Source organism: Trichomycterus rosablanca, chromosome 18 (genome assembly GCF_030014385.1).
Source record: "Trichomycterus rosablanca isolate fTriRos1 chromosome 18, fTriRos1.hap1, whole genome shotgun sequence".
Lineage (NCBI taxonomy): Eukaryota > Metazoa > Chordata > Actinopteri > Siluriformes > Trichomycteridae > Trichomycterus > Trichomycterus rosablanca.
The window spans coordinates 937,587-998,534 of NC_086005.1; the positions used below are offsets into that span (position 1 = coordinate 937,587).

The 60,948-nt window shown below is 42.3% G+C and overlaps 3 protein-coding genes across 3 annotated transcripts; all 3 read left to right on the forward strand.

The window, feature by feature from the left end:
- Positions 1-3,622: 3,622 nt before the first annotated feature.
- LOC134332851 (adhesion G-protein coupled receptor F1-like) lies at positions 3,623-15,119 on the forward strand. Its single transcript, XM_063014684.1, has 8 exons — positions 3,623-3,740; positions 7,811-7,992; positions 8,095-8,265; positions 12,059-13,414; positions 13,536-13,577; positions 14,468-14,527; positions 14,609-14,672; positions 14,915-15,119. Exons 1-8 carry the CDS (start codon positions 3,623-3,625, stop codon positions 14,998-15,000), a joined length of 2,079 nt encoding a protein of 692 aa, XP_062870754.1. The 3' UTR covers positions 15,001-15,119.
- A 7,346-nt stretch (positions 15,120-22,465) lies between these two features.
- On the forward strand, positions 22,466-44,833 carry LOC134332852 (proteoglycan 4-like). Its single transcript, XM_063014685.1, has 5 exons — positions 22,466-22,478; positions 35,211-35,414; positions 36,714-36,900; positions 37,072-37,948; positions 44,822-44,833. The coding sequence occupies exons 1-5, from the start codon at positions 22,466-22,468 to the stop codon at positions 44,831-44,833; spliced, it is 1,293 nt and encodes a 430-aa protein (XP_062870755.1).
- A 25-nt stretch (positions 44,834-44,858) lies between these two features.
- Positions 44,859-60,323, forward strand: LOC134332853 (adhesion G protein-coupled receptor F5-like). Its single transcript, XM_063014686.1, has 15 exons — positions 44,859-44,868; positions 45,876-45,991; positions 46,190-46,251; positions 47,293-47,429; positions 52,075-52,127; positions 52,362-52,593; positions 53,349-53,549; positions 54,080-54,223; positions 55,901-56,082; positions 56,201-56,371; positions 57,091-58,434; positions 58,557-58,598; positions 59,129-59,188; positions 59,270-59,333; positions 60,238-60,323. The coding sequence occupies exons 1-15, from the start codon at positions 44,859-44,861 to the stop codon at positions 60,321-60,323; spliced, it is 2,904 nt and encodes a 967-aa protein (XP_062870756.1).
- Positions 60,324-60,948: the final 625 nt, after the last annotated feature.

Consider the following 60,948-nt stretch of genomic DNA (forward strand, 5'->3'; position numbering starts at 1 on the left):
AGAAAAAAAAGGGAGAGCGAGCAGGTAACAAGGTCATGAAGGCTTTCATAGGACATCAGCACCCACCTCCTTCACAGTCATTAAACAAGCAAGGCAGAACGACACCAACCTAACAACCCTGATCACCCCCAAGCTTTGTGCCTCTTGTGGTCAAAAATCAGGTGCAGCCAGACATGGGAGCACCAGACCCCAGACCTCCAGGACCAGAGCCACACACCCCTAGTTTAAACAGACTAATCAAAAGCCTGAGTAAATGAGTTTTAATCTAGACTTAAACATTGAGACGTGTCCGAATCCCGAACAGAGGGAGGAAGATTATTCCAGAGTTGTGGAGCTTTGTAAGAAAATGCTCTTCCACCAGCCGTGATCTTTTTAATTTTAGGAACTATAAGTAACCCTGAACCTTGTGAGTGAAGTGAACATGCTGGGTTGTAGTGATTAATAAGTTTACTCAGACACTGTGGAGCCAGATCATGTAGCGCTTTATATGCATGGCTGGATTACTGACCGGGCCAGTGGGGCCAGTGCCAGGACGGGGGGGGGGGGGGGTGGTTTGGGGGGCCCTGGCCCAAAACATTTTGCGATGCCTATCAACATTTATGATACAATATTTTTTTTTTTCCGAGGGCCCTCCATTTTAAGGATCCTCTGACTATTAGGGACTTTGACCCCAGGGCCTCTTGGGGGCCCTAGCCATGCTTTTGGGGCCCCTAGCCATGCTTTTGGGCCCTAGCCATGCTTTTGGGCCCTAGCCATGCTTTTGGGGGCCCTAGCCATGCTTTTGGGCCCTAGCCATGCTTTTGGGCCCTTTATGAAAATGGATGAGGCGTTGTGGCACTGCTCTGACTTCGACTTCTGGCTATTAGGGGTCCTAGGAAAGAGGGGGGCATATTTTTAGAGGGCCCTGGTTATGAGAGCCCCTACCAGGGGGCCCTAGAGAAGAGCAGGGCATACCATTATGCCAAGGGCCCTTGATCACGATACTACAATACTACAGAGGTTCCAAGCCACAAGCCTGCAGCTGCAGAAGCATGATATTGACATATGTACAGCTACACAACTTCTCTTGTCTTTACGAGACTTTGTGGCAGCACAGAGAGATAACTTTGAGGTGTTTGAAGGGGCAGCTTTAAATGTCACCACTGCTGTCTCCCAAGAGTACAGGCATGACCTCCAGCGTACAAAGAAGCGCAAAATTATGTCTGATGATGCCAGGTGTAGCATTTAACGGAAAGGACAAGTTTCGGATCGAAACTTTCAATGTTGTCATTGACAAACTTGTGTCCTGTCTCAACCACCGTTTGAATGCATACACACACTTAACTGAGCTATTTGATGTTCTTTTCATGCCTGACAATATGTCCAACAGTGAGCTCACTTTAAAGGCTAACTCACTCGCTGCAGCATATCCTTCAGATCTGAACATGAGCCTGGCAGATGAATTGATACAATACAAATCATTCATAACAGAAACAGAAAAATGTCCTAGTAAAATGCTCAAAACCATGATCAATTTGAATTTACAGTCAACCTTTCCAAATGTCTACATAGCACTTTTTTTGACTGTGCCTATCACAAATTGTGAAGGGGAGCGTTCATTCTCCAAACTGGCTCGTATTAAGAATGAACTCAGGATTAGGATGCGCCAAAACCGCCTGAACTCACTGTCACTTCTGGCCATTGAATCAGATTTGGTCAGACCGCTTAATTTTGATGAATTAGTGGATGACTTTGCAAGAAAGAAGAGTAGAAAGAAACTTATATAAAATAGATTCTTGTGTTAGGGATAGTTATTGACAGGTTGTTTAATGTATTAATATATTTATGCGCGGGGTGGGGGGGCTGGGCAACTCTTTACCCAGGGGCCCAGACTATCCTTAATCCGTCCTTGTTTATAGGTTAGTAAAAGTATTTTGTAACTGACGCGGAATTTAATTGGCGGCCAGTGTAGAAGCCAAAAAGCTAGAAACAGGACCTCTACCGGGGTTTGATTCCCAAGTTACAAAAACAAATAAGTTTTTAGTTTTGAATGGATTTTTAGAAAGTGTTGAAACATTTTTAGAATTGAGTAAATATGAAAAGGATAAATCAGTCATTTTAAATAAAGACACCAGTCTCTGTGGTTTTGTCCAGATATAGAGGATAAATATATGTGGTACGAAATGACGTGTGTGTGTGTGTGTGTGTGTGTGTGTGTGTGTGTGTGTGTTTAACAGACCCGGCAGTGTGATTGTAGACTACAATATTACAGCATCAAGTGATAAACTTAATTTAACTTCAGCAAACGCAGATGTTGTTAAAAGTCTCGCTGCAGACGGATTTCATGTGTCCAGTGATTCATTTATACAAAGTGGTAGGTTCAGTTCAAACCATTTATTTAATGGTCACTGTTGTATAAATGAGATATAAATCTGCTTTATATATTGAATTGGTTTTACAGTCCAGTGGACTAACTCGCTGCTCCTTTACACCACAAATGGTTTGATTTATTAAATGACAGGTGTGTAAATGTTGTGCATGTTTCTGGATTTCAGTGTATGGTGGACTGTATAAGTCAGAGTTTAATGATGTCCACATTTATCCTGGAGAAAATCTAAACCTGAAGTGTAACAACTCAACAAATAAAGCCATAACCTGGACTCTAAATGGGCAAAAGTTATCGAGTACAAGTGAAACCTACAACATCAACAACGTTACATCTAATCACAGTGGTAAGTTATTAATATTTTAGATTAATTATGTTAAGTAACTTAGCTTTATTTATTTATACAGTCCCCTCCAAAAGTATTGGAACAGTGAGGCCAATCCCTTTATTTTTGCTGTAGACTAAAAACATTTGGGTTTGACATTAAAAGATGAATATGAGACAAAAGATCAACATTTCAGCTTTTATTTCCAGGTGTTTACATCTGGATCTGATACACAGTTCAGAAGATAGCACCTTTTGTCTGAACCCACCCATTTTTCTTGTGAGCAAAAGTATTGGAACATGTGACATGTCAGGTGTGTTTTGTTGTCCAGGTGTGTCCTGTTACACTGATTATTTAAACAATAAATAGCGCTGAACGTCTACGCTTAGTTTCAGATTTGGGTTTTGCCTGTGCAGACTGTGGATTTATAGTTAAGAGGAGTAAACAACATGAAAACCAGAGAGCTGTCTATGGGTGAAAAACAAGCAATTGTGAAGTTGAGAGAAGATGGAAAATCAGTCAGAGCCATTGCACAAATATTGGCCATAGCCAGTACAATCGTTTGGAATGTCCTGAAGAAGAAAGTTGTCACTGGTGTACTAAGCAACAGATGTGGAACAGGTAGACCCAGGAAAACAACAGTAGTTTGTTATGATGTGGGGAGAAAGGACCCAAGGATGCAGAGGATTAAACTTAAAAGGGTTTTATTTACAAATAATAAACATAATATACCATAAAATAAAGAATAACCAGAACAGAAAACACTTCGGGGAATCCCGAAGGCAGCCAGTGACGCCAGGCTGAAAGAAACAAGGAAAAAACATAAAGGGGAAAAAAGGGGGTCGCGTTCCTCTGGGCGCCCCAATGGATCTCAAGGTGGCGGCGGCACGGCGGCGGCGGCTCGGCGGCGGCGGCGACCTGTTGGCGACCTAATGGTGGAGACCAGGCGGCGACGGCACGGCGGCGGCGGCTCCACGGCGGCGGCACAATGGCGGCGGCACGGAAGCGGCGGCGGCTCGGCGGCAGCGACCTGGAGGCGGCCCAATAGCGGTGGCCCGGTGGCGGCGGCACGGCGGCGGCAGCACAGTGCGGCGGCACAACCTAGAATAAAAATAAACAAACATAAAAGGGCACCGCAGTGCCAAACAAACTGAAAGAAAGAAAAGAGAAAATGGCCAACAAAAGCAGAAGATGCGACGGCTGCAGCTCTGCACCTCTCCCTTAAATAAGGGAAGGCACAAGGCACAGCTGCAGCCCGTTCGCCCTAACGAGCTGGCCAGGTATTTAAATGAGCAGCTCGTTTCTGCTCTGTAAGGCCTGTGGCGTCAGGGAGAGATGGCACATTCCCCTGACGCCACAGAGCCTAACATAGTTGATGACAGAAACATTGTGCGTGCTGTAAAGAAAGACCCTAAAACAACTGTTAGTGACATCAGCAACAACCTCCAGAGGGCAGGAGTGAAGGTATCACAATCTACTGTTCACAGAAGACTTCATGAACAAAAGTACACAGGCTTCACCAGAAGATGCAAACCACTAATGAGCAAGAAAAATAGGAAGGCCAGGCTGGAATTTGCCAAGAAGTACAGAGACAAGCCTCAGAAATTCTGGGATAAAGTTTTATGGACTGATGAGAGAAAGATGAACCTTTACCAATGTGATGGAAAGGCTAAAGTTTGGAGAAAGAAAGGATCTGCTCATGATCCCAAACATACAAGCTCATCTGTAAAACACAGTGGAGGTAATATCATGGCTTGGGCTTGCATGGCTTCTTCTGGGACGGGCTCATTAATCTTCATTGATGATGTCACGCACGATGGCAGCAGCACAATGAACTCAGAAGTCTACAGAAACATTTTGTCTGTTAATTTAAAGAAAGATGCAACCCAACTGATTGGGAGATCCTTCATCATGCAGCAATATTAAGTCTTATTCACTTTAATCTGTTTTAAGTTGATCTGTTCCAATACTTTTGCTCACAAGAAAAATGGGTGGGTTCAGACAAAAAGTGCTATCTTCTGAACTGTGTATCAGATCCAGATAAATACCTGGAAATAAAAGCTGAAATGTTGATCTTTTGTCTAATATTTATTTTTTTATGTCAAACCCAAATGTTTTCAGTCTACAGCAAAAATAAAGGGATTGGCCTCACCGTTTCAATACTTTTGGAGGGGAGTGTATATAGCTCATTAGTGACATAATTAACTCATTGCATCCATATAAATAGGGATATTTATAAGACTGCCTTCTTTAAAAAGTACATGGAACAGTTGTGTACTTCTGAGGTCAGGAAGAAAGCGTAAACAAGCATGCTGCTAGAGTTCTAACTAAGACGAAGAGAACTGAGCACATCACTCCAGTTGTAAACTCTCCACACTGGCCTCCGGTTAGTTCCAGTATAGAATTGAAAGTGCTGCTACTGGTCTATAAATCACTGAGAATACATCTTAGATATGTTTAGAGAATATAAACCCAGTAGATCTCAGGTCAGCTAGTCGAGCCTAGAGTCCAAACTAAACATGATTAAGCAGCGTTTAGCTGTTATGCTGCATGGAACTGGAACAGATGGCCAGGAGATATTAGATGTTCTTTAAACGTAGAAATGTTTAAATCCAGGTTAAAAACGTTTCGCTGTTCCTGTGCCTGTGATTGAGCTCTACATTTTTGTACTACTCATATTAGTACTACTCTTTAGCCTTGATGTTTTAAAATATTTATTTAAAATCTGTATTTTTGCTCATATTGGACTTTTTGCAAGCTATTTCACTATGTTTTCTTTTAGTTTTTCATGTTTTTAATTTGTTATCTCTCTTGTTTGAATTTCATGTTCTTAATTGTAACTAAATGTTTGAAAGAAGTCTTTCTAAGGTTCTAGTTCTCAGGAATGTTTTAATGCTTTTGTAATGCACTTTGAATTGCCACTGTGTATAAAATGTGCTATACAAATAAACTTGCCTTGATGGTCTGTTCTGATCTAAGAATCACCAAGAGGAGGTCTGTCAATAATTAGTAGCTTTTGGACTGTAGGTGACTGTGCCCAGTGAAGCAGGTTTATATTAATCTGGTGTTTATAAGCTCCTGGGCCCTGAAGCCTGAATGTTTGTTGTTGTTGATCATGCAGATGAAGTGTAATAGATTGTTGTGCCACCTGAAAGCCACGATTTCTTTCTTTTACCTGCAGCATGAACGTAACCTAAGAATGAAACTTTATACTTGATTTAATGTTTATTTTAGGTGAATATTCCTGCTCAACATATGAGAACTCGATGCTCTATGTGGTCTGGCAGAGAATTACAGTCCGGCCATATCCTGAAATCCAAGTGAGCAATGAGAAGGTGATTTCCTGTGATGTTACGACCGTCTCTCTGCAATGCTGCGTTCAGGACGGTTATACAGTGGAATGGAGCAACTCGGGTTGTACCAACAATTCAGCAGGTCATACACACAACCTTTTTCATTTAATGTGATAAATTAGCAGTACATTATTAAAAACATGCTTTCTATAGTTACCAGTTAAAACTTTATATGGCCAAAAGTAGTTGGACACCCCATGAAATAAGTACATTTGCCTAAACAAGCACCAACCATAACCCAAATTATCAATTTTGGAAGGAACTGAAATGTCGATCGAAGTCTGGGTTTCTTGTTCAAATTCTGTTATGACAAAAGAAGCACAAACCTCCACAGACACACTCCAAAATACTGTGGAAGAAAAAAAATCTATTTTCCCAAACAGTGGAGGCTTTAAGAGCTACAAAATAAGGCGGAGGAGGCAACTTCATAATAATGGGTTTGGAATGAAACTCATGGTCAGGTGTCCACTTACTTTTGACCAGATAGTTCAGAAGGATCTATGGATTTATTTAAATTAAAAGTTTATTGATTAAAAATCCATAAATTGTCATTAAGCTGAATAAATAAATGATGGTGGTTTATTGTATTGACAGCACAAGGCTGCATTTCATGTGAATATAAGATGGATAAACAGAGGTGCCAAGGTGCCACACCAGATCCAGTTAAAGTCTTGTGCCAACTCAATTCAACTGCCAGTGGAGGTGTTAACGGATCGAAAAATATCACAATTACAACACAAAAAGGTGATTAATTATTATTTTATTCCACTTTAATATGATCAGGGACACCACTGAGTCATTGGTTTAGATATTTGGACGACTTCTGGGTCGAGATCAAATCTGAGGAAGTACCATATTTCACAGACCACATCAACTCGGTGAACAAACACATCATGTTCACACAGGTGAATGCAACAACAGTTTAGCCTTCTTAGACTGTGAAATTGCAAATTAAGATGAAGGATGTTTGAAAGTAAATGTGTATCGCAAACTGACACACACTGACCAGTACTTAAGGTTTGACTCCCATCATCCATTGGAGCACAAACCAGGAGTCATCAGGAGGAATACCACAGACACTATGGCCAAGGAAAGAGAAATCTTATGTCAGCAAGGCCCTGGATAAATGTGATTATCCCAACTAGGCATTCGTAAAAGCCAGAAAAATGCCCAAACACGGCACCAGTGGCTCTAGTGGTTGTAAGCGCAAACCAGTGATGATTCTGTATGCAGGAGTAGCAGAACACCCTGAAGACCGGGTCACCCGACACTAACAGATGAAGTGTGCAGATCTAACGAGGAGTTTAAAAGACCATCAATGTGAAGAGGAAACGACCATCTCTGAACCTTCCTATAATGTGTCCACAGTATTAAAGAAATGGGATGTTTTTACCATCTTTTTTCATATAAAATTAACCATGGTAACGACAGTGCCAAAAATGGACTTGTACAAGCTGTGCGATTGTGTGTTATTTTTAGACACCACTCTTGAGCTTTGGTGGCTTCATGTTCAAGTGTGTTGTTAAAATGAAGAGGTTTAGTTTCCCGGTCAATCAGACAAAATTCTTCTTATAACATGTCCCAGTACATCTACTTCATTCATGTTTCATTCAGTGGTATGTGATGTGCAGGACTGTTTGCAGCTCCATATCATGATGCTCCACTGTGGGTTTGAAGTTCTTGTAAATCCTGTACACATATGCAGCCTGTATTTCCCCAAAGAAGAGCAGCTCCATTTTTGTAAATCTTTGTTGTGTTGGTCTTTAGAGAGTGTTGACTGTTCTGATGGTACATTTGGAGTTGGATCTGAGGGAACCGAGCGCACTGCTGACTGTGGTGTCGGCAAGGTCGGCTATCAAATAGTTAAGTGTAACTCAACAAAACAGTGGGAGGTGATAGAAGACAATTGTGTCCTGCAAGTCGTTCAAAATCTGAAAACTGAATCTCAGGTAATCTCATTTTATAGCGAGTATTCTTTTATCAAAAATTACAGAAAATAATTGTATAAATGATGTGAGTTTTGTTTATTTATACCTGTTTTTTCTCTGAAGAATTTAGTGGTTACTAACATCCCTACATTTGTGGCGAACCTTAGTGAAATTACTCAGAAAAATTCTTCTGTGATCCAAAACTCAGAAGCGACCATATTAACCATCGTCGACATTCTTCAGAATATTGCCAGCGTCTCTCAAAATGTTTCAGTTAATGAAGCCACCATGCTGGTAAGTTTACTCAAGTTCAATCTGCTTCTGGTTTTATATAACTATGTTAATTATGGTGATAATGGTGTAAAATGAGAATCAGACCTGTTCCAGTTGCTTTAGATATTGTAATAAAATATTTCATTAATTTATGGAACAAAGTTATCCAACACCTGTGTCACAACACAATGGGTGTGCTCGAAAACCTAGTGCGCTGCCTTGCTGTCTTACTGTCTACACAGGCAGCTGCCTCAGTAGAGAGGATTCTATGACTTATAAGTCAGGTTATTTGAACATACTACTTAGACAGCGATTACATCGGGTTTAGCATTTAGCATCTTGCCATTAAAACCAATGGATTGAGGTAGCACAGCACACTAACATGTCAATATAACCTCACTTCATGAACCGATAACGGTTACACTTCCTGACAAGCCCGGACTTGCAAATAAAAACACTTGGTCAGTGGTGTATAAAGTACCGGAAGGCCATACTTGAGTAAAAGTACAAGTATCTTACCAGAAATTTACTTTGATAGAAGTAAAAGTCACCTTTTAGAATATTACTTGAGTAAAAGTCTAAAAGTATCTGATGTTGAATGTACTTAAGTATCAAAAGTAATTTGATATTAAATGTACTTAAGTATTAAAAGTAGAAGTAAAAGTAAATGCTGTTAGTATAAATGGAAGCGGTCATTTTAAATATAAAGATTGTTCTTTTAAGCCTGTAAACCACCTTAAAAATTAACCTGTTTTCTTCCTTTCATCGGAACATGATTTGTGCCAATTCATGATCATAATCAACTGTTGACATCACCTGTTTGAAATCATGACATTATTTAGTTGTTTTTCTTTAACTTATTACTCGCCCTAAATGTTCCTGTTCCAACGTTTTTAGAATGTGAGTCGATGTAAATGTAAGAAACACTGCATCTATTTTATTTGCATTTTCTATACTGTCCCATTTTTTTATTTGGGTAGTATATTTCAATAACAAAAAAATAATTCTGGCATAATTAATCTAAAGCAAAACTCAAAAGAGTTTAACAAAACGTGGCACTTTTATCCCCTTAATGATCTGTTCAACCATTAATTTAAATCAAAATATTTGAGTAAAATAAGCTGTATTTAAATAATCTCTTTTGAGCTGTATCTACTCACTGTATGGCGTGTGTTAAACTAAAATAATATTGGTATTCTTACTTTAAGAAAACACCATTTCTAACTTGAAGCCAACAGCTGAAAAATCATGAATAATCAGTTGGATAAGTTGAGTTCTTGTTGAGAGCATTAAAAGGTTAAAGATGTGCTGCATGTTCCTCAGCACCATGAATCTCTCCTCTACTGCTCTAATACAGAAGTTATCTGAGGAAATATCTGTCTGTAGGTGAGTTTTTAAAAATAATGGACGTGTCTTCATGAGTTTTGCAGTCAATGAATTCCAAACAAATTTAATGATTTATGAAACGTTTTATTTGTGGTTCGAATGTACTCAGTAAAAATGGTAGGTAGATATCTGAACAATGTTTGATTGATTGATTGATTGATTTTATTGAACCATTTCACATTTTCTAAATAGATGCAATGCCTCTTATAAGAAACTGAAACAGTCAGGGATAACACAAAAAATCCGTAGACTTATTTCCATTGTGGTCCCTATACATAATCTAGTCCATCAATCAGCAGCAAAGCAAGCTTGACATCATAATACAATCATTATAACATAACACAATATAATCAATTTAATTCATAAATATTATTAAAACTTTTAATTGGCTAACGTCCCCCTTTCATACAACCATTCCTTAACAGCTTGTCTAAACCCTCGCAAACTGTCACATATTTTAAAAGGCCCTGGCAAAAGATTCCACAAAGATACTGCATTAAACCTGAAAGAATCCCTACCCACTTTACTTTTACAGCATGGAAGTACTAAATCTGTGGATGATCTTCTTGTAAAATAACCATGAACATCCCTCACCTGAATAAAATAATTTTTAAGATACTGTGGAACAGTTCCATGTATAATCTTATACACATTACACATTTCTATCAGAGCAACCCTATCCTGAACTTTTAACCACCCAATCATTTGATAATGATTAATTTCCAAATGGGTTCTCATGGGGAGATTTAAAATAACTCTAACTAATTTATTTTGAGATGTTTGAAGCCTAGTTCTAATCTGTTTTGCAATGCCATTATACCATGAACAACAGGCATAATCAAAATAAGGCTGAACCAAAGCCCCTGACAAGGTAATCATAGTTTTTCTATCTAAGAACTTTGAAATTCTTGCAAGAAACCTAATTCTTTGATTAACCTTAACCAAAATCTTATCTGCCTGACCCCTACCTGATATATATCTATCTAAAATACATCCTAAATACGTAACTGAATCCCTAGTTTTTAACACAATGTCCCCCACAACCACATGTTAATGCTAATAATATTAAAAAAACACTGGTGCTGCAGCTTTACTTTGTTAATCATTGTTAACTTACATCAGTGTGTTGGAGCTTCTGAAATCTCCATATTTGCGGGTCTTTGGTTGAACGACGCACTTTTAGAAAACTCCGATAGCTTTTAGAGAACGTTTGCACATGCGCATTAATGTGTTTAATCACCATCTAACTCACAAGCACAGATTCACCAAACCAGCGTGCAGTCTGTCACACATCTCACATCATTTAACTTTTATTCTGTAGTAACGAGTAACGAATTTACATACAGCGAATGTAACGGAGTAAAAGTACACAATTTCTTTAGAAAATGTAGTGGAGTAAAAGTGAAAGTTGCCGAAAATTTTTATACTCCAGTAAAGTACAAATACTTCAAAAACTACTTAAGTACTGTAACGAAGTATTATTACTTCGTTACTATACACCACTGCACTTGGTACACGTTTATATAAGTTAAAAATCAGTAATATTTTATTTACGTTTGAAAATAACTCCATTCGTTTGTTCGCACCGTCAGACATGTTTATTTTTCTGTGAGAGAGAAAGGACCCGACACGCAATAAATTCTGGGATTGCCTTGATCACTAAGGCAGCGTCGGATGCTCACTCGTTTCTAAGTCAAAATAACATTGAAATATTAAGATGCCTCAGTAGTGAGGATATTATCTAGGATTTTGAACAGCCTCCTTCTCGGGAGCGCGCAGAGGATGACGTAAAATGCGTCTATGTAGAGAGAGAGCTAGCTTTTCCAACACACCCAATATAACAGCAAATGCTTCAACTAACTGCAACTAAACACTTTAAATAAACAGAAGGGGATTTTGGATCTAATATTTTTGACAGAAGTTTTTAATTCATTTAATGATGAGTTGCAAAGGTCACTTGTCAGACAAGCACTTGGGGTTTATTTTTAACAGTGTTGTACTTCTTGCCACCTTCCCATGTCTCTTTCATATAACGAGCTAAAGCTAGCAGTTCCTGCATCTTCATGGATGTTTTTCTTCCTGAAATCTGTCGTGGCATCCTGAATGAGATGCTGCTAAGAATTCTAGACCTGTAAAAATAGGTTTGGATCTTTTGTGGAAATGTTCCTAACTTTAAACTAACAGGACTAGCTAAAACAAGCCTATAATTATTTTATTACCCAAATTTGTTACCAGTTATATAAGTTATATAACAAGTTATATAACTGGATTATTGTTTTGATTGTGTTTAATGACCTGAAATAATTCTGTGAGATAAACATGCATTAATGGGGGCAGTTACTTTATCACACTACAGTACAGTGATCAATGGTAACGGCTCACTTGCTAAATAAGATTGCTTACATGTGCTCTAAAACTTCTATTTTAGGGTTTTCTAAACACAGTGGATGTTCTTGGATCAGCAGAGAGCAAATGGGAGGAACTAAACAAGAACAGTACAACCAAACACACCAGTTCTGATCTTCTGAAGTCTCTTGAGGATTTTGGAAGCAGACTCTCAGATCAGAGCTTTACCACTTCAACAACCTCTACCTATATAGAAAGAAAAACCACCAATAAACCCCTTTTTGAGAACATCGGTAACAATTCAGGTACCCACATAAATATACCAAACATCAAGGAAAATACTTTTATCACCATTATAGTCTTATCAGCTTTTGACAATATCCTACCTGTTAGAAACCAGACCTGCACAGACTGTAGTCTCAATGGCACCAGGATTAATGGAGATGTTGTTGTGGTCCAAACTCAGCCAAAAATTAATAATATCTCCCTTAAATACACTGTCAAAAACACGACGCTGGGAAACCCTCAGTGTGTCTTCTGGAACTTCAATCTCTTGAATAACTCTGGAGGATGGGACTCGACTGGATGTAAACTAATACAGGATCAGAACGGAGCGGTTACATGTGAGTGCGATCACACGACCTCTTTTTCAATCCTGATGTCGCCGTTTACTTTAAGTCCGGCTGATATCGTCATTTTGGACTATATCACTTACATCGGTGTCGGTATTTCAATGGCCTGCTTGGTTTTGTGCCTCATCATTGAGATCATCATCTGGAAATCAGTAAGAAGAAACGAAACATCCTACATGCGCCACGTCTCCATCGTTAACATGGCCGGCTCCCTGCTGATCGCCGATATATGCTTCATCATCGGAGCAGCCATTGTTAAAAACGGAGAGACGACACCAGTACCCTCCTGCACCGCTGTAACCTTCTTCATGCACTTCTTCTATCTCGCTCTGTTCTTCTGGATGTTGCTGTTAGCGCTCCTGCTCCTGTACCGCACCATCATGGTCTTCAACCGACTTTCCAAATCTGCGATGATGGCTACAGCGTTCAGTGTTGGGTACGGAGCTCCGTTACTCATCGCCGTCATTACTGTGGCATCTACAGCTGGAGGTGGAGGATACGTCACGGCAGCGAATGCTTGCTGGCTGAACTGGGATAAAAGCAAAGCTCTCCTGGGGTTTGTGCTTCCTGCTCTGACTATCGTAGCTATAAACCTCCTGGTGATGGTCGTGGTTCTGTATAAGATCCTGAGGAGAGGATTAAACGCCAGCGTTCAGCAAGATGAGAAACACGCCCTGCTGGTCATCGCTAAATGTGTAGGAATCTTAACACCTCTCTTTGGTCTGACATGGGGATTCGGTATCGGGACCATGGTAACACAGAAGTTTGGACTCCATGTGGTGTTCGCATTGCTCAATTCACTTCAGGTACTAATTTTATACACATTTATTCTCTCTGTAATTGGAATTGCTCACATTTGATTGCTACCACATTATTAAACATTGTAAATATAAATATAAATCTATCAAAATGATTTTCTCTTCACAGGGTTTCTTCATTCTAGTATTTGGACTGTTGCTGGACAGTAAGGTGTGTGTTCATTATATCGTGTAATCTGGGGATTTCAGTGATTCTGCATCTGTTCCTGTTCTGTGACTGAGTGATTGGAATGTGCACTAATAGTAAACATACAGCACCATATGTTGCATACACCAGTCAGGCATAACATTATGACCACCTTCCTAATATTGTTTTGGTCCTGACCCATCGAGACTCCACTAGACCCTGAAGGTGTGCTGTGGTATCTGGCACCAAGATGTCAGCAGCAGATCCTTTAACTCCTGTAAGTTGTGAGGTGGGGCCTCCATGGATCGGACTCGTCTGTCCAGCACGTCCCACAGATGTTCGATCAGATTGAAATCTGGGGAATCTGGAGGCCAAGTCAACACCTTAAACTGGTTGTTGTGCTCCTCAAACCATTCCAGCATGATCCTGCTGAAAGAGGCCACATCAGGGAACAGTCTCCATGAAAGGGTGAACATGCTTTTCCATTGCTCTGTGGTCCAGTTCCGATGCTCACATGCTCATCGTTGGCGCTCTCGGCGGTGGACAGGGGTCAGCATGGACACCCTGACTTGTCTGCAGCCCCATACGCAACAAACTGTGATGCTCAGTGTATTCTGACACCTTCCTATCAGAACCAACATGAAAACGAATCACCTCCTCTTCAAATGAATCAACTATTTAACCAAATTTAATAGACAATTAGGTTCAGTTTCCACACCCAGGCAGGGTCTTGTTGATGGCAAAATAAATTGCAAACAAATATAAAAGATCACAAATCTGTTAAACAAACCTCTTCTGCTTATTTAGTCATAAATAAAGAACATCTGCTGAAATCATTGAGACTCAGACGCCGCTGTGGTTTTATTGTTGCTCACGACAAGTTTAAACTGTTTCTACTTGTTTTGTTGTGGCAGGTTAGAGAAGCCTTGGCAGGAAAGTTGGCACTGAGGAATCTCAGCTCTATGCCCACCAGGGTAAAAATCCTTCATCTACTACTGTGTTTTATTTTATTTACCTTTTATAATGCTGTTACTGACACTGTTTGTATATTACAGAGCACAGGTCAAGGACCATCATCCTCGAGTGGACTTTCTTTATTTCAGAAGCTACGACAGAGAAGTACGCAAAGAAACGTGTTTTTTTATATTATAAATTAAAGAATTTATTTACAAAAAGTTGCTAGAACCAATACAATCCCAAAGTTGCTATAAAATGCACCTACAGTACCTTCAAAGGTGAAGGTAAAGGTTTAACTTTAGCTATAAGAAATAGTTTCTCTTTGTAAATAATCCTTTACTAAATATTTAAACTTAGTTTTGCTTTGTGAGTAACTTTGTCATTTATGTTTTGTTGTTTTTCAGACATGTACAATGTATCAGGGGCACAAAATCTATCTTCATCTTCTTCAGCCTTTTCTTCAAACAACTCATATTCAGCTTTAAGCTAAAACTTCAGCTAATAGATCCTGAACTGGACTTAAACCTAAACCTGGACTTTAACTCCACTCAAACCTCAAAACCTCAGACTTTTAAATACATTGAATTTAAAATTATTACTCAAAAATGATCTTAGCGTGTTTTCTGTGTAACTAAATAATGATAATTTGTTTACAGAACTAAGAAATCTATTTGTTAAATTTAAATGAATTTCTTATTTATAATTATGAATTTAACATTAAAATTTAATTTAAAATGCATCTTGATCAGTCATTCACTGTATGTTATATATCGTATATAATACAAACATTGTTTACTTATTAAGTTTGGGTGTGATTGGACTGTCAGGTTTGAAGTGAAAGCTGTTTAGCATCTCGGCTTTGCAGTTCTCCGATCGATCAGCTGGTACCTAAATGTGAGTGGGGTGAAGTTGGTGAGCCCAAACCAAGCATCACACTGGACCAGCTAAGTATCTCTGGAGCTTTTAGCTTTTAAAGTGTTGAGTCCAAGTCAAGCTCTATAACCTCTCAAGTAACAAGACTGACTTGAGCCACTGAAGCCTCACCAAGTCTGCTGTTACTATCAGAATATGTACTGGAACAGCTCGGCTGGTTTATCAGAAAGTAGGGACAGCATGTCTAGGGTTCTGGGGTAAATAAGAGAAACATTTAAGGCATGTTGTACAGGCGATTACCGTTAATGTGGTTGCTAGTCATCCTAGTCTGTTGGAGGATGGAGGGCTCATATTCTGTGTAGATTAGCACTGCCGTAACAGCTTTACAGCCAAAGACTCACATCTCCTTTCTAAGAAAGATGAACATTTAGGTGTCCCAGGAGCAGCCAATGTCTTCTTCACTTACACTCTTCTGTCTGCTGATGAGGATCACAAAAAGGCTGCATTTATTACAAATTCAAAAATAATTAAGACACTCCTAATATATCTAGACAACTTTAGTATCTTTGGATAAGAAGGTAATAAAATGCTTAGTCATGCACCACTCTCACACACTCTGTAACTTAAGTTCCTTTTCTTCTTCTTTCCTTGTTCTAACTGGGTACGGCCTTTTTGGCAGGTCTAGCAAATAAAACTTTTGTTTCCTTTTCCAATTTTTGCCACATTTGTGACCTGCAAACAGAAAACCTTCTCTAGTTATGGTCTCTAGAAGGTACTCTGAGACTTTTTGTCACAAAAACATTGTGTTTTTTTTCCCATTAAAAGGTATAATAATAATAATAGTAATAATAATAATAATAATAAAATTTGATTTATAAGTGCCTTTCAGGAAAGCCAAGGACACTGTACAACACAGGCCTAAAAACAGCATGGAAATAATTAACATAGTTATACATAGTTAAATAAATAAAATAAAATAACCAGCAACAATCTACATTATTTAAAAAAACAAATTCAATAAAGCAAAACATAGCTATAAACAATAGACCAAGTAAATAAACAATTAGTTGTCGGGAAAAGCTGAAAGAAAAAGGTGGGCCTTAAGCTGTTTTTTAAAGGAGGTAACTGATGAGCATGGTGCAGTGGTAGGGAGTTCCACAGTTTTGGATCTGCAATGCTAAAAGCTCTATCACCGACAGTACGCAACCTAGAGGAGGGGACCGAAAGGAGATGGGATTCAGAAGACCGAAGGGAGTGTCTTACCAATAGATCAGTGAGATAAGGTGGAGCCAGGCCATTGAGAGATTTGAATACCAGCAGAAGGATTTTGTATTGGATGCGGAAATGAACCGGGAGCCAGTGCAGTCGTTTGAGTGTAGGGGTTATACGCTGTGTGGATCTGGTGTGTGTAAGAACCCTGGCTGCAAACGTGTTCATACAGAAAGGAAATGTATGTACAAAGATTCATTTAGATAATACAGGTTTCCCAAAGTTATTACAGGACTGTTCCTAAATAACAGCTTTATAGACCAAACTGTATTACAACACACATTATAACACACAATTTACATTATGCAGGACAGATGAATCAAAATGTTTTGAAAACAATCCCACAAAAGGAGCATCATTAAACACGAGAGACAGTTTTCCCTTTTTAAATTCACATACAATTAACTTGAGAATTAATTGGTATATTGATCATCCTGACCCCCTACTTATAAAACCTGTTTTTGCATGCTTGAGCGCCCCTCAGTTTGACTGAAGCTCATCATCTGCAGAGAGGACACACTGCCCAGGTTTTTTCCTGATCAGTTGAGCTCCTGCCAAAACTGAAAGGGCTTCCTGGTCTTCAGAGGTGGCAGGATGATAATAAAAGTAGCTGAATGGTGATGTGGTTCTTTTACATTTTGCTATGTGTTGCATAGATTAGTATTGTTATGATCATTTGTGTGCTTAATGCGTCATTTATAGTGTTTTGCTTGCTTGTTAATAAATATACAGTATATACACATGTTGAATCTTTTTTTCTAATGCATTTTCTGCCCTTTTTCTCCCCCTTTAGCACGTCCAATTGCCCAATTTGCATCACGCATCCTCTCTGCCTGTGCCGATCTCTGCCCTGACCGAGGAGATCGAAGCTAACCCACATCCCCTCCGACATATGAGCAGCAAGCCGTATGCATCTTGCCACCCACACGTTGACGAGTGTGGCGCCACCTAACATTGCATAAGGAGACACACACCTTGAGTACTCCTACCTCATCTCCGTGTAGGCACCTCAGCCAGCAGAGCTCATAACTGCACCATTCTGACAGAGAGAGACCCATTTCTGACCTTAGTTCCGTCCATCTGTACAACAGACCAATCGTTGTTCATATTGCCACTCAGCGCTTGGTCGGTGAGGCAGAGCTGGATTCGATACTCGAGATCCAGCTCTGGTTGCAGCATGTGTTTTTACCGCTGCGCCACCTGAGCGGCTCCACATGTTAAATCTTAATCCTCTGCCTTATTTTGATTCCTTAAAGCCTCTGTCTGTTTTAAAATTGTTTGCAGATAAGTAATAACATTGTTAGAGTTGTTTCAGTTATCCTCAACATCTTCATAACTTCATCGGCATACTTTAGTTTGATTCCTTTATTTAAAGTATTATTTGTAAGTTTAGACACAACACGGGGGGCATGGTGGCTTAGTGGGTAGCACTGTCGCCTCACAGCAAGAAGGTCCTGGGTTCGATCCCCAGGTGGGGCGGTCCAGGTCCTTTCTGTGCGGAGTTTGCATGCTCCGGTTTCCTCCCACAGTCCAAAAACATGCAGCCAGGCTTATTGGAAACACTGAACTGTCCTATAGGTACCCGGCCACTAGATGCACAAACCAGTGCATTGTAGTGCCGGTCCCAAGCCCGGATAAAATAGGGAGGGTTGTGTCAGGAAGGGTATCCAGCGTAAAAATTGTGCCAAATCCGCGACCCGCGACCGAACGGGACAAAGACCGAGGAAGAAAAAGAAGATTTAGACACGACACATTTCCAGGGTGAGATGAAGCTGATTTACCAAAAGTATAATTGTGTTGGGGATTTAAAAACACTCAATTATATTCACTTTGCAGTCCAGTTGAGAAGTTTTCTTCCACATCAAAACAACACCAAACAAACAAAAGCACATTAATGCAGTAAAATATCTGCATGACCTAATGAGTTTTTTAGGCCGATGAATAACACCCGTGTGTGTTCCTTGTATTCTGTTCCTTTATAATGAGTAAAAGGGTAAAGATGAAAAAACAGGTGCAGGAGGGTAACTGTGAAATTATTAATGCATTTATTTAATTTATAACTATTATTATTATTATATACAGTGTGTGTGATGATGATTGTTATTTTTATATTAATGATAATACCAATAATAATAACCATTATATTAATAAATTAAGGTGTGCGTTTTTTTTAATGATTCCAGGTTTATTCAGTTTTTAATGTTTTTGTATAATTAATATAACATTCATCTGAAAAACATAAAAATATTACTTGAATTCATATCAGTAAAAACTCTAACAGAGATAATCTATCAAAATACTGAGAGAAAAACGTCACTTCAACAATTCAGTCACATGATGTTACAAAAAATTATCATGCTGTTTATTATCTGGATTATTTAATGATCTGTTTCTTCAATATCCTCATATTCATGTTTATGTTCTTCTCATACCTTTGTGTGAAACCACACCTTTTCCCCCAAACATCTTTTGTCTTAAGAACAGTCAGGATGTCATGTCTGATGAAGACTATATGTCAAAAGTTGGAATTTATGTTATGTGTTGTGGTTAGCATTTTCTAATTGCTTACACAATGGAAGAAAAAGCAAATCAAACTGGTTAAACAAGCGTGTTAAACTATGGCATTATTTTTTCTTTACGTACTAGATTTATTATCTGTTGCGACAAAGAACCTGCTCATCAGAAGTGAGATGAACTCGAACTGATTAAAACTAAGGTAAGATTTCTATTCCAAATGATGCAGATTTTATCACACTGTTTATATAACAGGCTCTGGTTTAGTTTAAAGGTCTTTGCTTTATATTAATATATAACACAAGTCCGTCAGACAGTGTGACTGACAGGAATCATTAATGTAGAGTTAAAAGTCAATAGTGTAATCTGTGTTTCAGAGCATCTTTTAGAAACACACTACTAAGAAAATTGTGCTTTAAAAATCATTTTTATTCACGTGTTGGTCAGATTTCTGACTGTTGCACATTGTTGACACTGTTAGATTTAAGATGAGTAGATGATGGATGCTGTTATGTGTTATATGTGTTGTATGAACACTCTAAGTGAATATTTTACAGCAGGATTCTGAGTGTAAAAATTTGCAGACTAAACAACATTAATTTCGGTGTAATTCACTGCAGTCATTGATTTAGCATGAAAAGTTTAAATTCACGTCTGTGACCCCTGGTGAAAAAAAAGTATACTTAAATATACTAATCTTTAATATGCTAAAATGTATTATTGTCACACTAATGATCAGTACACTTAAAGAATGCTAAAATGGAACAACTATTTTTGTACTTAATATACTTTTTTCCACAAAGTTGAATCAGTGCATCTGGACACAAGTTTGTTGTAGAGATTCAACTTTGTGGATTTGTGTACCTGGATTATTGAGCATGCATCAACAGATTAATATACTTTAGTTTTACAAAAATAATACAAAAGCTCTTTAACTGTGTAAAATGTGCTAAACTGTACTAAATTACAGACTATTTTAAAAGACTGTTTTAAGTATATTTAATTCAACGCAGAGATGGGGACTCGTTTCAAATGACTTGTGACTCGCAAGAAATTACCTGTGGACAACAAAAGTCAGCAACAGTAGTTACGTGTGACAATTATACGTATATATATATATGATCCGACATCATTCTGATCATGTCATTTCTGCTCTCTAATAATAATAACGCTCCGGTTGTTTTAACCCACAACTCACGCTATGGGTAAATGTTCCAGCCAGCTTCCGGTGTAGTGATAAAGTGATAAATTCCCTACCTTTGGAATCTTACTTAAAATGTTGAAATACCCTACATAGTGCACTTCACAGTAACAGATAATGTGAATGGGAGATTATAAAAAACGCTTTCTGAACCAATCAGAGCTTCTGATTGTAATTGTTATTAATAAATGCTGTTATTTGCATTTATTCAGTTTGCGTCACACAGATGTAATGAAACGCTTGATTGACTTTCTAACGAGTTCCTGTTTTACTTCACAACCGGGAAAAGTTTGGAGGTTTTTAATTATAAGCACATTTACAAAATAACAGATTCTATTCCTAATGGGACGCATGCTTATAAATGTAATAGCATCTGGAAGAACAGAAGCTCAGGTAAGGAGCGGTTATGATTGTTTTGCTGTGTTTTGGATTTTGGCTGCTGTGCAGTAATTTGCAATGAAAACAAAATGTCAGTTTAAACTTTTAACTGGTACTGAAAAGTAAAGTAATCACATGTGTAGTAATACCTTAAGAGCTTAAGATTCCTTTTCATATGACTACAAATTAAGATTTATAGCAGCTTGTTGTTGAAGTGAATGTTTTTAAAATCTGCTCAATTTGAGTCAGTTTGATCTGTAATACTGATGCTGTGTTAAATAAAATGTTTAGTTTTATTGTGAGCTCTAGTCACTGGAAAATACACTTGAAATGTATTTTAACTTGTTCATTCTAGTAGACTGAATGAATGTTTTTGTGTATTTATATTTGTGTTCTTAAGTATAAAACAGGATCATGTGAAATTTATTAAATACACAACATAGTATTAAATAGTACCTGAATATGTTCTTTAATATGATTCATTTATTTTTCATATTAGAATTAAATAATACTAAATATATTTAAAATTATAATATTTTAAAATAACAAAAATAATAAAAACGTTTTACTATTGTATCAATAAGTAACTTCATGAAAAAATACACTTAAGCAGTTGTTTAATATACTGTTTAATATAGCTAACATCTATTTGAGAAGTATTTGAGAAGTATATAATAATTTAATGAAACTTAATTTGAACTAAAGGTATACTTCATGCTAATGTATTTATTAAAAGTATGATCAAAGTTGACTTGATTAAAGTATGACATTAATATATTTTTAACATGTTTATAATAAGTACAGACATTTGCTAGTATATTTATAGTACACTTAGACAAATCTCAGTATATTTTAAGGACTTTTTTTTTTACTAGGGATCCACAGCACAACTGATTTGTTTATTCAAAATTGTGTCTGCATTAAATATCACTAAAAAGATTCTGTAAATTAATGCTGTATGATAGTTGTGAAATGTGACGGATCAGCTTGCTTTTTAAAAGTTGTTGTTGTATTACATACCGGGGCTCAGTTGCCAACAGCCACTTGGACAAGGGAGGCACGGGGTGCCATCAAACATACAATGTATAAAACCTTGTGCACAGGTAGCATCCGAGAGCCTTTACAGACAATGATTGGCTCATCTGAGGGTGGGAGTGCACTGCTGCAATTACCACTCAGAGCACAGAGTTAGGGGTAATGGGAACCTGTCTGGTGCAGGTGAAAAGAAGCAGTCGGAACTGCACACGTGTCGGAGGGGACATCTGACGGTTATGACCCTCCTCGGTCAGGAGTGAAGGGTGAAGCAGTAGAAGCAAAATATTATTGGGGTACTGATAAAAGTCAATCACAGTCTATTGCTAACTGAAGCACAACACCGGACCATTTATGGATAAAATATTTGAATCTTTAAAATGCAAAATGATTTAATATTTAAATGGTTCGTTTCTGGTATGATGACAGTTTTAGGAGTGTCGTTAGTTCAATAGTTGAGATGTTTCATGCATTATATGATTAGAAACTTAATATAATTACAAAAACAATACAGTATTTTGGGGGGTTATTTATTTATTTATTTATTTACATTTATTGTAGTAATTTATTCACTGACACTTTTTAAACTGTTGTTTATGATGTATAAGTTTATAAATGAAACTTGTTTTAGTTCCTGACACTTTGTGTGGCAGTGATTACAAACTGAAGTTTAACCTGCAGAAGCATCATGGACAGAAAAGGTAAGTTATATATTTTACACATTTAAAATTTGTTTTAACATATTATTTGTCTTTTTTGGTTGAGCGTATTTCTTTACAGACATACACATTTACATGAATAATTACAAACTCCTGCTTTAGCTGAAGTTTAAACCTCATGGCCATTTTTAAGGTGCACCGGGGTCATTGTGAGAGCTCATCATCAGTCTCAGTAAAATAAACTACATTTTTCAGTCTCCATGTGAACTGAGCCTAATGTAGCTTGTGTTAAAACATCTCATTCATTATCTGTTGATTTAAGTCTAATTTATATGTAGAGCACTTGTTACACTAGACACTGTCTCAAGTAAACCCCTGCTGAGCAGCCGAGCAGGGGCAGAAAAGATTCCATTAAAATCACAAGAAAGAAACTTTAAGAGGAACCAGACTGAAGTTGTCCATCTTCTTTCAGTGGCCTAAAATTAGAATTAGAATTACATTAAACAAACCACACATATAAACAACAATTATTTCTAACAAAAGTTACACCAAGTAAAATGTATTAAATCTGATAAAATTAAATCTGACTACAGATGTGTCTCAGTGTTTTCTGGGCTAGTTTGACTGAATCCATTACAAAGCACTTGGAACAGTGGGTTCTAGCCAAGCTTAGGTTAACAATGAAAAATAATCTCGCTCCACTCACATCAGATGTCTTGTTCCAGTAAATCAAGGATGGACGTTTATTTATTAAAGTAGAAACTTATTGTGCTTTTTTTATTCAAAAATAACCATTTAAGAACAAATTATCTCGTTTTCTTTAACACTATTAATATGAGACTAAAAATTCACATCTTACTGTAATAAATATGTGACACAAATCGGAGCAGCGTTACTACAAACCCCATTTTCAGAAGAGCTGGAAACATTGGAAATCTTTTCTTTTTACTTTTATCAGTTAAATACAGATGTAAGAAAATGACCTCATCACAGATTTTTCTTTTTACTGCGTTTTACACAACGTCCCAACTTTTCGTGAATGGGGTTTGTGTTTGTATTTTTAGTGGACAGTTCAAACTCTGCCCACAAACACACCAAGAACTCACCCATGTGTTTTTGTTTAAATGCCCGTGGAAAGACTTTTTAATGTTGTTATTTTTTACTATTTTACAGGCCGAACACCAAATTATTACCTGATTTTTGTTGCCCTTTTGCACATTTATCTGAGCTCGGTGGATTCACAAGAGGTCTTTAATACCTCAAACATGCTGGTACAGGTAAAGCTGATATTTGTTTTAAACTCTATGGTGACGGAACCTAAATAAATCTGATCATTTCTGTAGGATTTGATTTAAAATCATGAGCTCTGTGGGAAGGTGACACCTAATCATTACACATTTAGATACACCACATCACAATTACAATCACAACACTAATATTATAGCACTTGGGGATTTAGCAGACACTTGACTTACAACTGTGACCAAATACACTGCAAGCAATTAAAGGTTAAGGGCCTTGCTCAGGGGCCCAACAGTGGCAACATGACAACCTTTTTATTATTTATTACTTTTATTATTATTATTATTATCATCATCATTCTAAGTATTAATACTATGATTATTATCATTATTAGTATTATACATATTATTAAAATAATAATAATTAAAAATTATTTTTTTATACAAAAATCTAATTTTATTATTATATTTTAAAATAATAAAATACTGATTGTTGTTATTATAATAATTATTATTAAAATAATTATTAATATATAAAATTATTATTATTTTATTATTATTATTATTAGTAGTAGTAGTATTATACATATTATTAAAATTATTATTATAATTATTCTTATAATTATTTATTTTAAAATTATTATTATTATTAAAATTATTATTAGTAGTAGTATTATACACATTATTATTATTATTTTATTATTTATTTTAATTATTATTATTTAATGATTATTGTTATTATTATTATTATTAAAATTATTATTATTATTATTATTATTATTATTAAACGTATTATTATAATATTATTGTTTAATTATTATTATTATTATTTTTAAATTAGTATTATTAGTAGTAGTATTATACATATTACTATTATTATTAATATTATTATTATTATTATTATTATAATGATTATGATTATTATTATGATTATTATTATTATGATTATTAGTAGTAGTATTTTTACTTCTTTCCTGTACACCTCTGCATGTGTACACTTTAATTACTAACTGTATGACCTATATGGGACAGTTGTAGCCTAGTGGTTATGGTACTGGACTAGTTAGCAGAAGGTTGCTGGTTCAAACCCCACAACTGCCAGGTTGTCATTGTTGGGCCCTTGAGCAAGGCCCTTAACCCTCACTTGCTTAGACTGTATAATGTAAGTCGCTTTGGATAAAAGCGTCTGCTAAATGCTGAAAATGTAAATGTAATATAAATGTATGATGAGAATTACTGGTAAATGAGGAACACAGTTCTGTGGTATGTGAGGGTTGGGTTCTGTATGAGTAATAGAACAACTATTATTTGAACCTGGTACCTCGAGGTGATTCTTGTTTTTCTATTTCCTGATTCCTTGTTCATGGAAACGTCATAATATTAGTTTTACTGTAAATTTGGTGCACCTCCCAGTAATCACTCAACACCACACAACACCTCTACTGGGTATTTGCAGGCAGATAATATGCATGTTTTTATATTCTACCAGTGATGTTATATACACTACAGTGGGGCCAAAAAGTATTTAGTCAGCCACTGATTGTGCAAGTTCTCCTACTTAGAAAGATGAGAGAGGTCTGTAATTTTCATCATAGCTACACTTCAACTATGAGAGACAAAATGAGAAAAAAAAATCCAGGAAATCACATTGTAGGATTTTTAAAGAATTTATTTGTAAATTATGGTGGAAAATAAGTATTTGGTCACCCACAAACAAGCAAGATTTCTGGCTCTCACAGACCTGTAACTTCTTCTTTAAGAAGCTCTTCAGTCCTCCACTCGTTACCTGTATTAATGGCACCTGTTTGACCTCGTTATCTGTATAAAAGACACCTGTCCACAGCCTCAAACAGTCAGACTCCAAACTCAACCATGGCCAAGACCAAAGAGCTGTCGAAGGACACCAGGAAGAAAATTGTAGACCTGCACCAGGCTGGGAAGAGTGAATCTACAATAGGCAAGCAGGTTGTGTGAATAAATCAACGGTGGGAGCAATTGTAAGAAAATGGAAGACATACAAGACCAATGATAATCTCCCTTGATCTGGGGCCCCACGCAAGATCTCATCCCGTGGGGTCAAAATGATCATGAGAACGGTGAGCAAAAATCCCAGAACTACACGGAGGGACCTGATGAATGACCTGCAGAGAGCTGGGACCAAAGTAACAAAGGCTACCATCAGTAACACACTACGCCGAGAGGGACTCAAATCCTGCAATGCCAGGCATGTCCCCCTGCTTAAGCCAGTACATGTCCAGGCCCGTCTGAAGTTTGCCAGAGAGCATATGGATGATCCAGAAGAGGATTGGGAGAATATCATGTGGCCAGATGAAACCAAAATGGAACTTTTTGGTAAAAACTCAACTCGTCGTGTTTGGAGGAAGAAGAATGCTGAGTTGCATCCCAAGAACACCATACCTACTGTGAAGCATGGGGGTGGAAACATCATGCTTTGGGGCTGTTTCTCTGCAAAGGGGACAGGACGACTGATCCGTGTTAAGGGAAGAATGAACGGGGCCATGTATCGTGAGCTTTTAAGCCAAAACCTCCTTCCATCAGTGAGAGCATTGAAGATGGAACGTGGCTGGGTCTTCCAGCATGACAATGATCCCAAACACACCGCTCGGGCAACGAAGGAGTGGCTCCGTAAAAAGCATTTCAAGGTCCTGGAGCGGCCTAGCCAGTCTCCAGACCTCAACCCCATAGAAAATTTGTGGAGGGAGTCGAAAGTCCGTGTTGCCCAGCGACAGCCCCAAAACATCACTGCTCTAGAGGAGATCTGCATGGAGGAATGGGCCAAAATACCAGCTACAGTGTGTGCAAACCTGGTGAAGACTTACAGGAAACGTTTGACCTCTGTCATTGCCAACAAAGGTTATGTTACAAAGTATTGAGTTGAACTTTTGTTATTGACCAAATACTTATTTTCCACCATAATTTACAAATAAATTCTTTAAAAATCCTACAATGTGATTTCCTGGATTTTTTTTTCTCATTTTGTCTCTCATAGTTGAAGTGTACCTATGATGAAAATTACAGACCTCTCTCATCTTTCTAAGTAGGAGAACTTGCACAATCAGTGGCTGACTAAATACTTTTTGGCCCCACTGTATATGGCCAAAAGTATGTGGACAGCTCTCTTAATGATTGAATTTAGTTGTTTCTGCCACATCCACTGCTAACTGGTGTATATAAAAAGATTATAGAATAGAACTTAAAATGAACTATTGTTTTATAATCTGATACTTGTATAGTTCCATGATTTTATATGTGACCTCATTATGCTGTATTTTGATTTTGTGATATTTTTTCTTTTTTCTTTAGTTTAATTACACAGACAGACTGCAGCCTCACGTTAGACAAAAACGAGAAGGTAAATACGACTTCTGAAGTAAACATGATGGATTTTAATTTACAGTTTATTTGAAGAGTTCTTAATGGATCGTTGTTACACTTTTATAAGCACTTTTTAGTATTTAATAAATAACTTTTACAGTACTTATGGAGGCCTTAAAAGGGCATCGTGTTGTGAGAGACAAATAATGAAAATAACAGCAGCCTACAGGAAAACCCCTCCTATGTGCAAACAGGCTCAGACTGGGGTAGAAATTCACCTTTCAACAGTCAAAACAACAATGTAGTGGCTTCAGGACTATTCTCTCAATGTACCTGAGCGGTCCAGCCAAAGCCCCGACTTAAACCACATCGAAAAGCCGAGAAGAGACTTGAAGATAAGGGTTCATGTTATGCCTGACATCCAGATCTGCCATGAAAAATGGGAGGGTGCTGGGTGGGTCACTGAGCTGGCTTACCACTGCGGACATCTCGAGCTTGCGGTCTCTAATATCTTGGCTGGATCCAGTTGAGGCAAATAGAGACGGGCAATAACTGCATGTATGTTGGGGAAGGGGGGGGGGGGGGGGGGGGGGGGGGGGACATGTCATCACAGTGGTGGTGTACATGTCGGGTTAAAATTCATAAATATACTAAAAAACTAAGAACACATTTTCACGTCGTCAACACAAGTCTACATAAGTCAAACGGTCTAAATATTTTATCAATCCAGTGAAGATTCAACTATTAAAGTTATTAATGTTTTTTTCAGCCGTTACAGTAAATCCACTCACAACAACTCAACCCACCACAACTCAACCCACCACCACAGCTCCCACAACAACCACCACACCAACTCCCATAACAACTACCACACCAGCTCCCATAATACCCACCACACCAGCTCCAACACCCACCACACCAGCTCCCACAACACCCAACACACCAGCTCCCATAATACCAACTACACCAGCTCCCACAACACCCAACACACCAGCTCCCATAATACCAACTACACCAGCTCCCACAACAACCACCACACCAGCTCCCATAATGCCCACTACACCAGCTCCCATAATACCCACTACACCAGCTCCCATAATACCCACTACACCAGCTCCCACAACACCCACCACACCAACTCCCATAATACCCACTACACCAGCTCCCACAACACCCACCACACCAGCTCCCATAATACCCACTACACCAGCTCCCACAACACCCACCACACCAACTCCCATAACAACTACCACACCAGCTCCCACAACAACCACCACACCAGCTCCCACAACACCCACCACACCAGCTCCCATAATACCCACTACACCAGCTCCCACAACACCCAATACACCAGCTCCCACAACAACCACCACACCAGCTCCCACAACAACCACCACACCAGCTCCCACAACACCCACCACACCAGCTCCCATAATACCCACTACACCAGCTCCCACAACACCCAATACACCAGCTCCCACAACAACCACCACACCAGCTCCCACAACAACCACCACACCAGCTCCCACAACAACCACCACACCAGCTCCCATAATACCCACTACACCAGCTCCCACAACAACCACCACACCAGCTCCCACAACAACCATCACACCAGCTCCCATAATACTCACCACACCAGCTCCCATAACAACCACCACACCAGCTCCCATAATACTCACCACACCAGCTCCCACAACACCCACCACACCAGCTCCCACAACAACTACCACACCAGCTCCCATAATACTCACCACACCAGCTCCCACAACAACCACCACACCAGCTCCCACAACAACCACCACACCAGCTCCCATAATACTCACCACACCAGCTCCCATAACAACCACCACACCAGCTCCCATAATACTCACCACACCAGCTCCCACAACACCCACCACACCAGCTCCCACAACAACTACCACACCAGCTCCCATAATACTCACCACACCAGCTCCCACAACACCCAGCACATCAGCTCCCACAACAACCACCACACCAGCTCCCACAACAACTACCACACCAGCTCCCACAACACCCACCACACCAGCTCCCACAACACCCATCACACCAGCTCCCACAACACCCACCACACCAGCTCCCACAACAACTACCACACCAGCTCCCATTATACCCACTACACCAGCTCCCACAACAACTACCACACCAGCTCCCATTATACCCACTACACCAGCTCCCACAACAACTACCACACCAGCTCCCACAACAACTACCACACCAGCTTCCATAATACTCACCACACCAGCTCCCACAACAACTACCACACCAGCTTCCATAATACTCACCACACCAGCTCCCACAACAACTACCACACCAGCTCCCATTATACCCACTACACCAGCTCCCACAACAACTACCACACCAGCTCCCACAACAACTACCACACCAGCTCCCATTATACCCACTACACCAGCTCCCACAACAACTACCACACCAGCTTCCATAATACTCACCACACCAGCTCCCACAACAACAACTACACCAGCTTCCATAATACTCACCACACAAGCTCCCACAACAACTACCACACTAGCTCCCATTATACCCACTACACCAGCTCCCACAACAACTACCACACCAGCTCCCATAATACTCACCACACCAGCTCCCACAACACCCACACCAACTCCCACAACCACCACACCAGCTCCCACAACAACCACCACACCAGCTCCCATAATACCCACTACACCAGCTCCCACAACAACCACCACACCAGCTCCCATAATGCCCACTACACCAGCTCCCATAATACCCACTACACCAGCTCCCATAATACCCACTACACCAGCTCCCACAACACCCACCACACCAACTCCCATAATACCCACTACACCAGCTCCCACAACACCCACCACACCAGCTCCCATAATACCCACTACACCAGCTCCCACAACACCCACCACACCAACTCCCATAACAACTACCACACCAGCTCCCACAACACCCACCACACCAGCTCCCATAATACCCACTACACCAGCTCCCACAACACCCAATACACCAGCTCCCACAACAACCACCACACCAGCTCCCACAACAACCACCACACCAGCTCCCACAACACCCACCACACCAGCTCCCATAATACCCACTACACCAGCTCCCACAACACCCAATACACCAGCTCCCACAACAACCACCACACCAGCTCCCACAACAACCACCACACCAGCTCCCACAACAACCACCACACCAGCTCCCATAATACCCACTACACCAGCTCCCACAACAACCACCACACCAGCTCCCACAACAACCATCACACCAGCTCCCATAATACTCACCACACCAGCTCCCAATACACCAGCTCCCACAACAACCACCACACCAGCTCCCACAACAACCACCACACCAGCTCCCATAATACTCACCACACCAGCTCCCACAACAACCACCACACCAGCTCCCACAACAACCACCACACCAGCTCCCACAACAACCACCACACCAGCTCCCATAATACTCACCACACCAGCTCCCATAACAACCACCACACCAGCTCCCATAATACTCACCACACCAGCTCCCACAACACCCACCACACCAGCTCCCACAACAACTACCACACCAGCTCCCATAATACTCACCACACCAGCTCCCACAACAACTACCACACCAGCTCCCACAACACCCAGCACATCAGCTCCCACAACAACCACCACACCAGCTCCCACAACAACTACCACACCAGCTCCCACAACACCCACCACACCAGCTCCCACAACACCCATCACACCAGCTCCCACAACACCCACCACACCAGCTCCCACAACAACTACCACACCAGCTCCCATTATACCCACTACACCAGCTCCCACAACAACTACCACACCAGCTCCCATTATACCCACTACACCAGCTCCCACAACAACTACCACACCAGCTCCCACAACAACTACCACACCAGCTTCCATAATACTCACCACACCAGCTCCCACAACAACTACCACACCAGCTTCCATAATACTCACCACACCAGCTCCCACAACAACTACCACACCAGCTCCCATTATACCCACTACACCAGCTCCCACAACAACTACCACACCAGCTCCCACAACAACTACCACACCAGCTCCCATTATACCCACTACACCAGCTCCCACAACAACTACCACACCAGCTTCCATAATACTCACCACACCAGCTCCCACAACAACTACCACACAAGCTCCCACAACAACTACCACACTAGCTCCCATTATACCCACTACACCAGCTCCCACAACAACTACCACACCAGCTCCCATAATACTCACCACACCAGCTCCCACAACACCCACACCAACTCCCACAACCACCACACCAGCTCCCACAACAACCACCACACCAGCTCCCATAATACCCACTACACCAGCTCCCATAATACTCACCACACCAACTCCCACAACAACTGCTACACCAGCTCCCATAATACCCACTACACCAGCTCCCACAACATCCACCACACCAGCTCCCACAACAACTACCACACCAGCTCCCATAATACTCACCACACCAGCTCCCACAACAACTACTACACCAGCTCCCATAATACTCACCACACCAACTCCCACAACAACTACCACACCAGCTCCCATAATACCCACCACACTAGCTCCCATAATACCCACTACACCAGCTCCCACAACAACTACCACACCAGCTCCCATAATACCCACCACACCAGCTCCCATAATACCCACTACACCAGCTCCCACAACATCCACCACACCAGCTCCCATAATACCCACTACACCAGCTCCCACAACACCCACCACACCAGGTCCAATAATACCCACTACACCAGCTCCCACAACAACTACCACACCAGCTCCCATAATACCCACTACACCAGCTCCCACAACACCCACCACACCAGCTCCCACAACAACTACCACACCAGCTCCCACAACGACTGCCACACCAGCTCCCATAATACCCACTACACCAGCTCCCACAACATCCACCACACCAGCTCCCACAACAACTACCACACCAGCTCCCATAATACCCACCACACCAGCTCCCACAACACCCACCACACCAGCTCCCATAATACCCACCACACCAGCTCCCACAACACCCACCACACCAGCTCCCACAACAACTACCACACCAGCTCCCATAATACCCACCACACCAGCTCCCACAACACCCACCACACCAGCTCCCATAATACCCACCACACCAGCTCCCACAACATCCACCACACCAGCTCCCACAACAACCACCACACCAGCTCCCACAACAACTACCACACCAGCTCCCACAACAACTACCACACCAGCTCCCATAATACCCACAACACCAGCTCCCACAACACCCACCACACCAGCTCCCATAATACCCACCACACCAGCTCCCACAACAACCACCACACCAGCTCTCATAATACCCACCACACCGGCTCCTACAACACCCACCACACCAGCTCTCATAAAACCCACCACACCAGCTCCCACAACAACCATCACACCAGCTCTCATAATACCCACCACACCAGCTCCCACAACACCCACCACACCAGCTCCCACAAAAACTACCACACCAGCTCCCATAATACCCACTACACCAACTCCCACAACAACTACCACACCAGCTCCCATAATACTCACCACACCAACTCCAACAACAACTACCACACCAGCTCCCACAACATCCACCACACCAGCTCCCACAACATCCACCACACCAGCTCCCACAACAACAACTACACCAGCTCCCATAATACTCACCACACCAGCTCCCACAACAACTACCACACCAGCTCCCATAATACTCACCACACCAACTCCCACAACAACTACCACACCAGCTCCCATAATACTCACCACACCAGCTCCCACAACAACAACTACACCAGCTCCCATAATACCCACTACACCAGCTCCCGCAACACCCAATACACCAGCTCCCATAATACTCACCACACCAGCTCCCACAACAACAACTACACCAGCTCCCATAATACTCACCACACCAGCTCCCACAACAACTACTACACCAGCTCCCATAATACTCACCACACCAGCTCCCACAACAACTACTACACCAGCTCCCATAATACTCACCACACCAGCTCCCACAACTACCACCACACCAGTTCCCACAACTACCACACCAGCTCCCATAATACCCACCACACCAGCTCCCACAACTACCACACCAGCTCCCATAATACCCACCACACCAGCTCCCACAACTACCACACCAGCTCCCATAATACCAACCACACCAGCTCCCACAACTACCACACCAGCTCCCACAACAACTACCACACCAGCTCCCATAATACCCACCACACCAACTCCCACAACAACTACCACACCAGCTCCCATAATACTCACCACACCAGCTCCCACAACAACTACTACACCAGCTCCCATAATACTCACCACACTAACTCCCACAACAACTACCACACCAGCTCCCATAATACTCACCACACCAGCTCCCACAACATCCACCACACCAGCTCCCACAACAACTACCACACCAGCTCCCATAATACTCACCACACCAGCTCCCACAACAACTACTACACCAGCTCCCATAATACTCACCACACCAGCTCCCACAACAACTACTACACCAGCTCCCATAATACTCACCACACTAACTCCCACAACAACTACCACACCAGCTCCCATAATACTCACCACACCAGCTCCCACAACATCCACCACACCAGCTCCCACAACAACTACCACACCAGCTCCCATAATACTCACCACACCAGCTCCCATAAAACCCACTACACCAGCTCCCACAACACCCAATACACCAGCTCCAATAATACTCACCACACCAGCTCCCACAACACCCACCACACCAGCTCCCATAATACCCACCACACCAGCTCCCACAACAACAACTACACCAGCTCCCATAATACTCACCACACCAGCTCCCACAACAACTACCACACCAGCTCCCATAATACTCACCACACCAGCTCCCACAACAACCACCACACCAGCTCCCATAATACTCACCACACCAGCTCCCACAACAACTACTACACCAGCTCCCATAATACTCACCACACCAGCTCCCACAACAACTACTACACCAGCTCCCATAATACTCACCACACCAACTCCCACAACAACTACCACACCAGCTCCCATAATACTCACCACACCAGCTCCCACAACAACAACTACACCAGCTCCCATAATACTCACCACACCAGCTCCCACAACAACTACTACACCAGCTCCCATAATACTCACCACACCAGCTCCCACAACTACCACCACACCAGCTCCCACAACATCCACCACACCAGCTCCCACAACAACTACCACACCAGCTCCCATAATACTCACCACACCAGCTCCCACAACTACCACCACACCAGCTCCCACAACATCCACCACACCAGCTCCCACAACAACCACCACACCAGCTCCCATAATACTCACCACACCAGCTCCCACAACAACTACTACACCAGCTCCCATAATACTCACCACACCAGCTCCCACAACAACTACTACACCAGCTCCCATAATACTCACCACACCAGCTCCCACAACAACAACTACACCAGCTCCCATAATACTCACCACACCAGCTCCCACAACAACTACCACACCAGCTCCCATAATACTCACCACACCAGCTCCCACAACTACCACCACACCAGCTCCCACAACATCCACCACACCAGCTCCCACAACAACTACCACACCAGCTCCCATAATACTCACCACACCAGCTCCCACAACTACCACCACACCAGTTCCCACAACTACCACACCAGCTCCCATAATACCGACCACACCAGCTCCCACAACTACCACACCAGCTCCCATAATACCCACCACACCAGCTCCCACAACTACCACACCAGCTCCCACAACAACTACCACACCAGCTCCCATAATACCCACCACACCAGCTCCCACAACTACCACACCAGCTCCCACAACAACTACCACACCAGCTCCCATAATACCCACCACACCAGCTCCCACAACACCCACCACACCAGCTTCCATAATACTCACCACACCAGCTTCCACAACAACCACCACACCAGCTCCCATAATACCCACCACACCAGCTCCCACAAAAACTACCACACCAGCTCCCATAATACCCATTACACCAGCTCCCACAACAACTACCACAACAACTACCACACCAGCTCCCACAACAACCATCACATCACTCACCACACCAGCTCCCAAAACCACCACACCATCTCCCACAACAACTACCACACCAGCTCCCACAACCACCACACCAGCTCCCACAACAACCACCACATCACTCACCACACCAGCTCCCACAACCACCACACCGGCTCCTACAACAACCACCACACCAACTCCCACAACACCCACTACACCAGCTCCAACAACAACCACCACACCAGCTCCCACAACCACCACACCGGCTCCCATAATACTTACCACACCAGCTCCCACAACAACTACTACACCGGCTCCCATAATACTCACCACACCAACTCCCACAACAACTACCACACCAGCTCCCATAATACTCACCACACCAGCTCCCACAACATCCACCACACCAGCTCCCATAATACTCACCACACCAGCTCCCACAACAACAACTACACCAGCTCCCATAATACTCACCACACCAGCTCCCACAACAACTACCACACCAGCTCCCATAATACTCACCACACCAACTCCCACAACAACTACCACACCAGCTCCCATAATACTCACCACACCAGCTCCCACAACAACAACTACACCAGCTCCCATAATACCCACTACACCAGCTCCCGCAACACCCAATACACCAGCTCCCATAATACTCACCACACCAGCTCCCACAACAACAACTACACCAGCTCCCATAATACTCACCACACCAGCTCCCACAACAACTACTACACCAGCTCCCATAATACTCACCACACCAGCTCCCACAACAACTACTACACCAGCTCCCATAATACTCACCACACCAGCTCCCACAACTACCACCACACCAGTTCCCACAACTACCACACCAGCTCCCATAATACCCACCACACCAGCTCCCACAACTACCACACCAGCTCCCATAATACCAACCACACCAGCTCCCACAACTACCACACCAGCTCCCACAACAACTACCACACCAGCTCCCATAATACCCACCACACCAACTCCCACAACAACTACCACACCAGCTCCCATAATACTCACCACACCAGCTCCCACAACAACTACTACACCAGCTCCCATAATACTCACCACACTAACTCCCACAACAACTACCACACCAGCTCCCATAATACTCACCACACCAGCTCCCACAACATCCACCACACCAGCTCCCACAACAACCACCACACCAGCTCCCACAACAACTACCACACCAGCTCCCATAATACTCACCACACCAGCTCCCATAAAACCCACTACACCAGCTCCCACAACACCCAATACACCAGCTCCAATAATACTCACCACACCAGCTCCCACAACAACAACTACACCAGCTCCCACAACATCCACCACACCAGCTCCCACAACAACTACCACACCAGCTCCCATAATACTCACCACACCAGCTCCCATAAAACCCACTACACCAGCTCCCACAACACCCAATACACCAGCTCCAATAATACTCACCACACCAGCTCCCACAACAACAACTACACCAGCTCCCATAATACTCACCACACCAGCTCCCACAACCACCACACCATCTCCCACAACAACTACCACACCAGCTCCCACAACCACCACACCAGCTCCCACAACAACCACCACATCACTCACCACACCAGCTCCCATAATACTCACCACACCAGCTCCCACAACCACCACACCATCTCCCACAACAACTACCACACCAGCTCCCACAACCACCACACCAGCTCCCACAACAACCACCACATCACTCACCACACCAGCTCCCACAACTACCACACCAGCTCCCATAATACCCACCACACCAGCTCCCACAACACCCACCACACCAGCTCCCATAATACTCACCACACCAGCTTCCACAACAACCACCACACCAGCTCCCATAATACCCACCACACCAGCTCCCACAAAAACTACCACACCAGCTCCCACAACAACTACCACACCAGCTCCCACAACAACTACCACACCAGCTCCCACAACCACCACACCAGCTCCCACAACAACCACCACATCACTCACCACACCAGCTCCCACAACCACCACACCGGCTCCTACAACAACCACCACACCAACTCCCACAACAACCACTACACCAGCTCCAACAACAACCACCACACCAGCTCCCACAACCACCACACCGGCTCCTACAACAACCACCACACCAACTTCCACAACACCCACTACACCAGCTCCAACAACAACCAACACACCAGCTCCCACAACCACCACACCGGCTCCTACAACAACCACCACACCAGCTCCCACAACACCCACCTCACCAGCTCCCACAACCACCACCACACCAGCTCCCACAACCACCACACCGGCTCCTACAACAACCACCACACCAGCTTCCACAACCACCACACCGGCTCCTACAACCACCACCACACCAGCTCCCATAATACCCACTACACCAGCTCCCACAACAACTACCACACCAGCTCCCATAATACCCACCACACCAGCTCCCACAACAACTACCACACCAGCTCCCACAACACCCACCACACAAGCTCCCACAACCACCACACCGGCTCCTACAACAACCACCACACCAGCTCCCATAATACCAACTACACCAGCTCCCACAACAACCACCTCACCATCTCACACAACAACTACCACACCAGCTCCCACAACAACCACCACACCAGCTCCCACAACACCCACCACACCAGCTCCAACAACAACTACCGCACCAGCTCCCACAACCACGTCACCAGCTCCCACAACCACCACACCAACTCCCACAACAACCACCACACCAGCTCCCACAACACCCACCGCACCAGCTTCCACAACAACCACCACACCAACTCCCACAACAACCACCACACCAGCTCCCACAACAACCACCACACCAGCTTCGACAACAACCACCACACCAGCTCCCACAACACCCACCGCACCAGCTTCCACAACCACCACACCAGCTCCCACATCAACCACCACACCAGCTCCCACAACACCCACCGCACCAGCTTCCACAACCACCACACCAGCTCCCACAACAACCACCACACCAGCTCCCACAACCACCACACCAGCTCCCACAACACTCACCACACCAACTCCCACAACCACCACACCAGCTCCTACAACAACCACCACACCAGCTCCCACAACCACCGGACCAGCTTCGACAACACTCACCACACCAGCTCCTACAACCACCACACCAGCTCCCACAACACTCACCACACCAGCTCCCACAACACCCACCTCACCAGCTCCCACAACACCCACCTCACCAGCTCCCACAACCACCACACCAACTCCCACAACCACCACACCAGGTCAAACAACACCCACCACACCAGCTCTTACAACACTCATCGCACCAGCTCCAACAACACTCACCACACCAGCTCCCACAACACCCACCACACCAGCTCCTACAACACCCACCACACCAGCTCACACAACACTCACCACACCAGCTCCCACAACACCCACCACACCAGCTCCCACAACACCCACCACACCAGCTCTGACAACACTCACCACACCAGCTCCTACAACCACCACACCGACTCCTACAACAACCACCACACCAGCTCCCATAATACCAACTACACCAGCTCCCACAACAACCACCTCACCATCTCACACAACAACTACCACACCAGCTCCCACAACAACCACCACACCAGCTCCCACAACACCCAACACACCAGCTCCAACAACAACTACCGCACCAGCTCCCACAACCACCACACCAGCTCCCACAACCACCACACCAACTCCCACAACAACCACCACACCAGCTCCCACAACACCCACCGCACCAGCTTCCACAACCACCACACCAGCTCCTACAACAACCACCACACCAGCTCCCACAACCACCACACCAGCTCCCACAACACCCACCGCACCAGCTTCCACAACCACCACACCAGCTCCCACAACAACCACCACACCAGCTCCCACAACCACCACACCAGCTCCCACAACACTCACCACACCAACTCCCACAACCACCACACCAGCTCCTACAACAACCACCACACCAGCTCCCACAACCACCGGACCAGCTTCGACAACACTCACCACACCAGCTCCTACAATCACCACACCAGCTCCCACAACACTCACCACACCAGCTCCCACAACAACCACCACACCAACTCCCACAACCACCACACCAGGTCAAACAACACCCACCACACCAGCTCTTACAACACTCATCGCACCAGCTCCAACAACACTCACCACACCAGCTCCCACAACACCCACCACACCAGCTCCTACAACACCCACCACACCAGCTCCCACAACACTCACCACACCAGCTCCCACAACACCCACCACACCAGCTCCTACAACACCCACCACACCAGCTCACACAACACTCACCACACCAGCTCCCACAACACTCACCACACCAGCTCCTACAACACCCACCGCACCAGCTCCCACAACACCCACCACACCAGCTCCCACAACACCCACCACAACAGCTCCCACATCCACCACACCGGCTCCTACAACAACCACCACACCAGCTCCCATAATACCAACTACACCAGCTCCCACAACAACCACCTCACCATCTCACACAACACCCACCACACCAGCTCCAACAACAACTACCGCACCAGCTCCCACAACAACCACCTCACCATCTCACACAACAACTACCACACCAGCTCCCACAACAACCACCACACCAGCTCCCACAACACCCACCACACCAGCTCCAACAACAACTACCGCACCAGCTCCCACAACCACCACACCAGCTCCCACAACCACCACACCAACTCCCACAACAACCACCACACCAGCTCCCACAACACCCACCGCACCAGCTTCCACAACCACCACACCAGCTCCCACAACAACCACCACACCAGCTCCCACAACCACCACACCAGCTCCCACAACACTCACCGCACCAGCTTCCACAACCACCACACCAGCTCCCACAACAACCACCACACCAGCTCCCACAACCACCACACCAGCTCCCACAACACTCACCACACCAACTGCCACAACCACCACACCAGCTCCTACAACAACCACCACACCAGCTCCTACAACCACCACACCAGCTCCCACAACACTCACCACACCAGCTCCCACAACACCCACCTCACCAGCTCCCACAACACCCACCTCACCAGCTCCCACAACCACCACACCAGGTCAAACAACACCCACCACACCAGCTCTTACAACACTCATCGCACCAGCTCCAACAACACTCACCACACCAGCTCCCACAACACCCACCTCACCAACTCCCACAACCACCACACCAGGTCAAACAACACCCACCACACCAGCTCTTACAACACTCATCGCACCAGCTCCAACAACACTCACCACACCAGCTCCCACAACACCCACCACACCAGCTCCTACAACACCCACCACACCAGCTCCCACAACACTCACCACACCAGCTCCCACAACACCCACCACACCAGCTCCTACAACACCCACCACACCAGCTCACACAACACTCACCACACCAGCTCCCACAACACTCACCACACCAGCTCCTACAACACCCACCGCACCAGCTCCCACAACACCCACCACACCAGCTCCCACAACACCCACCACAACAGCTCCCACATCCACCACACCGGCTCCTACAACAACCACCACACCAGCTCCCATAATACCAACTACACCAGCTCCCACAACAACCACCTCACCATCTCACACAACACCCACCACACCAGCTCCAACAACAACTACCGCACCAGCTCCCACAACAACCACCTCACCATCTCACACAACAACTACCACACCAGCTCCCACAACAACCACCACACCAGCTCCCACAACACCCACCACACCAGCTCCAACAACAACTACCGCACCAGCTCCCACAACCACCACACCAGCTCCCACAACCACCACACCAACTCCCACAACAACCACCACACCAGCTCCCACAACACCCACCGCACCAGCTTCCACAACCACCACACCAGCTCCCACAACAACCACCACACCAGCTCCCACAACCACCACACCAGCTCCCACAACACTCACCGCACCAGCTTCCACAACCACCACACCAGCTCCCACAACAACCACCACACCAGCTCCCACAACCACCACACCAGCTCCCACAACACTCACCACACCAACTGCCACAACCACCACACCAGCTCCTACAACAACCACCACACCAGCTCCTACAACCACCACACCAGCTCCCACAACACTCACCACACCAGCTCCCACAACACCCACCTCACCAGCTCCCACAACACCCACCTCACCAGCTCCCACAACCACCACACCAGGTCAAACAACACCCACCACACCAGCTCTTACAACACTCATCGCACCAGCTCCAACAACACTCACCACACCAGCTCCCACAACACCCACCTCACCAACTCCCACAACCACCACACCAGGTCAAACAACACCCACCACACCAGCTCTTACAACACTCATCGCACCAGCTCCAACAACACTCACCACACCAGCTCCCACAACACCCACCACACCAGCTCCCACAACACTCACCACACCAGCTCCTACAACACCCACCATACCAGCTCCCACAACACCCACCACACCAGCTCCCACAACACCCACCACACCAGCTCTGACAACACTCACCACACCAGCTCCCACAACACCCACCACAACAGCCACAACTGAAGCTTCTCTAGTAACCACAACCAAAGGTATATTAAACTTTTTTTTTTGTTTTTTTTACTATTATATAACCATTATTACCAAGTGCAAGCACCACTGTTACACACAACCACAGTCATACAGACCACAAGCACCACTATATTAACCACAGCTACAGTCAAACCGACCATAACCATTTTTATATTCTTCACAATTAGTTTTACCAACCTCAACCACCACTGTCACCCTCAACTAGTCATACTGACATCAACCACCACTATATCACCCACAACTAGTTATACTGACATCAACCACTACTATATCACCCACAACTAGTCATACTGACATCAACCACCACTATATCACCCACAACTAGTCATACTGACATCAACCACCACTATATCACCCTCAACTAGTCATACTGACATCAACCACCACTATATCACCCTCAACTAGTCATACTGACATCAACGACCACTATATCACCCTCAACTAGTCATACTGACATCAACCACCACTATATCACCCTCAACTAGTCATACTGACATCAACCACCACTATATCACCCACAACTAGTCATACTGACATCAACCACCACTATATCACCCTCAACTAGTCATACTGACATCAACGACCACTATATCACCCACAACTAGTCATACTGACATCAACCACCACTATATCACCCACAACTAGTCATACTGACATCAACGATTACTATATCACCCTCAACTAGTCATACTGACATCAACCACCACTATATCACCCTCAACTAGTCATACTGACATCAACCACCACTATATCACCCACAACTAGTCATACTGACATCAACCACCACTATATCACCCTCAACTAGTCATACTGACATCAACCACCACTATATCACCCACAACTAGTCATACTGACATCAACCACCACTATATCACCCTCAACTAGTTATACTGACATCAACTACCATTATATCACCCTCAACTAGTCATATTGACATCAACCACCACTATATCACCCACAACTAGTCATACTGACATCAACCACCACTATATCACCCACAACTAGTCATACTGACATCAACCACCACTATATCACCCACAACTATTTATACTGACATCAACCACCACAATATCACCCTCAACTAGTCATATTGACATCAACCACCACTATATCACCCACAATTAGTTATACTGACATCAACCACCACTATATCACCCACAACTAGTCATACTTACATCAACCACCACTATATCACCCACAACTAGTCATACTGACATCAACCACTACTATATCACCCACAACTAGTCATACTGACATCAACCACCACTATATTATCATTTTAGTTCAACCAGAACTATGATTACATTCACTACAACTACAATCGACACATGCATGACTACATTACTGTTGACTAAAATCATTATAACCTGTAAGTAGACGAGTTATTGCTGCTATGAAATATTTGAGAAGGAAGCTGATGTACAGTGTATCACAAAAGTGAGTACACCCCTCACATTTCTGTGACACTATAGAACTAAAACTTGGATATAACTTAGAGTAGTCAGTGTACAGCTTGTATAGCAGTGTAGATTTACTGTCTTCTGAAAATAACTCAACACACAGCCATTAATGTCTAAATAGCTGCAACATAAGTGAGTACACCCCACAGTGAACATGTCCAAATTGTGCCCAAATGTGTCGTCGTCCCTCCCTGGTGTCATGTGTCAAGGTCCCAGGTGTAAATGGGGAGCAGGGCTGTTAAATTTGGTGTTTTGGGTACAATTCTCTCATACTGGCCACTGGATATTCAACATGGCACCTCATGGCAAAGAACTCTCTGAGGATGTGAGAAATAGAATTGTTGCTCTCCACAAAGATGGCCTGGGCTATAAGAAGATTGCTAACACCCTGAAACTGAGCTACAGCATGGTGGCCAAGGTCATACAGCGGTTTTCCAGGACAGGTTCCACTCGGAACAGGCTTCACCAGGGTCGACCAAAGAAGTCGAGTCCACGTGTTCGGCGTCATATCCAGAGGTTGGCTTTAAAAAATAGACACATGAGTGCTGCCAGCATCGCTGCAGAGGTTGAAGACGTGGGAGGTCAGCCTGTCAGTGCTCAGACCATACGCCGCACACTGCATCAACTCCATCTGCATGGTCGTCATCCCAGAAGGAAGCTGACGCACAAGAAAGCCCGCAAACAGTTTGCTGAAGACAAGCAGTCCAAGAACATGGATTACTGGAATGCCTTGTGGTCTGACGAGACCAAGATAAACTCGTTTGGCTCAGATGGTGTCCAGCATGTGTGGCGGCGCCCTGGTGAGAAGTACCAAGACAACTGTATCTTGCCTACAGTCGAGCATGGTGGTGGTAGCATCATGGTCTTGGGCTGCATGAGTGTTGCTGGCACTGGGGAGCTGCAGTTCATTGAGGGAAACATGAATTCCAACATGTACTGTGACATTCTGAAACAGAGCATGATCCCCTCCCTTCGAAAACTGGGCCTCATGGCAGTTTTCCAACAGGATAACGACCCCAAACACAACCTCCAAGATGACAACTGCCTTGCTGAGGAAGCTGAAGGTAAAGGTGATGGACTAAACCCAATTGAGCACCTGTGGCGCATCCTCAAGTGGAAGGTGGAGGAGTTCAAGGTGTCTAACATCCACCAGCTCCGTGATGTCATCATGGAGGAGTGGAAGAGGATTCCAGTAGCAACCTGTGCAGCTCTGGTGAATTCCATGCCCAGGAGGGTTAAGGCAGTGCTGGATAATAATGGTGGTCACACAAAATATTGACACTTTGGGCACAATTTGGACATGTTCACTGTGGGGTGTACTCACTTATGTTGCAGCTATTTAGACATTAATGGCTGTGTGTTGAGTTATTTTCAGAAGACAGTAAATCTACACTGATATACAAGCTGTACACTGACTACTCTAAGTTATATCCAAGTTTTATTTCTATAGTGTTGTCCCATGAAAAGATATAATAAAATATTTGCAGAAATGTCAGGGGTGTACTTACTTTTGTGATACACTGTGTGTGTAGAGCTGCTTTTAAAGTAATATTGTAAAGTAGTAAAACAATGTTTAAAGGTTTTTTTGTGCTATTTTGTTTAGCCACCACATCATCAATAACAACACCTGCAGCTACCACAATAATGAACAGCACCTCAGCCTCAACTACACAACCTACAACTACATACAACACTACAACACCTACTGTAAATACAGCTACATACAACACAACACCTACTGTAAATACAACCACACAACCTAATACACACAACACTACAACACCGACTGTAAATACAACTACACAACCTAATACACACAACACTACAACACCTACTGTAAATACAACTACACAACCTAATACACACAACACTACAACACCTACTGTAAATACAACTACACAACCTAATACACACAACACTACAACACCTACTGTAAATACAACTACACAACCTAATACACACAACACTACAACACCTACTGTAAATACAACTACACAACCTAATACACACAACACTACAACACCGACTGTAAATACAACTACACAACCTAATACACACAACACTACAACACCTACTGTAAATACAACTACACAACCTAATACACACAACACTACAACACCTACTGTAAATACAACTACACAACCTAATACACACAACACTACAACACCTACTGTAAATACAACTACACAACCTAATACACACAACACTACAACACCTACTGTAAATACAACTACACAACCTAATACACACAACACTACAACACCTACTGTAAATACAACTACACAACCTAATACACACAACACTACAACACCTACTGTAAATACAACTACACAACCTAATACACACAACACTACAACACCGACTGTAAATACAACTATAAAGACCACAACTGTCACAACTGTTGCTACTACAAGATGGACTACAATCCAATCCACAGGTTATATTTTAATTTTTTTTATTAATCTTTGCATAGTTCATAGATTTTGTTACTTATCTTGTTTTCAGGATGACATTTAGCTTCAGTTCTGTGATTTAAATATTCATGGAGTGTTTATTTCATTTAATTAAAATGTTTTTATTTTACAGCTACAGCCGTCCTGGTTTTAAGTTTTTCAATGAAAATAAACCAGGTTTTTGACGTTTCCCTCGCCGACACTACAAGTAACATGTACAAAAAATATAAAGAAACAATCGAGAAAATAGTAAGTGTTACATCTATTATCATCATTATTATTATTATTATTATTATTATTATTATTATTATTATTATTATTATTATTATTATTATTATTATTATTATTTATTATTGAGTATCAGCAGGAATAGAATTATTTACTTACAGAAATAGAACAAAAATCTGTGAATTTAAGTGACACCATTTTATTTACTTACTTTTATAGATCAATAACAGTTACTCAGCTGTACCAGGATACTTGGGCTCTACAACAGTGACAGGTTTTAGGTAAAAATAATTTATTTTACTAATTCATGTTAAATGTTTCTTTTGATTCTGTGAGATGGGGTGTCAAGTCTAGACACCAAAAACCTCCTGTTGAGCAGCCGAGATCCTGTCACATCTAGCCGTCTCGACTTGCAGGTTCCCATTAGAACCACCTCGAAGTAAAACAACAGAAGATGGAGTTAAAAATGTGAATCATTAAGAGTAAAATATCAGTTTTGCAGTAAGTAGCTTTAGACTCCGACACCCTGAATTATTACAGCAGGACTAAAAGGGAGAGCGAGAAGGTAACAAGGTCATGAAGCTTCTACAGGACGTCAGCGCCCATCTCCACCACCGTCATCAAACAAGAGAGGCAGAACGACAGCAACCCAACATCCCTGATCACCACAAGTTTATATCACCGAGAACCTCCAAGCTCTGCTCCTTTGTCTATAATAATCAAAAGCCTGAGAAAATAAATATGTTTTCAGACTAGACTTAAACATTGAGACATGTCCGAGTCCCGAACAGAGGCAGGAAGATTATTCCAGAGTTGTGGAGCTTTGTAAGAAAATGCTCTTCCACCAGCCGTGATCTTTTTAATTCTTGGAACTATAAGTAACCCTGAACCTTGTGAGTGAAGTGACCATGCTGGGTTGTAGTGATCAATAAGCTCCGATACTGTGGTACAGACCATGCAGCGCTTTATAAGTTAGTAAAAGTATTTTGTAATCAATGCGAAATTTAATTGGTGGCCAGTGTAGAAGCCAAAATGCTAGAAACAGGACCGCCTGAGCTACAGGGGTTCGATTTCTGAGCTACAAAACAATTGACAGGTTTTAGTTTTTATTGGATTTTTAAAAAGTGTTGAAACATTTTTGGAATTGAGTAAATATAAAAAGGATAAATCAGTCGTTTTAAATAAAGACACCAGTCATGATAAAGAGGACAAATCAATGTGGTATAATAACTGTGGAATTAACTCTATTTTTTCTTGTATTAACTAGAGTTAACATGACGTGTGTGTGTGTGTGTGTGTGTGTGTGTGTGTGTGTTTAACAGGCCCGGCAGTGTGATTGTAGACTACAATATTACAGCATCAAGTGATAAACTTAATTTGACTTCAGCAAACGCAGATGTTGTTAAAAGTCTCACTGTAGACGGATTTCATGTGTCCAGTGATTCATTCACTCGGAGAGGTAGGTTCAGTTCAAACGATTCATTTAATGATCACTGTTGTATAAATGAGATATAAATCTGCTTTATATATAAATCAAGATATAAATACATCAAACTATTTGTGGTGTGAATTGGTTTTACAGTACAGTGGACTAACTCGCTGCTCCTTTACACCACAAATGGTTTGATTTATTAAATGACAGGTGTGTAAATGTTGTGCATGTTTCTGGATTTCAGTGTATGGTGGACTGTATAAGTCAGAGTTTAATGATGTCCACATTTATCCTGGAGAAAATCTAACCCTGAAGTGTAACACCCCAACAAATAAAACCATAACCTGGACTCTAAATGGGCAAAAGATATCGAGTACAAGTGAAACCTACAACATCAACAACGTTACTTCTACTCACAGTGGTAAGTTATTAATATTTTAGATTAATTATGTTAAGTACCGTTGCTTTATTCCTTTATTATTGTATCAAAAGTCACATCTTAACATCATATAATACACACACACACACACACACTTATACTTTGAACAATTTTTACTCTGCTATGTGGTTTTACAGTCCAGTGGACTAACTCACTACTGCTTTGCACCACAAATGGTTTGTTTTATTAACTTTGATGTATTTACAGTGTATCACAAAAGTGAGTACACCCCTCACATTTCTGCAGATATTTAAGTATATCTTTTCATGGGACAACACTGACAAAATGACACTTTGACACAATGAAAAGTAGTCTGTGTGCAGCTTATATAACAGTGTAAATTTATTCTTCCCTCAAAATAACTCAATATACAGCCATTAATGTCTAAACCACCGGCAACAAAAGTGAGTACACCCCTTAGTGAAAGTTCCTGAAGTGTCAATATTTTGTGTGGCCACCATTATTTCCCAGAACTGCCTTAACTCTCCTGGGCATGGAGTTTACCAGAGCTTCACAGGTTGCCACTGGAATGCTTTTCCACTCCTCCATGACGACATCACGGAGCTGGCGGATATTCGAGACTTTGCACTCCTCCACCTTCCGCTTGAGGATGCCCCAAAGATGTTCGATTGGGTTTAGGTCTGGAGACATGCTTGGCCAGTCCATCACCTTTACCCTCAGCCTCTTCAATAAAGCAGTGGTCGTCTTAGAGGTGTGTTTGGGGTCATTATCATGCTGGAACACTGCCCTGCAACCCAGTTTCCGGAGGGAGGGGATCATGCTCTGCTCAGTATTTCACAGTACATATTGGAGTTCATGTGTCCCTCAATGAAATGTAACTCCCCAACACCTGCTGCACTCATGCAGCCCCAGACCATGGCATTCCCATACCATACCATGCTTGACTGTAGGCATGACACACTTATCTTTGTACTCCTCACCTGATTGCCGCCACACATGCTTGAGACCATCTGAACCAAACAAATTAATCTTGGTCTCATCAGACCATAGGACATGGTTCCAGTAATCCATGTCCTTTGTTGACATGTCTTCAGCAAACTGTTTGCGGGCTTTCTTGTGTAGAGACTTCAGAAGAGGCTTCCTTCTGGGGTGACAGCCATGCAGACCAATTTGATGTAGTGTGCGGCGTATGGTCTGAGCACTGACAGGCTGACCCCCCACCTTTTCAATCTCTGCAGCAATGCTGACAGCACTCCTGCGCCTATCTTTCGAAGACAGCAGTTGGATGTGACGCTGAGCACGTGCACTCAGCTTCTTTGGACGACCAACGCGAGGTCTGTTCTGAGTGGACCCTGCTCTTTTAAAACGCTGGATGATCTTGGCCACTGTGCTGCAGCTCAGTTTCAGGGTGTTGGCAATCTTCTTGTAGCCTTGGCCATCTTCATGTAGCGCAACAATTCGTCTTTTAAGATCCTCAGAGAGTTCTTTGCCATGAGGTGCCATGTTGGAACTTTCAGTGACCAGTATGAGAGAGTGTGAGAGCTGTACTACTAAATTGAACACACCTGCTCCCTATGCACACCTGAGACCTAGTAACACTAACAAATCACATGACATTTTGGAGGGAAAATGACAAGCAGTGCTCAATTTGGACATTTAGGGGTGTAGTCTCTTAGGGGTGTACTCACTTTTGTTGCCGGTGGTTTAGACATTAATGGCTGTATATTGAGTTATTTTGAGGGAAGAATACATTTACACTGTTATATAAGCTGCACACAGACTACTTTTCATTGTGTCAAAGTGTCATTTTGTCAGTGTTGTCCCATGAAAAGATATACTTAAATATCTGCAGAAATGTGAGGGGTGTACTCACTTTTGTGATACACTGTATTTAATATATGCATCTTTTATAAAATTTAAAAAAACTAGATATAAAAAAATAATCCAGAGATGAGAACGCAAGGCAACAACTCCCAGAAATCAATGTGGCAGAAAACTTTTCTCTGCCTTAAACGAACACAGTGACGTCAGTTGCCTATTTTTTCTTTGAGTTTAACTTTGTGGGATTGACTCCATATTGATCATTAGTGATATAATGAACTCATTGTGTCCATTAAAATAGGAATAGTTTGACTGCCTTCTTTAAGAATTACATTTACCTTCTCTCAGTTGTCTACTTCTGAGGTCAGGAGGAAAACATAAACAAGCACGTGACCTTGCGCTGTTAGATAACTTGTCTCAGTTGTTAGGGCGTCTGCGACGTCTGGTGAACATACCACCAGTTCCCAGCGTCACAGGCGTTACAGAACAAAGAGCAGCGTGGCCTCAAATAGGAGGCCAGCTGATTAGGGTAACGACCTGCAGCTGCGAGTTCCCTATTTAAGGGGGCGTCGCCAGATTGCAGGCGTCGCACCTTTGTTCTCTGTTTGGCGCTGCTGCACTGCACCAGCCATTTTTCCTCTTTATCAGGGAAAGTCCGGTTACCCCAGGTGCTGTTAGAGCGGTTGGGTGGGTTGGGTGGGTTGGGTGGGTAGGTCGTAAGGCTGAGGTAATTAGGATTTTGTTTCGCTGATTAGGAAAAGCCGGTGCGATTACGTGCAGCCCTCGCGCTGCGGTTTATTTTGGCGTTGCCTGGCAGCCACCGCTTGCTTGGTTAGCAGCGGGCTAGCTCAAAGCTAACAGCCATTCTCTGCAGCCTTCAATAGGCTTGGTCTATTCCCGTGTTCACCATTGCCTGTTTGGCAGAGCGGTTAAGTCACCACTCGCCTACTGGTGCAACCCTGGTTCGAATCCATGCCAAAATTCCTTTAACTTTTTTAAATCGGTTCCTTCCCAGCCGCTGAAAGCTGGTGACTACGCCGGTTCGGCTTATTCCTAAAGCTGCTGTAAAAGTTTCGCTTTGCGGAGCTTTTGTGTTTGCTTTTGTTTTTGTCTGCCTTCTCTCTTTTTCAGTTGCCTGCGTATCCAGTGGCCCCGTTCGGGATTCCCCGAATTGTTTTCTGTTGTGTTTTGTTTATTTTTAGATTGTATTATATTATTTATTGTTAAATAAAAAACTATTATTTTCTCTGCATCTTCGGGTCCAAAGCCTCTCAATATAACATCAGTGGTCTGTTCTAACTTAGATTAGAATACAGCCTTCGGACTGTAGGTGACACTGTGCCCAGTGAAGCTGGTTTTATATTAAGCTCATGTTTATAAGTCACGATGGTGCTGCGGATGGCAGCCTCGGCACAGCACCCTCTGCTTTTTTCTTTGTTTTTGTTTATTTTATGTGTGTTTTGTCATGCAAACCCGATAACACCAGGGAAGAGCTGCATAACATCGGGCAGCTTACCGCTAACAGTTTCTCACCAATTTTTACAAACTTGGATACTTTTATGGACATTTTTGTTTGTGGAGCAGCGACTCTCTGTGCGGCATGGAGGGGACGCAGATGGGGAAAGCGCGCCGGCGCGCTAGTGAAACTTGGACAACGAAGATTTCAATCTGTGCTTTCATTGATTCACTTGGTGAACCTTCACTCTCTAAACAACAAAATGGATGAGCTGCACATTCCGCTGCACTTTGTTTTACTGAAACTTGGCTCAGCAAATCCGTTCCTGCTACATTAGCTTTTGTGAGGACGTTTGTGTGCCCACCAAACCTTCTGCAAATACGACAAATCATGGTTTACAGCCAGATTAAGAAAACTGGCTGACGACCTTAATGTTTTCTATTGTAGGTTTGAGAAGGACACATTCACACCCACCCTCCACCCCTGCAAATCAACAGCCCATATCACACCTTCAGCTATCACCACACATTCCCCCATGGAGACACAATCTGCATTACAAATAGGTGAGATGGACGTGAGACGATTCTTCCAAAGACAAAAAACCAGAAAGGCACCAGGCCCAGATGGAGTCTCACCGTCATGTCTCAAAGCCTGTGCGGACCAACTGGCCCCTTTTTTTACAAAGATCTTTAACAAGTCCCATCCTGCCTTAAACGCTCCACCATCATCCCAATCCCCAAGAAACCCTCCATCACAGGACTTAATAACTACAGACCGGTTGCTTAAACATCTGTGGTCATGAAATCCTTCGAACAACTGGTTATGACACATCTCAAGAGCATTACTGGCCCCCTGCTGGACCCTTTGCAGTTTGCCTACCGGGCAAACAGGTTGGTGGATGATGCAGTCAACATGGGATTGCATGACATCCTAGAACATCTAGACAACCCACAGACTTATGTAAGAATCCTTTTTGTGGACTTTACTCAACTCAGTGTCCCCCGCCATCTGTCAGTGGATCACCAGCTTTCTGACAGACCGGACACAGGTGAGGCTGGGAGATATCACATCTACCACAAGAACAGTCAGCACTGGTGCACCACAGGGCTGTGTCCTCTCTCCACTGCTATTTTCTCTCTACTCTAATGACTGTACCTCTACAGACCCAACAGTAAAACTTCTAAAGTTTGCAGATGACACTACAATCATCGGACTAATCCAGGATGGAGATGAGTCTGCATATCGGCAGGAGATTGATCGGCTGGTGTTCTGGTGCTGTCAGAACAAACTAGAGCTGAACGCACTAAAGACTGTAGAGATGACAGTGGATTTTAAAAGGAAACCTTCGACACTGCTCCCCATCATCATATTCAACAGCACCATGTCTACCGTGGAGACCTTCAGGTTCTTGGGAACTACTATTTCCAATGACCTAAAGTGGGAGGCCAACACCAACTTTATCCTCAAAAAGGCCCAGCAAAGGATGTACTTTCTGCGTCAACTGAGGAAACACGGTCTGCCACAGGAGCTGTTGAAACAGTTCTACACCGCAGTCATTGAATCTGTCCTGTGCACATCCATCACAGTGTGGTTCGGTTCAGCCACTAAACAAGTCAGATGCAGACTGCAAAGAGTGGAGTGGATAGAGCGGCAAAAATCATCGGTGCTCCTTTGCCCACCCTCCAGGACTTATACAAAACAAGGATCAGAAACCGGGTAGAAAGTCATCACAGACTTCTCACACCCTGGACATTAACTTTTTACCCTCCTACCCTCTGGCAGGCGCTACAGAGCCCTGCACACTAAATCAGACACTCTAACAGTTTTTTTCCAAATGCCATCAAACTCATTAATAACTAAAACTGAACTGCTGTTTACTGTTGTTTACATGCCAAACTGCACTTTATACATGCTGTATAATACTGTAACTGCACCTTACCTTACTTTACTAATTATCTTATGCTATTTTTATATTTTCTGTACATATGCAAATTGTGCTGAACATGTAAATATGTACATTGTCTACATATAGGCTTGTCTGTATATTGTGTTGTTTGTAAATTGTGGAGAGCTAACAACAGCCGGAAACAAATTCCTTGTGTGTGTAAACATACTTGGCGAATAAAGCTGATTCTGATTCTTATCAGCTCTTGGGCCCTAAAGCCTGAAAGTTTGTTGTTGATCATGTAGATGAAGAGAAGAAGTTTTACCTGCAGCATGAACGTAGCATGAGAGTTAAATTTCATTCTTGTTTGAATGTTTATTTTAGGTGAATATTCCTGCTCAACATATGAGAACTCGATGCTCTATGTGGTCTGGCAGAGAATTACAGTCCGGCCATATCCTGAAATCCAAGTGAGCAATGAGAAGGTGATTTCCTGTAATGTTACGACCGTCTCTCTGCAATGCTGCGTTCAGGACGGTTATACAGTGGAATGGAGCAACTCGGGTTGTACCAACAATTCAGCAGGTCATACACACAACCTTTTTCATTCAATGTGATAAATTAGCAGTACATTATTAAAAACATGCTTTCTACAGTTACCAGTTAAAGATTTATGAAGCCAAAAGTATTTGAACACGTGATGAAACACTATTTGCCTAAACAAAGCTCTGAAATCAACCCCAATTAACACCTTTGGATTGAATTGAAATGTTGATTGGAGTCGGGGTTTCTTGTTCAACACCAGCACCTGACCTTACAAATGCTGTTATGACAAAAGAAGCACAAACCTCCACAGACACACTCCAAAATCCTTTTCCAAAACAGTGGAGGCTTTAAGATCTGCAAAGTGAGGTGGAGGAGGCAACTCTATAATAATGGGTTTGAAATAAAGCTCATGGTCAGGTGTCCACTTACTTTTTACCAAATATTGTACAAGGATTTGTGGATTAATCCAATTTGTTCATTTAAATTAAAACTTTATTGATTAAAAATACATAAATTGTGTTTAAGCTAAATAAATAAATGATGGTGGTTTATTGTATTGACAGCACAAGGCTGCATTTCATGTGAATATAAGATGAACGAACAGAGGTGCCAAGGTGCCACACCAGATCCAGTTGAAGTCTCGTGCCAACTCAATCCAGCTGCCAGTGGAAGTTTTAACAGATCAAACAAGATCAGAATTACATCACAAAAAGGTGAGTAATTTTATTTTATTATGATTAAGTGACATTAAGTTGATTCTGACTCCTGGTGACCACGTGTATGGTGGTTCTCCAGAACATCCGGACTTCTTTTTGAGTTTTTAGGATTCTTAATAGCTTGTTCATTGTTCCACTAATTGTATCTATATATCTTGTTGCTGGCTGTACTCTACCTCTTTTACCTTCAACTCTTCCAAGCACAACTGTCATTTCCAATAAACTGGTTCTTCTAATAATATGTCCACACTATTAAAGAAATATGATGTTTTTACCATCTTTTTTATATAAAATGTATTTAAACATGAAAAACATCTCACATATTTAAATCAGTAGTCAATATTGCAACAAAATATAGATTTTTTTTGTACAACCCCAAATCAGAAAAAGTTGGGACAGTATGGAAAATGCAAATAAATAAAAAATGCAGAGTTCCTTACATTTACTTTGACTTTTATTTGATGTCTGACAGGATGAACCTGAGATATTTCATCTTTTATCTGCTCAACTTCATTTCATTTATTAATAAACATCCATTCCTGCAACACATTCCAAAAAAAGTTGGGACGGGGCGATTTAGGGCTAGTAATGAGGTAAAACAAAATGAAATAATGATGTGATTTTAAACAGATGATTGTAATCATGGTACAAAAGCAGCATCCAGGAAAGGCTGAGAGTCTCTGATGAGTAAAGATGATCAGAGGATCCAGTTTGTCCACAAATGTGTGAGAAAATGATTGAAATGTTTAAAAACTATGAACCTCAAAGAAAGGCATCTAGGATGGTCCATCACACAGTGGAAACATGTATTGTGGTCAGATGAATCAGCATTCCAGGTGACGCTGTGTGCTCCTGACCAAAGATGAAAAGGATCCAGACTGTTATCAGTAACACGTCCAAAATCCAGGGTGTGTCATGGTATGGGGGTGTGTCAGTACCAGGGTGTGTCATGGTATGTGTGTGTCAGTGCCCTTGGTAAAGGTCATTTACACTCTGTGATGCAGCATTAATACAGAAAAGTACGTTGAGATCTTAGAGCAACATGTGCTGCCTTCAAGACGTCGTCTTTTCCAGGGACGTCCAGCATTTTTCAACAAGGCAACACAAAACCACCTGCTGCACACATTACAAAGGCGTGGCTGTGGAAGAAGAGGGTACGGGTACTGGACTGGCCTGCCTGCAGTCCTGACTTCGACCCCCCGTACTGCTGCACATCTTAAGACGTGTTTGCATGAAGAACGAGACAAAATAAAAGCTGAAACACTAAATCACTTGGTCTCCTCGGTGCCAAAACCTCTTTTAAGTGGTGAAAAGGAACGACAACATTACAAAGTGGTAAAAACTTTTTTTGGAATGTGTTGCAGGTCTGAAATGCAGGAATGGATGTTTATTAATAAATGAAATGAAGTTGAGCAGATAAAAGATGAAATATCTCAGAATGATGAGCTTTAATTTCCTGGCCACAATCATTCCCAGTACATCTGCTCCATTCATGTTTCATTCAGTGGTATGTGATGTGCAGAACTGTTTGCAGCTCCATATCATGATGCTCCCACGTCTAAATTTCTGAACTGTGTGTTTGGAGTTCTTGTAAATCCTGCACACATATGCAGCCTGTATTTCTCCAAAGAAGAGCAGCTCCATTTTTGTACATTTTGTTACATTGTGTTTTAGAGAAAGTTGACTGTTCTGATGGTACATTTGGAGTTGGATCTGAGGGAACCAAGCGCACTGCTGACTGTGGTGTCGGCCTGGTCGGCTATCAAATAGCTCAGTGTAAATCAACAGGAAAATGGGAGGTGATAGAAGACAACTGTGTCCTGCAAGCCATTCAAAATCTGAAAACTAAATCTCAGGTAATCTCATTTTATAGCGAGTATTCTTTTATCTTTTATCAAACCTTACAGAAAATAATTTAATATAAATAATGTGAGTTTTGTTTGTTAGTGATTTATACCTGTTTTTTCTCTGAAGAATTTAGTGGCTACTGACATCTCTACATTTGTGGCGAACCTTAGTGAAGTTACTCAGAAAAATTCTTCTGTGATCCAAAACTCAGAAGCGACCATATTAACCATCGTCGACATTCTTAAGCAAATTGCCAACGTCTCTCAAACCATCTTAGTTAATGAAGCCACCATGCTGGTAAGTTTACTCAAGTTCCATCTGCTTTTGGTTTTACATAACTATGTCCATTATATAATGGTGTAAAAGGATGATCATACCTGTTCCAGTTGCTTTAGATATTGTAAAAATGCAACACAGTATGTAAAAATATTTCATTAAATTATCCAGCACCTGTATCACAACACAATTTAACAGCAAACAGTACAACTAAACTACACCAACCCTTCCTAATTCAACATCAGTCTTTTTTATTTCTATGGAAGAAGGGAATTTTGGGTCCACTTTTTGACAGAACTTTAGAACTTTAGTTTCTCTAAAACCAGGACAACAATAAAAGAAAAACAATAACAAGAAATGTTTGATGTGGGTGAAATTTATCATTCATCTAAAGACAAGTTGCAAAAGTCAGACAAGCACTTAGAGTTTTATTTATTTTATTGTTGTTCTTCCTGTCACCTTCCCATGAATCTTATTTTCTAGCAGTGTCTCTTTCATAGTGACCCGTGACTTCTTGAATAAGATGCTGTTAAGAATCCTAGACCTTTTTTGAAATGTTTCAAGTTAAAACAAGCCTAGATGTATTTTATTAGCTCAATCAGCTCACCAGTTATTTTTGGTAAACTGAATTATTGTTTTGTTTGTGTTTAATGATTTGATATAATTCTGTGAGACAAACATGGTAACGGCTCACTTGCTAAATGAGATTGATCAGATGTGCTCTAAAATTTCTATTGTAGAATTTTCTAAAAACAGTGGATGATATTGGATCAGCACAGAAGCAATGGGTGGAAATAAACAAGAACAGCACAACCAAACACACCAGTTCTGATCTTCTGAAGGCTATTGAGGATTTTGGAAGCAGAATCTCAAATCAGAGCTTTACCACTTCAACAAACTTTACCTATATAGAAAGAAAAACCACCAATCACCCCCTTTCTGAGAACATCGGAAAAGATTTAACTACCCACATAAATATACCAAACATCAAGGAAAATACTTTTATCACCATTATAGTCTTATCAGCTTTTAGTAATATCTTACCTGTTCAAAATGACAGCAGTGAAAATGGCACCAGGATTAATGGAGATGTTGTTGTGGTCCAAACAAAGCCACAAGTTAACAACATCTCTCTTAAATACACTGTCAAAAACACGACGCTGGGAAACCCTCAGTGTGTCTTCTGGAACTTCAGTCTCTTGAATAACTCTGGAGGATGGGACTCGACTGGATGTAAACTAATACAGGATCAGAACGGATCGGTTACATGTGAGTGCGATCACACGACCTCTTTTTCAGTCCTGATGTCGCCGTTTACTTTAAGTCCGGCTGATATCGTCATTTTGGACTATATCACTTACATCGGCGTCGGTATTTCAATGGCCTGCTTGGTTTTGTGCCTCATCATTGAAATCCTCATCTGGAAATCAGTAAGAAGAAACGAAACATCCTACATGCGCCACGTCTCCATCGTTAACATCGCCTTCTCCCTGCTGATCGCCGATATATGCTTCATCATCGGAGCAGCCATTGTTAAAAACGGAGAGACGACACCAGTATCCTCCTGCACCGCTGTAACCTTCTTCATGCACTTCTTCTATCTCGCTCTGTTCTTCTGGATGTTGTTGTTAGCGCTCCTGCTCCTGTACCGCACCATCATGGTCTTCAACCGACTTTCTAAATCTGTGATGATGGCTACAGCGTTCAGTGTTGGGTATGGAGCGCCGTTACTCATCGCCGTCATTACTGTGGCATCTACAGCTGGAGGTGGAGGATACGTCACAGCAGCTAATGCTTGCTGGCTGAACTGGGATAAAACCAAAACTCTCCTGGCGTTCGTGATTCCTGCTCTGACTATCGTAGCTATAAACCTCCTGGTGATGGTCGTGGTTCTGTATAAGATCCTGAGGAGAGGATTAAACGCCAGCGTTCAGCGAGATGAGAAACACGCCCTGCTGGTCATCGCTAAATGTGTAGGAATCTTAACACCTCTCTTTGGTCTGACGTGGGGATTCGGTATCGGGACCATGGTAACACAGAAGTTTGGACTCCATGTGGTGTTCGCATTGCTCAATTCACTTCAGGTACTAATTTTATACACATTTATTCTCTCTGTAATTGGAATTGCTCACATTTTATTGCTACCACATTATTAAACATTGTAAATATAAATATAAATCTAAGAAAAATGATTTTCTCTTTACAGGGTTTCTTCATTCTAGTATTTGGACTGTTGCTGGACAGTAAGGTGTGTGTTCATTATATCGTGTAATCTGGGGATTTCAGTGATTCTGCATCTGTTCCTGTTCTGTGACTGAGTGATTGGAATGTGCACTAATAGTAAACATACAGCACCATATGTTGCATACACCAGTCAGGCATAACATTATGACCACCTTTTTAATATTGTGTTGGCTCCCCTTTTGCTGACCCATTAAGGTCTGGACTCCACTAGAGCCCTGAAGGTGTGCTGTGGTATCTGGCACCAAGATCCTTTAACCCATGAATCACCTCTTTAGCTAAATCAACTATTTAACCATATTTAATAGACAGGTTTAGTTTCATTAGCCACACCCAGGCAGGGTCTTGTTGATGGCAATAATAAACTACAAACAAATATAAAAGAAGACAAATCTGTGAGTTGTAAAACAAACATCTTCGAGTTATTCAGTCACAAATAAAGAACATCTGCAGAACTCATTGAGACTCAGACGCCGCTGTGGTTTTATTGTTGCTCACGACAAGTTTAAACTGTTTCTACTTGTTTTGCTGTGGCAGGTTAGAGAAGCCTTGGCAGGAAAGTTGGCGCTGAGGAATCTCAGCTCTCTGCCCACCAGGGTAAAAATCCTTCATCTACTACTGTGTTTTATTTTATTTACCTTTTATGATGTTGTTACTGACACTGTTTGTATATTACAGAGCACAGATCAAGGACCATCATCCTCGAGCGGACTTTCTTTATTTCGGAGGCTACGACATAGAAGTATGTAAATAAACGTGTTTTTTATTTTATAATATGTTTTATAATATGTCATCATTAACGTAAGATGGGCCACCTAGGTGTTTTGACGACCACCCAGTAAAAGTGAGGTTTACTTTCCTAATACCATACAGCCAAACAACTAGAACACCCAAGATATTACTTTATTTACTTCTTACATTTATATGGATAAATATTATTTCTATTAATACTATTTTGGAACCCACAATGTGAAACAAGCTAAAAATAAGTAGAAAACTCACTTACAGCATCTGTCCCTCACAGTCACCAAATTTCAAACCATATAAGAAAAGAATAGTGGTCCACTCCTACAGTACAATTGCAAATCTGTGCCAATGTGTTTTGGTGTTTGGTGGCTTATCTTATTTAATAACCTGATAGTTTTTGTTTGGATCATTTGACCATATCATTCTTATCGAGCCTATCCCAGCTTTTCAATGGGCGCAAAGCACACAGTAACACCCTGGACGGGGCACCAGTCCTCCACATAGAAAGGACCCGGACCTCCCTGCCTGGGGATCAAACCCAGGACCTTCTTGCTGTGAGGTGATCGTGCTACCCACTGAACCACAAAATCAATAATCAAAATTAATTGGAAGGACATGCTGCAAAGTTAAACATCTTGAGAATGTGGCACCACCAAATCAAAAGATTTGTGCTGTATGTATATTTCTTGACACAAAAAAGCTCATGGAATTTGCTTTATTTTTTATTTATGCATAAAAAGTTGCTATAAAATGCACCTACAGTACCTTCAGAGGTGAAGGTAAAGGTTTAACTTTAGCTATAAGAAATAGTTTCCCTTTGTAAATAATCCTTTACAAAATATTTAAACTTAGTTTTGCTTTGTGAGTAACTTTGTCATTTATGTTTTGTTGTTTTTCAGACATGTACAATGTATCAGGGGCACAAAATCTATCTTCATCTTCTTCAGCCTTTTCTTCAAACAACTCATATTCAGCTTTAAGCTAAAACTTCAGCTAATAGATCCTGAACTGGACTTAAACCTAAACCTGGACTTTAACTCCGCTCAAACCTCAAAACCTCAGACTTTTAAATACATTGAATTTAAAATTATTACTCAAAAATGATCTTAGCGTGTTTTCTGTGTAACTAAATAATAATAATTTGTTTACAGAACTAAGAAATCTATTTGATGAATTTCAATGAATTTCTTATTCATAATTATAAACAGTTTCTATGTGACAATAAAATGTAATTTAAAATGCATCTCGATCAGTCATTCACTGTATGTTATATATTGTATATAATACAAACATTGTTTACTTATTAAGTTTGGGTGTGATTGGACTGTTTGGTTTGAAGTGAAAGCTGTTTAGCATCTCGGCTTTGCAGCGCTCCGATCGATCAGCTGGTACCTGTATGGGTTTTGTGTCGTACTAAATGTGAGTGGGGTGAAGTTGGTGAGTTCAAACCAATCATCTCATACTGGACCAGCTAAGCATCTCTGGAGCTTTTAGCTTTTAAAGTGTTGAGTCCAAGTCAAGCTCTATAATCTCTCAAGTAACAAGACCACTGAAGCCACTGAAGCCTCACCAAGTCTGCTGTTACTATCAGAATATGTACTGGAACAGCT

What these genes read in the sequence shown, in the direction of transcription:
- LOC134332851 (XM_063014684.1), top strand. Translation starts at nt 3,623, where the DNA reads ATGGTGGAGACCAGGCGGCGACGGCACGGCGGCGGCGGCTCCACGGCG. An exon ending in TTAATGAAGCCACCATGCTG is followed by an intron (nt 8,266 to 12,058) that starts GTAAGTTTACTC and finishes CTTCTATTTTAG; the next exon opens with GGTTTTCTAAACACAGTGGA. An exon ending in CATTGCTCAATTCACTTCAG is followed by an intron (nt 13,415 to 13,535) that starts GTACTAATTTTA and finishes TTCTCTTCACAG; the next exon opens with GGTTTCTTCATTCTAGTATT.
- LOC134332852 (XM_063014685.1), top strand. An exon ending in CACCACACCAGCTCCCACAA is followed by an intron (nt 35,415 to 36,713) that starts CCACCACACCGG and finishes CCACACCATCTC; the next exon opens with CCACAACAACTACCACACCA. An exon ending in GCTCCCACAACAACCACCAC is followed by an intron (nt 36,901 to 37,071) that starts ATCACTCACCAC and finishes TCCCACAAAAAC; the next exon opens with TACCACACCAGCTCCCACAA.
- LOC134332853 (XM_063014686.1), top strand. An exon ending in TTGTACCAACAATTCAGCAG is followed by an intron (nt 53,550 to 54,079) that starts GTCATACACACA and finishes TGACAGCACAAG; the next exon opens with GCTGCATTTCATGTGAATAT. An exon ending in TCAGCTCTCTGCCCACCAGG is followed by an intron (nt 59,189 to 59,269) that starts GTAAAAATCCTT and finishes TGTATATTACAG; the next exon opens with AGCACAGATCAAGGACCATC.